This window comes from Salvelinus namaycush, chromosome 40 (assembly GCF_016432855.1).
Source record: "Salvelinus namaycush isolate Seneca chromosome 40, SaNama_1.0, whole genome shotgun sequence".
Taxonomy (NCBI): Eukaryota; Metazoa; Chordata; class Actinopteri; order Salmoniformes; family Salmonidae; genus Salvelinus; species Salvelinus namaycush.
The window spans coordinates 8,695,831-8,767,919 of record NC_052346.1 but is presented as its reverse complement, the minus strand read 5'-3'; the positions used below and the strand labels follow the sequence as shown (position 1 = coordinate 8,767,919).

Here is a 72,089-nt window from a genome sequence, read left to right as displayed (position 1 = left end):
CAGCCCAACATTAGATCCCAGCCCACCATTGGAGAAACACTGTTCCAAACCCAGCACCACAGCTATAAAAACTCTCCGCTGCCGTGACTGTGGTGAAATGTTTGCTCTAAAATCTGACCTGCAGATGCATGTGACTCAGTGAATGCTACAACTCTACCTGTAAACTGAAGGCCCCATGTCAGACTGTGTCACAATGGGAAAACCTGCCCCTGCCCCTTTTGTGGCAAGACCTTCCAAGTAGATATTTCCAAGCACATGATGACACACAAGAGAGAAATCATTTAGCTGTGGTGACTGTGGGAAGAGCGTCAGTGTCAAGAGTACCCTAACCGAACATGTTCGGAACCTAACCCAACATATACAGACTCACACAGGGGAGAACTCATTTAGTTGTGGTGACTGCGGGAAAAGCTTCAGTCTCAAGAGTAACCTAACCGAACATGTTCGGACTCACACAGGAGAAACCATTTAGCTGTGGTGACTGTGGGAAGAGCTTCAATTGCAAGCAGCCCCTAAACATGCATAATCTGACTTAAATGGGAGTAAAACCATTTAGCTGTGGTGACTGGGAAAAGTTTCAATGTAAAGGACTCGCTAAAGAAGCATAAACTGACTCACATAGGAGAGGAACCGTTTAGCTGTGGTGACTGTGGGAAAAGCTTCAGCGTCAAGGGGAACCTAACCATACACAAACTGACTCACACAGGAGAGGAATATGGCTGCTCTGTCTGTGGGAAAAGATTCAGTCGTACGGCTCAGCTGTTAAAACATATGAATACAGTTCACAAAAAGAAAGAGAACAGGACTAAAACAGAAGAAAACATATTTAGACAACGATTTGCCAGAAGAGCCGGTTGACGTTTATTGGGTTGAGTCTTGTCCTTGAGGAAATATTTAGCGATTTCCGCTAGATGGGTCAGCTGCAAAGTCAAAATTAGCTATATTGAAACAATTCTGATTTTTTTTTTGTTGCTCTGTGGTCTTAATTTAAGGTTGAGGTCAAATCAGATTTTATGACTTTGTGGCTGTGCGAGCTAGTGACCACTCTGCAGAGCTGCCTCCAGAACAAGATTCATAACGGGAAAAAACGCTGACCTGCATAAGAAGATGGAAATTAAAAAGCAGGGATTGGACAACTGAAAAAAAAGTCATGTAAACTCTGGATAATACATGCTCCAGATGTGATAGATTTACTTTTGTAAAACGTTCTATTGGGGTAATTCAGACCGAGTTGCACATGTAAATGGAACTTAATTCCCTGCTCTCTCTATGGTATTCTGACCTTGAACTGAAGCATGGTGAAATGCCAGTGCCAGCCTGACCTTGAACTGAAGCATGGGGAAACGCCAGTGGAAGTCTGACCTTGAACTGAAGCATGTGTTTGGGGTGGAGATCAAAGAAATGGAGGTGTGTTTACAGATAACCCATATTCTGACCTTGACTTCATTCCCTCATAATGTCACCACTTTACCGTGAGAATCCCAAGAATAAAGTTGTGCAATCTGTCGGTTTCAAGTGGAAAAACATATACTTAATTTTCCCCCATAGGAATGACACCATTCTCCATGCACTGTAATTTATAAACTGATAAGAACATTTACCTTTATGATTGCTGAAGACAAATGTGAAGCAAACTCAGAAGCAAATCAACATGAATGGTATTTCTGCGCCTTTCCTACTGTGAAGTATGGAACGCTGTGCCTTTATAAAGAATTGTAATTGTATGCTCTTATAACTTTCGGGACTAAACTTGGAGACGCAAGCCAAATGGGATGACAAGGCAAAGCCGAGCACAGTTGACATTCGCGCCAAATGTGCTCTCTATGATGCTTTAATTAGATGCTACGACATTTCCTGTTTCCTACATTTGTTTTATGTCAAATGTTATTCGCCGCTATATAGGTAGTGACCGTCAGTATTAACCACTCTTATTTAACACGTTTAGTGTTAGTTCCCTTCAGTTGGTACCCTGCATTTCGTATAATTCCATTACATTGTTTGGTTTAGAATACCTTAATTTGTTTCCTCTGTAAACGCTGTCACGTTCTTGTGGTTGTTACGGAGGGTAGCTAGTAATAGTGGATATTATTTCATGAAGGCCTCATACAAATTGTAGTGTAAATCGGGACATCTAAGCTTATAAAACAATAATGGAGCGCAGACCAAATCATTATAGTTTGAACTTGACATGCAGCGCAAGACTTGGACCTTATTGTCACATAGTTCCATGATCAGTACGAGCAATCAGGGTTAATTTATATCCTTCTAATCATGTACACTCCTTAGTTTTATTTTAAGCATAAAAGCTCTCCAACCCCTATTTTTCCTGGAAGTAACCTAGGATTCATGAATACTTACCGTACGATAAATGTGTAATATCAGAGGGTTTTTAAATCTACCCGTGGGTTCTGAAACAGAGCCAAATATTCATGTTTTGATGGCTTTCTTTCATTGATCTCCATATTCTGAACGCATTCTCCGTAGGCTAGATTAGCCTTGTGCCGATCAAATTCAAATTAAAGGTACACAGTATTCAAAGGGATTGCTTTAGATACATGAACAGAAAAAAATAATTGAACAAATTACCTGATCGATTCAGTCTGCCACTCAGTGGGTGTGTTTTCTGGGGTTGAACAAAATGTATTCAGTGCGCGCAAGGGAGCCACAAATCTCGTTGCGCACCTACATAAGGTTAGTCTGAATACCAACTACTGAGAAGGGCTTAGTAAAGGCATGCCTAGGAATGGCGTACATTTCCTGAGTGAATCGGCTCCTAAGTGAATCAAGTTTGATTTGAATTATGTAATTATTAAACAGTACAGAGTATTGTAGGAAACTCACAGCTCTGGTTCAAAGTCTTGTTTTCAGCTCTGGTTCAAAGTCTTGTTTTCACGTTATTAAAAACAGGGATTTCAGTTTGTTTTGGAATGTCTCTCAGGGTGATGAGAGAATCAGAATGTTATTGATACGTTCAAAATGCATACTTTCCAGATAATATTGCCTTTATGTCCAAGAGTATTTCTCATTCATTTTGACCTAATGCTGTTCGTTCATGATATTGATTGAATCTTTTGGGAAGTAAATCACCAAGTCAGCCTTCTTCCACCTCAAAAACATTTCACGACTGAGACCCTCTCTTGCTGAAACCCTCATTCACACCTTTTGTTTTATCTGGCCTGGATTTGTTTTATCTGGCCTGGACTACTGCAACGCCATTCTCTACCGACTCCCCGCCAAAACACTGGACAGACTTCAACACATTCAAAACTAATCTGATTACAAAAATATTGTAATCCGATTAGATACTTCTTAAATTAAGAACTGTGGCATGTCTCCACTAACAGGTGGAAGTTACAAAATGTGCCTCAATCTTCTGTGATGCCCTTCCCCCACACAGGACACAGTCATGTTTCTCTCCATGTGTACTCTTAAGCCCATGATACAGTGGCAACATTACCTCCACAAATTCCAAGTGTATCATGGCCTTAAAGGCTCCAATGAAGATTTTCAGTGTGAAAAGAGACAAGTCAGATGGCAGTCATCATGTTCAGAAAAACTATTTAATGTTGCAAACAGTAGAGGCCTACTGGGAGATCACTCTGCACAAAGTCAGCAACCTCTTCAAGATACAACTGCTAAAATGGCAAATGGCTCAAACGCAAATTATTCTTCGGAGTGGCAAGAATATTAATTCTGAATGAGACATACATGCATCATTATAGACGATGGGTGATACTGAACAATGAAACACACACACACACAATGGTTTCTGGAAGAGACGGGCTACGCAATTAACAATACAAGTTCTATTCTCAGTGGAAAAATACAGCTTCACACTTAAATGAAAAGTTACAGCCAATACAGAATGGAAAATGACAGGTTAAGCAGAATATGTCCTGATTATGGCCTTTAGTAGTTATGCATAGATGGTGCCGACAGACATGGCAGCTTTGCTTCTAGCTAAGTAACTTTGCGGTATTTTTTTGTGTGTGTGTTATTTCTTACATTACTGGCCCAGAACGTTTTGTGTTATTACATACAGCCGGAAAGTACTTTTGGATATCAGAACAGCGGTAACTCCCCAGCATTACAACTTTCCCGAATTGGTGCCTTTTTTTTAACTGTTAGATACTACTGCCCTGTTGGAGCTAGGAACACAAGCATTTCGCTACACCCGCAATAACACCTGCTAAATATGTGTATGTGACCAATAAAATTTGATTTGAGTAGAGAATCAGGCTTCAGGACTACCAGAGTAAAGGTCATTCAAGTGTGTCCTCAGGTGACCATTTTAGGCTTTGAAAGTTGTTCTTCGCTGTGTGTTCTCCGATGACAATTAAATGCTTTAGTGCCAGAAGTGCATTGTCGACAGAAAACGTGGAAGATTCCTCCCCTGTGTGAATGTCTCATACGCAGTGTCAAATGAAAGGCAGTTGTGAAAGATTAGCCAGTCATGGTATTAATGTGGTTCCTCCCTCCGTCTCCCCAGACAATTCAGATTGGAAGGAGTGAAACATTTACAACAATCTTGACAGCAAAATAGTTTATTGCTCATCTGATTATCCTCATACGCACTTGTGACTGCCAGTGCTTAAAGATCTGCTACTATAGCAACAATTATCTGATTTCCCTCGTGAATCCTCATATGCGCTGTCAGATTACCTTCATGACGAAAATATTTGCCACAATAATAATGACAGTTATAAGATGTCTCCTGTGTGATTCTTCATGTGATAACTTAGAGAAGTGTGCTGATTATAACATTTTCCACAGAACTGGCAGCGAAAACGTTTCTCCCCTGTGTGAATCCTCCTGTGAATATTCAGATCCCTAATTTTTAAAAAACATTTGCCACAACTGTGGCAGCGATGCGATTTCTCCTCTGTGTGCGACCTCCTATGATAATTCAGGGACCCAGCATTAGAAAAATATTTGCCACAGCAATAAAATTTCTCTCCTGTGTGATCCTTCAAAGTGGTCAAGGAGGGTTTGAAGCGGTCAGACTGAGTGAATACTTTGCCACAATTCACCCTTGTGTGAATCTTCATATGAGAATCCAGATATCCCCACTGAGCAAAACATTTGCCACATTCATCACAGCGAAACTGATTACCTCTGGAGTGTATCATGATCCTATGAGAATTCAGTTTTCCCATCTGAGTGAAACGTTCACCACAATCACTACAGCAAAATGATTTATCTTCTGTCTGACACCTCCTTTGCACTGGTGATTTCAGATCCATTGATTTTCTACCTTTGGAGCTGATAAATCTTTTTCCCTTTTCTGCCTGTGTCCTCCTCGATTTGGGCTGGGGCCGAGAGCCACTGGTTGGCTTTGAAGAATCCACTTCCTTAGGTTTTGTTCTGTCTTTGTATTCTTCACTTTGGGTTTGTGAGGACTGAGTTGAGTACTGATCATAGTCACTTTTCACCCAGGCAAGGGTGAATACAGAGTCTTCCTTCTCCTGGATGATCCTGAATTCCTCCTGTTCCTCTTTAATCTGTATGGGGTTCCAGTCATCTTGCCCCAAATCGGGGCTCCACTCTTGTTCAAAGTGCTGCTGCTCAGGGGGAAACTCCACTTCAGAGACAATGAACTGCTCAAAATCTGAAGGGAAGGAGAAAAGATGAGTTAGAATTTATAAGCTGATGAGATAGGTGGTCTTTGCATTGTCTTATGTCAGGCAGTGCTTCATCCTTAACTGACAGTGTAGACAAATTCTGACATAAAAAAAATGGGGTCCCTGTTTAAGGATAGGTTCAGCCTTTTACAACATAATACTAGTTGGTTCTTCACCTTGAAAGTAGTCTATGAATCTTTAAACAGCCACTACAAACATTGGCTAACTTAAGCCACAACTAGCAAAACATCTATGGAAGTGATAGGCAACTGTGCAATGTCAAATCAAATTAGGGCTGACCCCAATTAATCGATTGGTCAATTGTTTGGGTCGTTAGGCTGTTGGTCGACCGAGATTGTTTTAGTAGAGCAGTAACAAATATATATATATATCTGCGCCCATCTCTGTGAACTAATCCATTGTGGAAGCCTAGACTATAGCCAATTTATGCTTGATTCGAAAATGTGGTCGGAGACTCCATATGGAGGGTGTGATGCAGAGGCCAAATCGAGCTCTGTACCGCATCGCCATGCGCCTCACAAATTTTGCAACAATGCGGAGGGCTCTGTATAGCTCCACATTGACATGATTGGTTGACAGTAGGTGGGGGTGGTACATCCTGTATAAACACAAACTCACTTCCTTGACAGCATCTCTGCACTGCTCTGTGAAGCACAAGAAGTATGAATGCCCTGACTTCTGCTGAGGCCATATCATCATAAATGCTGCATGGCCAATGCAAACGTCAGATTGAACATGCGCCCAGATGCACAATGCACTTCACTGTCCAGAATGCGCTCTCTCCCGGCAATTTGTGCACATTCATTGTTTCATAACTTCATTGTGTGAATTGTTTGCTTTTGATTGTTAGTGTATATCACTTCCCCATTACATACACTACCGGTCAAAAGTTTTAGAACACCTACTCGTTCAAGGTTTTTTCTTTATTTTTACTATTTTCTACATTGTAGAACAATAGTGAAGACATCAAAACTATGAAATAACACATGGAATCATGTAGTAACCAAAAGTGTTCAATCAAAATATATTTTAGACTCTTCAAAGTAGCCACCCTTTGCCTTGATGACAGCTTTGCACACGTTTGGCATTCTCTCAACCAGCTTCACCTCTCACAAAGACACAGCAGTTGTAACCCCAAATCTCCAATTTGCACTCCAGACCAAAGGACATTTCCACAGGTCTAATGTCCATTGATTGTGTTTCTTGGCCCAAGCAAGTCTCTTCTTATTATTGGTGTCCTTTAGTAGTGGTTTCTTTGCAGCAATTCTACCATGAAGGCCTGATTCACACAGTCTCCTCTGAACAGTTGATGCTGAGATATGTATGTTACTTGAACTCTGTGAAGCATTTATTTGGGCTGCAATTTCTGAGGCTGGTAACTCTAATGAACTTATCCTTTGCAGCAGAGGTAAGTCTGGGTCTTCCATTCCTGTGACGGTCCTCATGAGAGCCAGTTTCATCATAGAGCTTGATGGTTTTTGCAACTGCACTTGAATAAACTTTAAATTTTCCGTATTGACTGACTTTCATGTCAAAGTAATGATGGACTGTCGTTTCTCTTTGCTTATTTGAGCTGTTCTTGCCATAATATGGACTTGGTCTTTTACCAAATAGGGCTATCTTCTGTATACCACCCCTACCTTGTCACGACACAACTGATTGGCTCAAACACATTAAGGAAAGATATTCCACAAATTAACATGGCACACATGTTAATTGAAATGCATTCCAGGTGACTACCTCATGAAGCTGGTTGAGAGAATGCCAAGAGTGTGCAAAGCTGTCAAGGCAAAGGTTGGCTACTTTGAAGAATCTCAAAATATATTTTGATTTGTTTAACACTTTTTTGATTCCATGTGTTATTTCATAGTTTTGATGTCTTCACTATTACTCTACAATATAGAAAATAGTACAAATAAAGAAAAACTCTTGAATGAGTCGGTGTTCTAAAACTTTTGACCGGTAGTGTATATCACCAGTAGTCCATTTACCGTTAATTCTTATAAATACTCATCTTCAATGTTTTACTTTGGTTACGGTCATTTCTTTTAATGCATTCAATATTATTATTCCAGTCTTCCTGTTCTCATTGTCAGAGTGGACACATTGTTTGCACAACCTATACTACACTACACTTGTGAGAAACAAGTTTTGGTTTATTTAATTCCATTTGAGTTCTGTCAATTGAGTCACTGTGTTTTGTATGAAGTGCTGCTGTCAATGTTGAGTAAGGATCTGCACGCATAGAAGTAGTCCTACAGGCTACCTGGCCTGCGTGTAAATGTAGGCATAGAAAAGGTGCCCATTTGGGGATCTGATAGTATTTCTGACTGGCTTAACGCACCACCACCTGTGGAGCTTCTCAAAGTAATGTTTTCTTCACCTTAAACAGCAAGCAAACTAGGTCTCTAAAAAAATCAAATCTTTCCAGCTCTCTCTCTTTCGATAACCACTCGGCGTGAAAGGGGAAAATATCATGCTCTGATCCAGTGGAAAAGTCATAAAAATAGGCTTCTTATTAGTGCTTGACTTGGACTGAAAAAGGTTCTGGTACTCATTTTGGGTCATGGTACTGCTTATATTTAGGTGCAGGAGCTCCACAATACTTTTGAGCTACTATTCTATAAGAGGAACAGGAGCTCAAGCGGATGAAAATTTGAGGGTGTCGGTACTCAGCTCTGGTGAGCTCCTGCCCAAGTCAAGCACGGCTTCTTATCCCTTGCGCAAATAGCCTACAGCTGTGTCTGTCCCGAGCTCACTGTATTTTATACAATGTTGCAAGTAGCACACTTCCAGCTGGACCCAAGTTAATACAATGTTTGAAGTTTGTTGCAGACAGGCCAAATGTAGCCAATGTGATTTATAGGATATTTATTTTTAAATCAGGATATTTTCTACCTGCCGGCTGCAATATTTTTATTTGTTGGCCTTATGTAGGCTATTTTTACATAGTTGGCAATGGCAATAGAAGTTACTTTTTAGGTTGGTATCATTTATTTGGATAGAATTTTGATTAACTACATGACAATGATTAAGATATGAAGACGTTATTATAAATTAAATTCAACTGTTTCATGAAGATGTGCATATGAAAACCATAACTGGCTCACAGATCCGCAGAAATGGTAAGATAAATTGGCATTCCACATGAGAAAGGTTGCCGACTCCTCGTGTAGCTTATTCCCGGCAACTTCAGGAGAGTAATGGCAGAATCAGCGAAAGCCAGCAGGAGCTGGAGCAGAATAGTTGGGTCAGGTTAAGTTTTTTTCCTTCTGGTTATCTAGACCTGTCGCCCTCTTGAGGCATAAATTCGTAAGCTTAAAGCATCAGACAAGCTCAATGCATATAGTTGATTTTATTAAAACACGTGGAGTGTCTCTATATATAGAATAAATATGTTGAAAATTTGAGCAATAGATTTGTGAAAAGAACAGAAGACTTTCGGTCAACCAAGATTTTTGTTGTTGTCAGGGACAGCCCTAAATCAAATAATTGTGTTGATTTCAGTTGATTTGGCCATTAACTGGAAAAGTGTTTCATAAAGAAAAGAGGCATATTCTGCCCGTTTGAGTTTTTTTGCCTCTATCCATTTAAGTTAGTAAGGAAGACACCGGCATCTTTTGCAACCTGACTGGAGGATGTTTAATGTATTCACTGGTAGCAGGGAAATTAGTGTGCTAGCCAATGTACAATGTCTGTTCAAACGATAGTGGAAACGTCAAAAGACAGAAACAGCGACTACTAGCGGCTGTTCAGGCTAGAAATTATGCAGAGGCAGGCTGCTAGTGGAGTCATGGCAGAGGGGAAGAGGCGAAGCGAGAGGGTTTACTCCACCCAAAATCTGTCCACATTAAGCAGGTCATTAATTATTACGCAAGTGAGGAGTTTTTGCATGGGGGGCAATGAGTATGGAATTTTGTCAAGATAAAAATGTATTGCCATTTTGATCAAATTTGACGTTTTTGATCTAATACGTTTTGTAACACTTAGGTTATTACAAGTGTACCACAGGAGGCTGGTGAGAGGAGGAACGCTAATAATATTGGCTGGAATGGAGTAAATGGAATGATATCAAACACATACCTTAATACATTTCCATTGATTCCATACTAGGAGCCCATCCTCCCAAATGATGGTGCCACTGATATAAATATGATACACTGACATCCTGGTAACTTTGAGAAAAAACACTTTATATCGGAGTTGTCCCTGTTGAAATTCAAGACTTCAATGCATATTCATGAGAATAGCATAGCGTCCATTCTCCACTGAGTCCGTTGACTACAGTCCGTTGACTTCAACACCCCTCGTCAAATATTCCAAAAAGTATTCAAACAACGAGATATATCCACCAATCCAAAAAGAGGAACAGGCAGGAGCTTGACAGCCCGCCGTTCTGCTCTGTGGACATCCAATCCAATTGTTAGGGAGAAGACAAGCATCTCCTCATACAGTATATCTGGGGCGTTATCATTACGGAAACCGTTCACCGTTTTTAAGAACCAAACGGAAACAGAGAAAACGAGTGTTTCTATTTGACAAATTCAGGTAGGTCCCTCCCTTTTCATTCACTTCTGTTTAATAACTGTTTTGCAACAGAATTGGCGTAATGAAGATGCCCCCAGCCATAGTTGCGTCACTAGATACCACAGCCAAAGTCATAAACTTCTTATTTGGTGTGGTTTATCTTGGCATCCAACGTTATGGTGCATTACCGCCACCTACTGTCCTGGAGTGTGGGCCAGTGACAGGGTGAAACTAAAACCTACCTGCCAACCCCGTTGCCCTTAAAAAATATTAAATATGACACTATATCTAAGAACATTCTACTCAATATACTCAAACTAATTTCCTGTATCCTCTTCTCCCTCATTCTAGATCGCTACCTCTTTCCCTCTGATACTGCCCACACTGTTGCAATACATGCTCCACGGTCTCTGTTTCAAAGTCAGAAATCCCGCCTGTTCTACAATTTATCTAATTAAAATCTGTTTTTAACGCTAACATAACCTTAAATGAATACCAAAAAGCTACTTTTTGCTTTCATAAATGTTTACGATAGAGCCGATTGATTTTGTGGCTGTGGTAACTAGTGACAACCCCTAATCATGTTCAACTGCAAGTCAACATGGCTGCCGAATTTGCTAGCTGTCAGCACAGAGGTTTTCTAGCCACGTTACTTAGGCTAGCTTCCTGCAGCACTGAATTAAATCCTCAACAATGCAAATGTTTATAAAATGAATGTTGAATACTGAGAAAGTAACAAACCTGCTCTATACAACTTTATCTCAGGTTTCAGGATGATGTCAAGCAGCCCCTGTAGACGTCGGTTGTCCTCTTTCGATAGATAAACGTTGTCCTGGTACTCTGATATCGTTTTTGCAACGGCTCTGAATATCTCATCCGCAGCGCCTGTACATCGTTGGTTAAAAATCACTCTCAACAACTCCAATTTAGACATTTTTTTTCAAATAGTGCAAATGGCTAGCTCGCGTTGCGTTCCGTCACCCGTGAAGCCTACAAGAAGAACTTCCGGGGCAAGAACTTCCTGGGCAAGTTTTTTTAATCCTTCAAAGTAAGAGTAATATTATGTGAAAATGTAAAATTAACAATAAAAGCAAAAATTGAATTATCAACATTTTATACTAGTTATAAAACACACGGATCTCTTCAAAATAAGATTAATATTATGTGAAACTAAAGAGGAACAGGAACTAATTGTTTAGTTTTTTAAAACAGGATTCCCACTCTTCAAGAAATCATTCCATAACTTTTCCATAAAACGTTTTATGACTTACAAGGATGAAAATACTATTTTACTTAACTAGGCAAGTCAGTTAAGTCAAGAACAAATTCTTATTTACAACTACGGCCTACCAAAAGGCAAAAGACCACCTGCGGAGATGGGGGCTGGGATTATTTTATATTTTTAAAGAATATATTTATTTATTTTTCAAATATCAATTATATTTTTTATATATATATTTTAAAAAATAAAAAATAAATAGGGGGCAAAACACATGATAACTACACACCGAAGTAGGTCTCATACATGTATGTGTAGATAAACAATGTATCAATTCCTTAGGTGAAAATCCAGTTTGTTCAGGTAGAGAATGGCTACTGGTGTCTAATGGGCTAAACTGGAATCTAATGGTTTCTACTGGATTCAATAGGGCTAGTTTAAGTGACCATTTGAGCTAGACTCGGTAACAGCTTGCATCAACGTGGATTTCATCAGATCAAGATAATTGTATCACTATCGTTGGACCAATTATTTGACAGATATTGTGCAGTGATTGCCTGGCAGGGTTCACATGACAAGTTATAAAAGGAGACTAATATAATCAAGTTAAAAACTATGAACAATAGTAACTTGTCTGTCTGATGCCCTTCTCTACACAGGGCACAGTCATGTTCCCCTACATTCTCTCCATGTGTCTGCTTAAGCCTTTGTTTTGAAGCAATCATCACTTAGCCTATATAGTTTCTTCTTAGTTTGTATTCTCTAAAGACTATTCAATGCACTTTTGGCACTTAAGCATTTGACAGACAATTGTAAGATTCCTCCTGTGTGAATGTCTCGTACACAGTAGCCACATTTCCATCCACAGTTTTTATGCGAGTTAAATCAAATCAAATGTTATTTGTCACATACACATGTTTAGAAGATGTTATTGCAGGTGTAGTGATGCTTGTGTTTCTAGCTCCAACCGTGCAGTAATATCTAACAATACACACAACCTAAAAGTAAAATAATGGAATTAAGGAATATATAAATATTAAGATGTGCAATGTCAGAGTGGCATAGACTAAAATACAGTAGAATAGAATACAGTATATACACATGAGATGAGTAAAGCAGTATGTAAACTTTAAACATGAGTAAAGTGACTAGTGTTCCATTATTAAAGTGGCCATTTCAAGTCTATGTATATGGGGAAGCAGCCTCTAAAGGTGTAGGGTTATGTAACCGGGTGGAAGCCGCCTAGTGATGGCTATTTAACAGTTTAATGGCCTTGAGATAGACTGAAAAACAGCTCTTCTTGGTCCCAGCTTTGAAGCACCTGTACTGACCATGCCTTTTAAATGATAGCAGGCAGTGGCTCGGGTGGTTATTGTCCTTGATGATCTTTTTGGCCTTCCTGTGACATCGGGTGCTGTAGGTGTCGTGGAGGGCATGTAGTTTGCCCCGGGTAATGTGTTGGGCAGAACGCACCACCCTCTGGAGAGTCCTGCGGTTACAGGCGGTGCAGTTGCCATACCAGGCGGTGATACAGCCCGACAGGATGCTTTCAGTTGTGCATCTGTAAAAGTTTGAGGGTTTTAGATGCCAAACCAAATTTCTTCAGTCTCCTGAGGTTGAGAAGAGGCGCTGTTGCGCCTTCTTCACCACACTGTCTGTGTGGGTGGACCATTTCAGATCGTCAGTGATGTGTACGCTGAGGAACTTGAAGCTTTCCACCTGCTCCACTGAGGTCCCATCGCTGTGGATAGGGGCGTGCTCCCTCTGCTGTTTCCTGAAGTCCACGATCATTTCATTTGTTTTGTCAACATTGAGTGAGAGGTTATTTTCCTGGCACCACACTCCCAGGGCCATCACCTCCTCTCTGTAGGCCGTCTCGTCATTGTTGGTAATCAAGCTTACTACGGTTGTGTCGTCTGCAAACTTGATGATCGACTTGGAGGTGTGTGTGGCCACGCAGACATGGGTGAACAGGGAGTACATGAGGGGGCTGAGCATGCACCCTTGTGGGGCCCCTGTGTTGAGGATCAGCGAAGTGGAGGTGTTGTTTCCAAGCTGGGGGTGGACCGTCAGAAAGTCCAGGGGCGGGGTTCAGACTCAGGGCCCCGAGCTTAATGATGATGACTATGGTGTTGAATGCTGAGCTATAGTCAATTCTTTTACATTTATTATTATTAATAAAAATCACCTTTATTTAACCAGGTAGTCCAGCTAAGAACAAGTTCTCATTTACAACTGCGACCTGGCCAAGATAAAGCAAAGCAGTGTGACAAAAAAACAACACAGTTACACATAGGATTTTTTTAAATACAGTCAATAACACAATAGAAAAATCTATATACAGTGTGTGCAAATGGAGTAAGGAGGTAAGGCAATAAATAGGCAATATTAGCGAGGTAATTACAATTTCTCAAATTAACCCTGAAGTGATAGATGTGCAGATGATGATGTGCAAGTAGAAATACTGGTGTGCAAAAAAGTAAATAAAAACAATATGGGGATGAGGTAGGTAGTTGGGTGGGCTATTTATAGATCGGTAAGCTACTCAGATAGCTTATGCTTAAAGTTAGTGAGGGAGATTTAAGTCTCCAACTTCAGCGATTTTTGAAATTCGTTCCAGTCATTGGCAGCAGAGAACTGGAAGGAAAGGCGGCCAAAGTGGGTGTTGGCTTTAGGGATGACCAGTGAGATATACCTGCTGGAGCGCGTGCTACGGGTGGGTGTTGTTATGGTGACCAGTGAGCTGAGATAAGGCGGAGCTTTACCTAGCAAAGACTTATAGACGACCTGGAGCCAGTGGGTCTGGCGACGAATATGTAGCAAGGGCCAGCCGACGAGAGCATACAGGTCGCAGCGGTGGGTGGTATATGGAGCTTTGGTGACAAAACGGATGGCACTGTGATAGACTGCATCCAGTTTGCTGAGTAGAGTATTGGAAGCTATTTTGTAAATGACATCGCCGAAGTCGAGGATTAGTAGGACAGTCAGTTTTATGAGGGTATGTTTGGCGGCGTGAGTGAAGGAGTCTTTGTTGAGAAATAGGAAGCCGATTCTAGATTTAATTATGGATTGGAGATGCTTAATATGAGTCTGGAAGGAGAGTTTACAGTCTAGCCAGACACCTAGGTATTTGTAGTTGTCCACATATTCTAAGTCAGAACCGTCCAGAGTAGTGATGCTAGTCGGGCGAGCGGGTGCGGGCAGCGATTTTTGATAAGCATTCATTTAGTTTTACTTGCGTTTAAGAGCAGTTGGAGGCCACGGAAGGAGTGTTGTATGGCATTGAAACTCGTTTGGAGGTTTGTTAACACAGTGTCCAAAGAAGGGCCAGATGTATACAGAATGGTGTCGTCTGCGTAGAGGTGTATCAAGGATACACCCGCAGAAAGAGCGACATCATTGATATATACAGAGAAAAGAGTCGGCTCGAGAATTGAACCCTGTGGTACCCCCATAGATACTGCCAGGGTTCCGGACAACAGGCCTTCCAATTTGACACACTGAACTCTGTCTGAGAAGTAGTTGGTGAACCAGGCGAGGCAGTCATTTGAGAAACCAAGGTTGTTGAGTCTGCCGATAAGAATACGGTGATTGACAGAGTCGAAAGCCTTGGCCAGGTCGATAAAGACGGCTGCACAGTACGGTCTTTTATCGATGCCGGTTATGATATCATTTAGTACCTTGAGCATGGCTGCGGTGCACCCGTGACCAGCTCGGAAACCGGATTGCACAGTGGAGAAGGTACGGTGGGATTCGAAATGGTCAGCGATCTGTTTGTTAACTTGGCTTTTGAAGACTTTAGAAAGGCAGAGCAGGATGGATATAGGTCTGTAACAGTTTGGGTCTAGAGTGTCTCCCCCTTTGAAGAGGGGGATGACCGCGGCAGCTTTCCAATCTTTAGGAATCTCAGACGATACGAAAGAGAGGTTGAACAGACTAGTAATAGGGGTTGCAACAATGGCGGCGGATAATTGAATGAACAGTATTCTTACATAGTTATTCCTTTTGTTCAGATGGGATAGGGCAGTGTGCAGTGCGATGGCGATTGAATCGTCTGTGGATCTATTGGGGCGGTAAGCAAATCGAAGTGGGTCTAGGGTGTCAGGTAAGGTAGAGGTGATATGATCCTTAACTATCCTCTCAAAGCACTTCATAATTACAGTGAGTGCAATGGGGCGATAGTCATTTAGTTTAGTTATCTTTGTTTTCTTGGGGGAAGGAACAATGGTGGACATCTTGAAGCAAGTGTGGACAGTAGACTGTGTTAGGGAGAGATTGAATATGTCCGTAAACATTCCAGCCAGCTGGTCTGCACATGCTCTGAGGATGCGGCTAGGGATGCCGTCTGGGCCGGCAGCCTTGCGAAGGTTAACACGCTTGTCTTACTCACGTCGGCCACGGAGAAGGAGAGCCCACAGTCCTTGGTAGTGGGCCGCCCTGTTATCTTCAAAGCGGGTGAAAAAGGTATTTAGCTTGTCCGGAAGCAAGACGTCGGTGTCAGCGACGTGGCTGGTTTTCCCTTTGTAGTCTGTGATTGTCTGTAGACCCTGCCACATACGTCTCGTGTCTGAGCCGTTGAATTGTGACTCCACTTTGTCTCTATACTGACGTTTTGCCAGTTTGATTGCCTTACGGAGGGAATAACTACACTGTTTGTATTCGGCCATATTCCCAGTCACCTTGCCATGTTTAAATGCGGTGGTTCGCGCTTTCAGTTTTGCGCGAATGCTGCCATCTATCCACGGTTTCTGGTTAGGGTAAGTTTTAATAGTCACAGTGGGTACAACATCTCCTATACACTTCCTGATAAAGTCAGTCACCATATCTGTGTATTCGTCAATGTTATTCTCAGTCTACCCGGAACATATCCAAGTCCGCGTGATCAAAACAATCTTGGAGTGTGGATTCCAATTGGTCAGACCAGCGTTGAATAGACCTTAGCACGGGTACTTCATGTTTGAGTTTCTGCCTATAGGGAGGGAGGCGCAAAATGGAGTCGTGATCAGATTTGCCGAAGGGAGGGCCTTGTATGCATCCCGGAAGTTGGAGTAGCAGTGGTCGAGTGTTTTAGCAGCGCGAGTACTACAGTCAATGTTTTGATAGAACTTCGGTAGCGTTTTCCTCAAATTGTCTTTGTTAAAATCCCCAGCTACAATAAATGCGGCCTCAGGATGTGATTTCCAGTTTGCTTAAAGTCCAGTGAAGTTTTTTATGGACCGTCGTGGTATCAGCTTGAGGGGGAATATACACAGCTGTGACTATAACCAAAGAGAATTATCTTGGGAGGTAATACGGTCGGCATTTGATTTTGAGGTATTCAAGTTTGAGTGAACAAAAGGTCTGGAGTTTATGTATGTTATCACAATCCCACCATGAGTGGTTAATCATGAAACATACACTTCCGCCTTTCTTCTTCCGGTAGAGTTCCTTATTCCTGTCTGTGTGATATACTGAGAACCCAGCTGGCTGTATGGACAAAGACAGTATATCCCGAGAGAGCCATGTTTCCGTATAACAGAGTATGTTACAATCCCTGATGTCTCTCTGGAAGGAGATTCTCGCCCTGAGCTCGTCTACTTTATTATCCAGAGACTGAACATTAGCGAGTAATATACTCTGAAGCGCCTACTGAGTCAGACTAGAAGTCCACTCCGAATACCTCTTCTCCACCGGCAGTGTTTTGGATCACACCATATATACATAAAAAAAAAAAAAATCACAACAGCTGTGATGGAAACAGGAAGTTTCTGTACAATTTTATAAATGCCTACATTAATTATGCGAGAAATGACAGTGGATACGACTTTATGTGCAAATATTGATATAATAACCATCATATCGAAGTAAACTTGGGAGTCACGCGATGATATGGTGTGTGCTCCTCCCACTACGACTCAGGAAACCATGCAGTTTATTAGGCTACAGCTGAAATATGGTTTTAATAACCTTTATTTGATCAGGGAGTCATACTGAGACAAAGGTCTCTTTTACAGATGAGCCCTGAATTACATAAATGACAGAAAATACAAATAAAAATATAAATACAAAATGCATGCAGAACGAAAAACATTTATCAGTAATAAGTTCCTCAATCAGCCTCTGAATTGCCCTAGAGGCACCAGAACATCAAATTTAAGAACATTTTGAAGAGTGTTCAACAAATAAGGTGCAAGTAAACTATGAGAGACCAAAGGAATATGCATTTAGCCATTCATGAGACCGGGTGTGGTATCTTGTATGTCTAAAGTCTAGTAATTATGTTAGGTAGGTACAGTGGGACTTTTTGTAAAAGAGCTTTAGAAATGGAAACATAGCAATGTATCAACCTACGTGACATAAGAAGGCCAACCAACTTCCTGGTAGAGAATGCAGTGATGAATACTAAAATTGTCGCTTGTAAAAAAGCACAGTGCGCTATGATAAACTGCATCTAACAGCTTTAATGAAGTGGCAGCTGCGTTCATATAGATGATGTCACCATAGTCTAGGACCAATAGGAATGTCGACTGAATAATCTGCTTTCTACTATTTAGCGAGAGGCAGGATCTATTTCTATAGAAGAAGCACATTTTTATTCTCAACATCTTAACTCATCAATATGCTTTTTAAAAAGACAGCTTTTCATCCATCCAGACGCCCAGATATTTGTAAGCAGGGACACGATCAAGCTGGACACCATCCGAAGTACATATGCTTGAGTCAGACTTATTTTTTATGCGCTCTAGAGAACAACATATTACTTTGTTTTTAGTACTAATTTCAGGTCAAAAAAGTTATTCTGTATTACAATGAAGGCAGACTATCTCAGATAGAGCCTGGTCAACCGTGGGGGCAATAGCATACACAACAGTATCATTGGCATACAAGTGCAGGTTACAATTTTTTACAGACAAGTTGATATTGTTAAATGCAAATAGTAAAAAGTACAGGACCCAGAATCGAACCAAAAGGACACCTTTCCTAATATCCAGAAAACCTGATTTAACACCATCAGTAGATATACATTGAGTTATATCTGTCAATTAATTTTTAAACCAGTTACGTGCAACCTGGTCTAGGCCAATTGAGGAAAGCCTCTGAATTAGCAGTGAGTGATTAACAGTATTGAAAACCTTTGACAGGTCAATGAAGAAGGCAGCACAATGTTGCCTTTTATCCATACAGTTAACCACATCATTTATAACTAGGGATGTAGCAGAGATAGTTCTACGACCTGGTCTAAAACCAAACTGATGTATATTTAGAATACACTTCAAAGATAAGAAAGTTCTTAGCTGAGAATTAATCAAGGGTTCTAATATTTTAGCTAGGCAAGAAAGTTTAGAAATAGGCCGATAATTATTTAGGTCACAAGGGTCAACACTAGGATTGCAAAGGGTCGGAAACTTTCCGGCAAATTTCCGGAATGGGAAGTTAAGCCCCGGAATTTGGGGAATTTTGCTTAAATTCATCAAAAAAAGTTAGCGTGTAACAGTGAACCTTCTTTATGGGATACACATAAGGCAATCCTAGGTGTTGTGGCATATTTTGTTTAAATTATCCCCCAATTCAATGGAATTGCAACCCTCTGCATGCACAGTGCATTCTTCCGTCACATGCACAGTGCACTCTTCCGTCACATGCACAGTGCACTCTTCCGTCACATGCACAGTGCACTCTTCCGTCACATGCACAGTGCACTCTTCCGTCACATGCACAGTGCACTCTTCCGTCACATGCACAGTGCACTCTTCCGTCACATGCACAGTGCACTCTTCCGTCACATGCACAGTGCACTCTTCCATCACATGTGCAGCTGATTCTCAAGATCTTGCACACTAATGAGATGCTATTGAGCCCACACTACTACACTGTCTGAGCTAAGGACTACATGCTTTCTGGTAAGTTTTGATTACAATACTGGGTGGGTGAATATATTTTATTTTACATAATTTTTTGTTAACTAGTAAATAGTAGCCTACAGCAAAGTGTGTTTAAATAATTTCTGACTTGTTAACAATTTCTGCTAGTTAGTTTTTGCTACCATGTGGATTTTAGCTTGCTTGAGCTTGCTAACCAAGGAGTGTTAATTCACCTGTTTCCATACGTTTCATTTTAAAATATTTATCTTACAAAAGGAGTTCTTTAATCTAACTGCTTAACTATTTATCTGTACATGGAATTGTATTTTATTTTAGTACTTATTTTTTTCTAATCTTTACAGGAAAATGCCACGGGCACTATCTGATGTGTGGAGACATTTCACTGCAGCTAATGTAGAAGGAAAATCTGTGTACATTTACAAATACTGTGCCAAATCATATGTGAAGAATACAACAAAGATGCAGAATCCTAGGGCCAAGTGCATAAAGTTCCCTCAGTGCTCACAACAAGCAACCTCTGACAAAAATCCCTCTACTTCTATTCGAGGTGAAAATGATGAATCAGATACCTTATCGATAGCAACAGCTCATGGTCCTCCTGGAATCAGACGTTTTCTGTTACTCAATGGAGGAACGTAGTCAGAAATGCTTATGAATGTCTTGCTCAAGCAGTATATGCAACTGGTTCACCTCTGATGCTCATAAGCAATGTGTATTGGAAGAGATTTCTGAATGTTTTTCGCCCAGCATATACCTCTCCAACCAGACATACTTTATCTACTCATTTGCTGGATGCAGAGTTCAAGTGAAGGTCAAGCAAATCATAGAGAAAGCAGACTGTATTGCAATCGTCTCTGATGGGTGGTCGAATGCTCGTGTGCGAGGAATAATTAACTACATCAACACCCCTCAAACAGTGTTCTACAAGAGCACAGACACAAGGGACAACAGACACACCGGTCTCTACATTGCAGATGATCTGAAGGCAGTCATCAATGACCTTGGAGCACAGAAGGTATTTGCACTGGTGACAGACAATGCTGCGAACATGAAGGTTGCTTGGTCTAAAGTGGAGGAGTCCTACCCTCACACCACACCCATTGGCTGTGCTGCTCATGCATTGAATCTGCTCTCCAAGGACATCATGGCACTGAAATCAATGGATACAGTCTACAAGAGAGCCAATGAAATGGTTAGGTATGTTTAGGGTCATCAAGTTATAGCAGCAATCTACATCACCAAGCAAAGTGAGAAGAATTTGAGCACCACATTGAAGCTGCCCGGCAACACCCGTTGGGGTGGTGTTGTCATCATGTTTGAGTCTCTTGGAGGGGAAGGAGTCTCTCCAAGAAATGACCATATCGCAGTCTGCCGATATGGACAGCCCCATGAAGAGGATCCTCCTGGATGATGTATTTTGGGAGAGAGTGGTAAGCAGCCTGAAACTCCTGAAACCTATAGCAGTAGCCATTGCACAGATTGAGGGAGACAATGCCACTCCGTCTGATGTTCAGACTCTTCTTGCAGATGTAAGAGAAGCGTGAAGACTTCTGCCTGAAGCCCTTACACGCCGCCGCATACATGTTGGACCCAAGTATGCTGGCAAGAGCATCTTGTATGGTGCAGAGATCAACAAGGCCTATGGTGTCATCACTACCGTGCCTCGCCACCTTGGCCTCGATGAGGGCAAGGTTCTTGGCAGTCTGGCGAAGTACACTTCCAAGCAAGGGCTTTGGGATGGAGATGCAATATGGCAGTTGTGCCAACATATCTCATCAGCCACCTGGTGGAAGAGTCTTTGTGGATCTGAGGCTCTTTCCCCTGTTGCCTCCATCATCCTCCAAATCCCACCAACATCAGCCGCCTCAGAGAGTAACTGGTCCTTGTTTGGGAACACACACATCATAGCACACAACAGACTGACCAATACAAGGGTTGAAAGATTGGTGGCCATCCAGGCAAATGAGGCTTTTGAGCCAGACAACGAGCCAGGTTGGAAAGTGACAGGGAAGATGAGGCCTCAGAGTCTGATGTTCAAGAGGAGGTCCAGGGAGAAGACATGGAGAGGAAGACAACCAAAGCTTTAGTTTCTAGACTATCATTTTACAGATGTATGTTGAAAATGTTTTTGAGAGATGCGATTAATCATTGGGGATCATTCAATATTCCACTTATTTTGTTGTTCAGTGAAATCCTCCCATGTGAAGAGTCAACTCATTTAGAGATCAATTCGTAACTAAATCGTTTTAAAAATGTATATTGGAAGGATTTAATCATTCACAATTATGTCTACTTATGATAAGGTAAAAGGTTTATGTTTCTGTCTCCATATGATACGGTAAATATATCCAATGCAAAAAAAACATTTAACATTTAAATGGTATTAATATATTCCCGTTAATTCCCACGGAAAGTTTCCAAATGTGCAACCCTAGTCACAACGTTAGTGAAGGGGGAGTACATGGGCCGCCTTCCAAACTTTAGGGATAGTACCAGATATATAATGGTCAGGTTAAAAAGATGGGTTAAAAATTCAGCAATCAGGGGGGCAGAAAACTGCAGCAAAAATGGATCAAGCCCCAGGGGATTTCTTTTACATCAATCTTAAGCAAGGCATCTAGCACATCACAGATAGTAAATTGTTGAAATAAACAAAGATTCACTATAAGTTGGCGGGTTAACCGTCGTGTCAGCTGGAGGCTGGCAGAGGGAAGAGCAGTTGATTGAATGACCAGGGTCAATTAAACCAGTTTTTCTCAAGTAAAAAGCCTGCCGAGATAAAATGATGATTAAAAGCATCACTTATCCCATTCTTCTCAGTTATGATGCCAGAGGCAGACAGAACTTGCATTGGCAGGGAAGAAGAGGAATGTGTTCTCTTCAGTGCATTGACTGTTTTCCAAAACTTAGAAGGATCACCAGCAGAGTCAGAGATAGCTTGATTAAACTTTCTTAAATCGAGATAGGACATCTGTTTTCTCAATTGTCTGAAAGATTGTCAGTCCACTACAGAGTCAGTTTCCTTGAATTGGCCCAGGCCTGATTTCTCATCTGAATGAGCTCAGATAACTAAAATGAAAGCCAAGGGTTAGATCTATCTTTGACTCTGAATTTTTTTTAAAGGGGCGTGTGTATCTGCCAGAGGAATAAATATGGAGGAGACATTTTCTATAGCCAACTCAGGGTCAGAAACACAGGAGACAGTGGCTAAATCAGATTAGAACATGTCATGTTATGATGAAATTCACAGGGTGGTGAAAGTGCATGGTATGAGCTTGATGCTCATTTCTCAAAAATATTGAGGGCCTTATTGACATGAAGATCAATAAATACAAATATTCTCACTCTTATCCATAATAAATCTCATCATGTAGGCTAGCCTGTCTCTGCGACCTGTTGGTTAGAGAGCACGAGCCAAGACCAGAGTAGAGGCTCATTTGCTATTTAAAGCAACAGTTTGTGACAAAACTATTCGCAGAGTTAGATTTTTATTCAGTACATGAAAACTTAGGCGAAAATGTACATTGTGTGCACCACGTCACCACACACTGATTTTTATCCACAACAAGTCTGCTTGGTGGAAACTGGTGGGAAAATGCGCATATTTTCTTTATGCAGATTTTAGAATATTCACATTAATATCTGTCGCCAATTGGATGGAAACCTAGCCAATGTTAAAGATAGGCAGTTATGAAATATTTTCCAGTCATGGTAGCATGTGGTTCCTCCCCTTGGTCTCCTCATATTCTAACAATTATTGAAACATTTACAACAATCCTGACAGCGATATAGTTCATAGTTCATGTGATTTATCCTCATATGAACTCATGTGACTACCGCCAGTGTTGAAAGATGTGCTACTATAGCAACAATTATGTGATTTCCCTCGTGTGAATCCTCATATGCGCAGTCAGACTATCTTTACGACGAAAATATTTGCCACAATATTGACAGCAATAACATTTCTCTGTGTGAATCCTAATGTGAGACCTCAGATTACTAGGACGAGCAAAACATTTGCCACAGACCTGGCAGCAAAGTGGTTTTTCCCCTGTGTGAATCCTCATATGAAGTGTCAGATCACCAACTCGATAGAAACATTTACCACAATCGTGACAGCGATGAGGTTTCTCCCCTGTGTGAGTCTTTCTGTGATAGTTCAGATACCCAACTTGAGTAAAACATTTGCCACATTCATCACAGCGATGAGGTTTCTTTCCTTTGTGGGCCTTCCTATGAGCATCCAGTTTTCCCATCTGAGTAAAACGTTCACCACAATCACTACAGCAAAATGATGTATCTTCTGTGTGACTTCTCCTTTGCACTGGTGATTTCAGATCCAGGGATTCTCCACCATTCGAGCTTTGTCCTTTTTCTGTCCATGTCTTCTTCAATTTGCACTGGGGATGAGAGTCACTGGTTGGCTCTGAGGAATTATCTTCCTTAGGATCTGTTTTGATCTCTTCAGTAAAGGCCATTGTGTCTTTGTATTCTTCACTTTGGGTTTGTGAGGACTGAGTTGGGTACTGATCATAGTCACTTTTCACCCAGGCAGGAGTGAATACAGAGTCTTCCTCCTCCTGGATGATCCTGAATTCCTCCTGTTCCTCTTTAATCTGTATGGGGTTCCAGTCATCTTGCCCCAGACTGGGGCTCAACTCCTGCTTACAGTGCTGCTGCACAGGGTGAAACTCCACTTCAGAGACAATGAACTGCTGAAAATCTGAAGGGAAGGAGAAAGGATGAGTTACAACTGAAATGCTGATTAGCTGGTTTTAGCAATGCTAGTATTTACACACTAGCAATGCTAGGAATTAGTTTGAAGAAAAAAAACATAAGTCTGCCAGAGGACAGAAGTTAAATTTTATTTAAACTTACTCTGAACATTTTCTGTAGGCTTGGTCCTTATGCAGGGGGGATATTTTGAAAAAAACATAATAGAACGTATATTAAACAGACTTTCCAAACATGGATCTGTGTTGTAGACCCACTTCCACTTCGCTTACCTCATCTCAAAATAAAAGTCCTGCACGTGCGCCATACCTGCACACATAAAAAAAAAATCAAGAAGTTGTGGGGGACTTTTATTTTGACATGAGGTAAGCAGAGAGGAATAAACCCATGTTTGGAAATTCTGTTTAATTATACATTCCATTAGATTTTTTTAGATTTTTTATTCCCCCCTGCATAAGGACCAAACTTACAGACAATTGACAGAGTAAGTAGAAATATAATTTTATTTCACTATTCAGCATTTTTGCAAGCTAATTCCCATCAACGCTGTTGTGCAAATACTAGCGCTGCTAAAAGCATTTACACACTGATTAGATATGTCAGATGGCGCATAAGCACCTAACGGGGTCTAGGATAGGATGGCACATAATTTTTTTTAAAGATAGCCCATAGGATACAGGACTTTTAAACTGGAAGGCGAACATCCAATTTCACTATTGTTAATGTTGCTCACCTCACAGTTGTAGAGCTAGTGGCCCAGTGGGGGCTTGCTAGCCATAAGAATCCAACTAGACGTTCATTATGACGACTTATCTCTCGTCAGAAAGGTGCTATGTCACGATCAGGACAGCATGGAACTGGCGCGAGGTACGTCTCGGAAAACACACCTCAATCCCATTATCCCCACTGACAAATCGAGAATGGTAAGCTGACAAAATAAGACTATTTCAAACTTCTCAATTTGTCAGTGTGGATAATGGGATAATAGAGCTCGCCAGCTTGTTGGCCTATAAGACGGAAATGAGTTAAGTCTGGTTCGTTCAGCCATTCCTATAAGTGAAATTAATGGAGAAAGAAACGGGTTTTGGGATAAATGCCAAAAAGAGAGGTTAACACAGGCTTAGGAGATCTTCTTCTGTGGGTTTTATGGCAGACTACAACCCAAAAAGGTGTATTACTGCCACCAACTAGACGGGGTTGAAAAAAACCAAGGTATAAATAAAACCCATACGTGATAGGGAAAATGTACTTCATCCACCCACAATAAAACACCACATTGACAAAACCCCAAATCTCCCACTTTTTCCTTCAAATCTCCATATCTCCCTTCTCAGGCTCTATGACCTGAGAGGGTGGTTTGGCTTGTGACAATACTCCATGAAACTCCTTCGCCGAGAAGTCTTTCAGTCCCAGGAACCGTTCTGCCACAATCTATCCACAATCTATTTTCCTGGTCTTCCTCTCCACCTTGGCAGTGCCATTAATCCCCATAGCTATAAAGGCCACATTGTTAATCTTTAACATATCTGGGTCTTGCTGTCAACCCCTGCTGCCTTCAGTGAAGACCTATCCTCTTCAGGACTCTTCAGGAGCGCCATTCGAACCCTCAACCCTTTTAACAGCCGCTGCATATGAAATGCTCTGGACAGCCCCCGACTTTGGCCAGCTCCTACTTTTTCACCCTTGTTGGGCATTCATGGTTCCCACCCCAATTGCAACAGGTCACATTTTCATCACTTTTGAAAAAAATAATATATGATCTTTTCCACAACTTCAACATCTCGGCTTTTCCCTTCTGCAAACACTTGAAACATGTCCAAAACCTTTACAATGATCACACTGCATTGGTCTTGGAACAAATGATTTTTTTCTTAGGAGATTTTATACATTTTGTTTTTCTTAAATAAATGCTTCAAATTCACCAAAAGTTACGTTACCTGATGAAGACTATCTCAAAACAAAATGTATAACATCTCTTAAAGGGGCATTTATATTTGTATTTTATTTTTTACTTCATATTCATCATCTCCAGCCCCTCCTAAAATGATTTGGTTTTAAATATACTTAAGTATCAAAAGTAAATGTAATTGCTAAAATATACTTAAGTATCAAAAGTAAAAGTACAAATAATTAAAAATTCCTTATATTAAGCAAATGGCACAATTGTCTTGTTCTTTTTTACAGATAGCCAGGGGCACAATCCAACACTCAGACATCATTTACAGATAGCCAGGGTCACACTCCAACACTCAGACATAATTTACAGATAGCCAGGGGCACACTCCAACACTCAGACATCATTTACAGATAGCCAGGGGAACACTCCAACACTCAGACATAATTTACAGATAGCCAGGGGCACACTCCAAGACTCAGACATAATTTACAGATAGCCAGGGGCACACTCCAACATTATTTACAGATAGCCAGGGGCACACTCCAACACTCAGACATTATTTACAGATAGCCAGGGGCACACTCCAACATCATTTACAGATAGCCAGGGGAACACTCCAACACTCAGACATCATTTACAGATAGCCAAGGGCACACTCCAACACTCAGACATCATTTACAGATAGCCATGGGAACACTCCAACACTCAGACATCATTTACAGATAGCCAGGGGCACACTCCAACATTATTTACAGATAGCCAGGGGCACACTCCAACACTCAGACATCATTTACAGATAGCCAGGGGAACACTCCAACACTCAGACATCATTTACAGATAGCCAGGGGCACACTCCAACACTCAGACATTATTTACAGATAGCCAGGGGAACACTCCAACACTCAGACATCATTTACAGATAGCCAGGGGCACACTCCAACACTCAGACATAATTTACAGATAGCCAGGGGCACACTCCAACATTATTTACAGATAGCCAGGGGCACACTCCAACACTCAGACATTATTTACAGATAGCCAGGGGCACACTCCAACACTCAGACATTATTTACAGATAGCCAGGGGCACACTCCAACACTCAGACATCATTTACAGATAGCCAGGGGAACACTCCAACATCATTTACAGATAGCCAGGGGCACACTCCAACACTCAGACATCATTTACAGATAGCCAGGGGCACACTCCAACATTATTTACAGATAGCCAGGGGCACACTCCAACACTCAGACATTATTTACAGATAGCCAGGGGCACACTCCAACACTCAGACATCATTTACAGATAGCCAGGGGAACACTCCAACACTCAGACATCATTTACAGATAGCCAGGGGCACACTCCAACACTCAGACATTATTTACAGATAGCCAGGGGAACACTCCAACACTCAGACATCATTTACAGATAGCCAGGGGCACACTCCAACACTCAGACATAATTTACAGATAGCCAGGGGCACACTCCAACATTATTTACAGATAGCCTGGGGCACACTCCAACACTCAGACATTATTTACAGATAGCCAGGGGCACACTCCAACACTCAGACATCATTTACAGATAGCCAGGGGCACACTCCAACACTCAGACATAATTTACAGATAGCCAGGGGCACACTCCAACATTATTTACAGATATCCAGGGGCACACTCCAACACTCAGACATCATTTACAGATAGCCAGGGGCACACTCCAACATTATTTACAGATAGCCAGGGGCACACTCCAACACTCAGACATCATTTACAGATAGCCAGGGGCACACTCCAACACTCAGACATCATTTACAGATAGCCAGGGGCACACTCCAACACTCAGACATCATTTACAGATAGCCAGGGGCACACTACAACACTCAGACATTATTTACAGATAGCCAGGGGCACACTCCAACACTCAGACATTATTTACAGATAGCCAGGGGCACACTCCAACACTCAGGCATCATTTACAGATAGCCAGGGGCACACTCCAACATTATTTACAGATAGCCAGGGGCACACTCCAACACTCAGACATCATTTACAGATAGCCAGGGGCACACTCCAACACTCAGACATCATTTACAGATAGCCAGGGGCACACTCCAACACTCAGACATCATTTACAGATAGCCAGGGGCACACTACAACACTCAGACATTATTTACAGATAGCCAGGGGCACACTCCAACACTCAGACATTATTTACAGATAGCCAGGGGCACACTCCAACACTCAGTCATCATTTACAGATAGCCAGGGGAACACTCCAACACTCAGGCATCATTTACAGATAGCCAGGGGCACACTCCAACACTCAGACATCATTTACAGATAGCCAGGGGCACACTCCAACATTATTTACAGATAGCCAGGGGCACACTCCAACACTCAGACATTATTTACAGATAGCCAGGGGCACACTCCAACACTCAGACATTATTTACAGATAGCCAGGGGCACACTCCAACACTCAGACATCATTTACAGATAGCCAGGGGCACACTCCAACACTCAGACATTATTTACAGATAGCCAGGGGCACACTCAGACATCATTTACAGATAGCCAGGGGCACACTCCAACACTCAGACATTATTTACAGATAGCCAGGGGCACACTCCAACACTCAGACATTATTTAGATAGCCAGGGGCACACTCCAACACTCAGACATTATTTACAGATAGCCAGGGGCACACTCCAACACTCAGACATCATTTACAGATAGCCAGGGGCACACTCCAACAGTCAGACATCATTTACAGATAGCCAGGGGCACACTCCAACATCATTTACAGATAGCCAGGGGCACACTCCAACACTCAGACATTATTTACAGATAGCCAGGGGCACACTCCAACACTCAGACATTATTTACAGATAGCCAGGGGCACACTCCAACACTCAGGCATTATTTACAGATAGCCAGGGGCACACTCCAACACTCAGACATTATTTACAAAAGAAGCATGTGTTTTAGAGAGTCCGCCAGATCAGAGGCAGTAGGGAAGACCAGGGATGTTCTCTTGATAAGTGCGTTAATTGGACCATCTTCCCGTCCTGGCATTCAAAATGAAACTAGTACTTTTGAGTGTCAATGTATGGAGTAAAAGTAAAGAGTACATAATTTTCCTTAGGAATGTAGTGAAGTAAAAGTTGTCAAAAATATAAATAGTAAAATACAGATACCCATACAAACTACTTATGTAGTACTTTAAAGTCTTTTTACTTAAGTACTTTACACCACTGCCATTAATCTCTATTTGGAGTACAGCGCTACCGGGGAGAGAGAGAGATCAACTTGACCATTTCTTAGTTTACGATTAGGTCAAAGGCTGACAACAGCCAGTTACAAATCGATAGCCCACCTTTGTCATCGTGAGTGTCGTCCGCATCATCGGCATTGGCCGTGGGGTAATTGCCCGAAGGACTGTTGTTTATTGGTGAGCCGCTGCTGACAGGCGTCTGACTTTCTTTGCAACTCACTGACATGTAATTCGACTCAGCCAGGCTGAGTTGCTTCTGTAGCATTTTGATTTGCTCTTTGCTTTGAGAGACTTCTACACTTAACGCTCCACAGCAATCCTCTACTAACTTGCAAATCTCTGTCATGGCAGCGGAGGCTAGAATGTCCATGACGGAGCTTATCCGTTGATGCAAAACACTCGTCTCAGACATTTTAAACCCTTGCTTTTGTGAAACCGGTCACAACTACTGTATAACTACTATGACGATTAAAAACCTTTAAAAAAATGTTACTTGTTCAAGAAATAGTAACATTGGTAAGAATATCTGGCTTATTGTCAACACTCCACCATCTTCGATAACTGTGACCTTCCTTGCGAGCGTATCCGGTTAGAATTAAGATAGACAGAAAGCGCCACCTACCGCGTGGAGACTAGAAGGCGCATTACTCAGATAAATATTTGAGTACTTAACATTGTATTTGTAGAATTCTCTTACGGTAGGAATTATTCCTATAGTTTGCAGAATCGCTGTTTAATATTGAGTAAATCATGGCTTGTATTATGGTTATTGGTTATCATGTTATCAACTTGAATAAAGGATCTATCACTGGAGTAATCTTAACCTCAGACAAACTATGAGGTTGTTTGTATTAGTCTCAAGATCTGGTGCAAAGCAAAATGCAAAAGTCCTGCAGAAGCATATACAAAACTTCTGACAGTTATCAACTTTTGTCCTGCAGGATTCCTGCAGGTACCTGCACAATTCCTTCACAGAGGCCCAAATTCCTGTAAGATTCCCGTGGGACTTTTTAGTAAGGGGTATGTTTTCCTTCCTTGTTTTCCCAGTTAACCATCCTAATATTCATTCATCCTAATATCCATTCATCATTCATCCTAATATCCTTTCATGATTCAAACTGCAATAATAAAATGGCACCAGACCATTCAACTGCAATCCTCCTCTCTGTTTTAATGACAACCAACATGATAGCCTCAACTCAAACCAGCAACAGTTACATCAAATACAGTCCTTTTACCACCACTCTGATATTTTATTTCACAATGAGCCATGACTAGAATACAGTAAAACAGTATGTAAACACAAATAAAGTGACCAGTGTTCAATGACTCTATGTACACAGGGTGAAGCAGTCTCTAAGGCAGGGGTGTCAAACTCATTTCGCATCGTGGGCCACATACGGCCTAGGGAGATGTCAAGTGGGCCGGACCATTAAAATTATACCATACTCTGCTATAAATAACCAAAATATCATGTCTTTCCTTTGTTTTGGTGTAAAGAAGCACAAGAACATTAGGAAAATATTGAAATTTAATGAACTATCCTTTTACAAAACATTTCATGAAACACCTCATATTTCCTTAGACAAATGTGCAATTTACAATTTACTGGCAAAAGCTTGTCGCTTCTCGGGACATACAAGTTCAGCCGCCTTCATCATGCATCGTTTAACAAAGTCACCGTCGGAATACGGCTTCGATGCTAATGCTATTTCGCTAGCAATTAGGTAGCTGGCTTTTACCGCTGCTTCACTGACTTCTCGGCTCTGGATGAAAGTTGACTGCTGTTTCCTCAGACCCGCCAGCAATTCGTTAATCTTATCTCTTCTCAGTTGTCCTTGCAAGCCGTCATATTTTTCGCTGTGATGAGTCTCGTAGTGGCGTCGAATATTATATTCCTTCAATACCGAAACTTGTTGCAAACACACCAAGCACGAAGGTTTTCCGTGCATCTCTGTAAATAAATAGGACGTGGTCCTAACAACGTCGTAACAAGCAGCAGATGGCGCATTGATACCGTCTGCTGTTTTCAGTCTGTCTCAGTGATGCGGCTTGTCTTCTACTCTGATGGAAAGAGTGCGCCCCTTAGCGGATAATCCATGAATTGCAGCGAATTAAAAATATTAATTCCATGTCTTTTATGCATTTTTTCCACTTTCAAATTATCCTGCGGGCCTGATCGAACCTCCTTGGGGGCCGGTTCCGGCCCGCGGGCCGTATGTTTGACACCCCTGCTCTAAGGTGTAGGATAGAGTACTGGGTGGTATCCGGCTAGTAACAGTGACTAAGGTTCAGGGCACGGTACTAAGCGGAGGCTGGCTAGTGTTGACTATTACAGTCTGATGGACTGGAGATTAAAGCTGAACTGTCTCCGCCTTCTAGATGGTAACGGGGTGAACAGGCCATGGCTCGCGTGGCTGGGGTCCTTGATGATCTTCTTGGCCTTCCTGTGACACCGGGTGCTGTCGATGTCCTGGAAGACAGGCAGTGTGCCGTTGACTGCACCACCCTCTGGAGAGCCATGCAGTTGCAGACGGTGCAATTGCCGTACCAGGTGGTGAGACAGGCTGACAGGATACAGGATACTCTCAATGGTGCATCTGTAGATTGTGGAGGCCAGATGACCTGGCCTCCACAATCACCCTACCTCAACCCAATTGAGAAGGTTTGGGATGAGTTGGATTGCAGAGTGAAGGAAAAGCAGCCAACAAGTGCTCAGCATATGTGGGAACTCCTTCAGACTGTTGGAAAAGCATTCCAGGTGAAGCTGGTTGAGAGAATGCCAAGAGTGTGCAAAGCTGTCATCAAGGCAAAGGGTGGCTACCTTGAAGAATCTCAAATATAAAATATATTTTCATTTGTTTAACACTTTTTTGGTTACTACATGATTCCATATGTGTTATTTCATATTTTTGATGTCTTCACTATTATTCTAAGATGTAGAAAATAGTAAAAATATAGAAAAACCCTTGAATGAGTAGGTGTGTTCAAACTTTTGACTGGTACTGTAGGTATTCTTACATAGGTATTTATCTTGTCCAGGTGGGATAGGGCAGTGTGCAGTGCAATAATGTCATCCGTGGATCTGTTGGGGCGGTATCCACTTAGTCCCTTTACTGTCGCTTTGCCTCTTTGATTGCCTTACGGAAGTCAGAGCTAGTCTGTTTGTACAGTATATGTCCATGTTCCCAGTCACCTTGCCATGGTTAAATGCGGTGGTTCTCGCTTTCAGTTTTGCTCAAAAGCTGCCATCTATCCACCGTTTTTGGTTTGGATAAGTTCTAATCGTCACAGTGGGAACAGCATCCTCTATGCACTTGCTGATTAACCCAGTCACCGAGTCAGTGTATACTTCAATACTATTCTCAGATGCGGCCAAAAGGCCGTTTAACATGGGCAGCGCCATTGAGGGCTTCCGCCATTTTAAAGTAGTCAAAGTGGTCAAATGGGTGAGTATTCCTATGGGTTGTAGCCTCAATGGCACTGCCCATGCTGTCACAGATGCTATAATGACACAAATATAAAGATGCTATAATGACACACCTCTATCTATCTTTATGGTTATTTGACATTCATTTGAATGCAACAAGAGTTAAGGAATTTACAGGTCACGTTTTTTAATCCTTCAAAATAAGATGTCCTGTAAATTGTGTAAAATGTATAATAAAGACACAATAAAGTATACTAGCTATTAAACACATGGATCTCATTAAGTAATCATGTGATATATTTAGTATTGCTGGCAACGAAGCAAAAGTGACATTTAGGTTCCTAAAGACATTATTATTATACATTATTATATTATTGTTATGTAAGTAGCAAGACCTATTATACATAATAAGCAGTATATTTTATTACTTTCATAAAACATGATCATGTTCCTCATGGTGAATATAATAAATATCAGTATCTTGTTCAAATGAGGACCACTTTGGTAACAAGCATTTTAATGAATACTATTGAGAGATATCCTCTGGGTCCACATTGTACATTTTGTTGTATATGTCTGTTACCCAAAATAAATGAAATTAAAAAATCTATGTTGGAGATGGACTGTTGAGGCCCTTTGCTCCAATGGGAACAAACAGGAATAAGTCAAGTAAATTAGACTTCAGTCCCCCATGAAATAACACCATATATAGATTCTACAGTCCCTAGTGAGTAATCCCAGCCACACTTTTACTTTGGCACCTAGAATATTTTTCTTTTTATAAACCAATATGTGATGTATAGGCGTGTAGTGTATTGCATTTGGACCAACATTGAAAATGTCTCAACTACAGTTTCTGCGTGAGTTTTTAAATGAGCGTGTAATGGCTGCTCCTGTCAAAATTTTCGGGGCAGTTGAGAAAACGGTAGCTGAGTACCAAGAGGAAAATAATCGGCTACGGAGACTACTGCGGATAGGTTCGTATGTACAACACAACCATGTATGATCGCCTCATTCTACAATGTTTTAGAAATATATTATTTTCAACAGTGTTATTAAGCCGTCAATGTTTTGTGATTATTGGTGTCGTAAACATGTAGCTAACTGGTAAACGTTAGCATCTTGCCTGTTTGACATTTCTTTGGAGATACTAGCTACTATTATCGGGTATTTGATAAGCGGTTTAGCAAAATAAACGTTTAATCGGTATTTGGTCCCCAGTTAGTGGCCACCTTATTACATCCATTTAAGTGTGTTAAAAAAGAGACATCGATCTCTTCTCCCAAGCGTTTAGTAGATAACTGGTCAGTTGGTTAGCTTTTCGGTTTAAAAACATGTACTTACCTGTCCACCTTTCATACCCTGCTGCGGTCTCCCGTTGACTGACTGTTAAAACATGATTCCTCAGCAACATATTTTTCAGTGTTGGAACCAAATACAGATGTACAGATGCATCTTATGTTTTGACAAAGTAGATACTAGTTTAATGCTAAAATATAAAGGAATATGAATAATATACATGAAATAAAACATCAATTTCAGTCATGTGTATTGACGTGAACAGTAAAACACTGTGTTGGTGTTGCAGTGATACACTTGGAATCTTAGTGAAGGAAAAACACAAGACATGGGTTGAATAAATATATATTAGATTCATAAATACATACATCAAAGCAAACAAGACAACATCTAAATCTCGACCTCCATCCCTATATTGTCACACATATCGCATTAAAAGTCCAGCTCCACTGCCCTCTCTGGGTTCCACTTCAAACAGCAGCAGTGGATGCAGCCCTGGCAGAAGTCGCAGCACACACTTGGCACCTCCGACTCACGCTCCTGAGGGGAGCTTGCAGATGGATCCCGCTCCCACAGCGGGCACAGCAGATGGTGTTTTCAGCTACTTGTATTTGAAAAACAAAATCAAATTGATGAACGTGGAGGTATTACGTCAACAATAGTAGTTGATACAACTGAGAGAAGATTATGAAGTACCCGAGGGTGGCGTGACAAGAAGTGGCCGTTGGAGCTTTTCTTTTCTCGTTAGTATCATGGCAAGGAACCAAAACACGGAGCGGATTTAACTTCTTCAGGAAAACAGACCTAATGTAACATGTGGAAACAAACATCATTATATTTACATCCAGATTGACTTGTATTTATTTTCCAAGTTATAGCACACAATATTTTACATACAGCAGGTTTTTAAAGGACCAAAGTATTATCTGCTTCGTGTTTTCATTTTTGCCATGGAAAGAATATTGCGATACTGCTATCGCAACAGCCTTATTAGGCAGAGCATGTATCATGAAAAGCATTTTCAACTTTTTTACATCAATACCTCTAGAGGAAGCTACAGGGGTTTTTGAAGGAGTTGGAAACTGGTGCTAAGGGCTATAGATATATGGAAGAAGAAAAAAAAGTGTTAAACAGCAGTTTATAAAACACACGCATAACAGTAACTATTTAATAATGTAACATGTTTACCCCTGGAGGTGGTGGTTTACTAGTATGGATGAAACTGTCTGTATCACAAAAATCAAAAAAGTGATTTTGTCACGTTCCTGACCTGTTTTCTGTTGTTTTTGTATGTGTTTAGTTGGTCAGGGCGTGAGTTGGGGTGGGTAGTCTATGTTATGTGTTTCTATGTTGGGTTAATGTGTTGCCTGATATGGTTCTCAATTAAAGGCAGGTGTTTGACGTTTCCTCTGATTGAGAACCATATTAAGGTAGGCTGTTCTCACTGTTTGTTTGTGGGTGGTTGTTCCTGTGTCTGTGTATACCACACGGGACTGTTTCGTTTGTTCGTTCGTTTTAGGTAGTCTGTTCCTGTTTCATGCGTTCTTCGTCTATATGTAAGTTCTTATGTTCAGGTCAGTCTACGTCGTTTGTTATTTTGTAATCAATTCAAGTGTACTTCGTGTTTCGTCTTTCATTTAATAAATTCATTATGTCTGCATACCTCGCTGCGTATTGGTCCTCAGATCCTTCTCGCCTCTCCTCGTCTGAGGAGGAGGACGACTTAGACGAACGTTACAGATTTGAATTTATAATAAAAAAATTTAAAATGACAAACGTTTGAAATAAATCGCTTTTTCTTTTTAGTTTATTGAGAGGTAATTGGAAATAGATTCTAGATTTACAATCTGCGATTGGTACATACATTTTTTTTAACCTTAAAATTAATAATATACCCATGGATTCTTGAAGAATATAATTTATGGATGCCTCGTACCCCAACAGAACCCCAAATATAAGCTTGTTTTACTACAGTGTTTCTAAACAATGTCATTGTAAACAAACACTTTATAGCCTCAACATGTTTAAAACTGTCATTTTGATATCATAGCTGGTCAGTCCTTACACCCATAGCTCTGTCTATGAATATGAGAGTGGTTCCATTTAGCAAGCCTCACCCCTTTACCAAAACAGTGACGGGGTACCCGCTTTGTTATTGTTTGAACTGCAGATTGCTCCTTTCAATTCAAATTCACTGTAACCCTGATGTCTGAAGGTTGGATAACCTTAGCCCCCCCTCTCATTCCTTCCAGATTCCTTGCAGCTCTCTCTCGCTGTCTCTGAAGAGGAGTTTCTCCCTGAGCATCAGCACTGTGAGCAGGAGTGGAGCTTCAGTCTGGGGCAAGAGAACACTGAAGCCACACAGATTAAGAGGAAGAGGAGCAAATCAGTCAGGAGGAAGAACAGCTTCAAGAGCTCTTTGATACCAAAAACACAATATTCACTCCTGCCTGTGTGACGAGTAAATGTGGTCAGGAGGACCCCTTGACTCCTCCTCAAATCCAGACTGTGGAGAACAGAGAGTGTGACCCTAAACAAGTGAATCTCACACCTTTTGGTACTGTGACTCAGCTAAAGGCTCTCAAAATTCCATGTGACCCTCCAAATAATCAAAACAATGCATCCAGCCACAGCACAGCCGAAAGCAGTGACCCAATAGGACTCGACAGCAGCCCAATATTAGATCCCAGCCTATCATTGGATCACAACCCATCATTTAAGAAACACAGATCCAAACCCAGCAACACAGCTATAAAAACTCTCGCTGCTGTGACTGTGGCAAAACCTTTGCTCTAAAAGCTGACCTGCAGATGCATGTGACTCTCGCAAAGAAGAAACCCAGTGAATGCCAATTCTGCAAACATTTCTACAACTCTACCTGCAAACTGAAGGCCCATGTCAGACTGTGTCATGGTGGGAAAACCAGCACCTACCCCTTTTTTGACAAGACCTTCAAACTTGAAGGAGGTCTGTCCAAACACATGATGATTCACACAGGAGATAAACGATTTAGCTGTGGTGACTGCGGGAAGAGCTTTAATTGCAAGGGGAACCTAACTCAACATATACGGACTCACACAGGGGAGAAATAATTTAGTTGTGGTGACTGTGGGAAAAGCTTCAGTCGCAAGAGGAACCTAACCAAACATGTTCGGACTCAGACAGGAGAGAAACCATTTAGCTGTAGTGACTGCGGGAAGAGCTTCAGTCGCAAGCAGTCCCTAAACATGCACAAACTGACTGCTGCTCAGGCTGTGATTCAGTCGTAAAGGCTCAGCTGCTGAAACATATTAATGAAGTCCAAATAAAGAGAACAGGACTAAAACAGAATTTTGGGGGGGAGAAAGAGATCTTCTGTCAGAGCAGGTTGACATTTATTGAGGCAGAACTGAGCAATTTCCACTTATATGGGCCAGCTGCAAAGTCAAAATTGTCTACATTGTAAAAATGCATGAAAACAAAAATGTAAGGTTAGGTTTAAAATCAGAGTCTATGACTTTGTGGCTGTGCTAGCTTGTGACCACTCTGCAGAGATGCCTCAAAAATAAGATTCAATATGGAAAAAAACACCAACCTGCATCAGAAGATGGAAATAAAAAGTCAAATTAATAAAAAGTAATGTAAACTCTGGATAATACATGCTCTAGATGTGATAGATTTACTTTTGTAAAACATTCTATGGGGCTATAGAGAGCAAATAATTCTGAACAAAATGAAACAAATTGTTTTAAATAGGCTATGTCTAGATGCACTTTACAAGCGCCATAATTGCTTCCCGTGGGCATATAATATTACAACAAAGCTGACTATGGAGAGTTTTACGTACATCCAAACTTTTCACAGCAGCTGGACAAAGATCCAATATACAGTTGAAGTCGGAAGTTTACATACACTTAGGTTGGAGTCATTAAAACTCGTTTATCAACCACTTCACAAATTTCTTGTTAACAAACTATAGTTTTGGCAAATCGGTTAGGACATCTACTTTGTGCATGACACAAGTAATTTTTCCAACAATTGTTTACAGACAGCTTGGAAAATTCCAGAAAATGATGTCATGCTTTAGAAGTTTCTTATAGGCTAATTGACATCATATGAGTCATTGGAGGTGTACCTGTGGATGTATTTCAAGGCCTACCTTCAAACTCAGAGCCTCTTTGCTTGACATCATGGGAAAATCTAAAGAAATCAGCCAAGACCTCAGAAAAGAAATTGTAGACCTCCACAGGTCTGGTTCATCCTTGGGAGCAATTTCCAAACGCCTGAAGGTACCACGTTCATCTGTACAAACAATAGTACGCAAGTATAAACACCATGGGACCAACCAGCCGTCACACCGCTCAGGAAGGATACGCGTTCTGTCTCCTAGAGATGAATGTACTTTGGTGCGAAAAGTGCAAGTCAATCCCAGAACAACAGCAAAGGACCTTGTGAAGATGCTGGAGGAAACGGGTACAAAAGTATCTACAGTAAAACGAGACCTATATCGACATAACCTGAAAGGCCACTTATCAAGGAAGAAGCCACTGCTCCAAAACCGCCATTAAAAAAAGCCAGACTACGGTTTGCAACTGCACATGGGGACAAAGATCATTCTTTGTCCCCAAACCAAAAATATTGTATTTTCAGCTGTTTTGAAGCTGGTGTACATTACCGAAAGTAAAAGACGCAATAAACTAAACTTAAGAACGGAAGCATAGAAATAGCGCACATAGAACAGATCTACCACTTTTTAGACTTGCTTTCAACGAGAATGACACATTTATAACTTACATTTCTATGTGAATTTGGTCAGGTCAGCAAAAAGTTCAATATTGCTGCTTTCATTTCCCCCCCCCATAGGTATGGCATAGGTATTTAGGGCTCCCGAGTGGTGCAGCGGTCTAAGTCATGGCATCAGTGCTCGAGGCGTCGCTACAGACCCTGGTTCGATTCCAGGCTGTATCACAACCGGCCGTGATTGGGAGTCCCATAGGGCGGCTCACAACTGGCCCAGCGTTGTTAGGGTTTGGCTGGGGTAGACCGTCATTGTAAATAAGAATTTGTTCTTAACTGACTTGCCTAGTTAAATAAAGGTTAAATAAAAAATAAAAAATGAAAATGGCACCATTCTCCATGCATGGTTATTTATAAACTGATAAGGGATATTGATAAGAGCATATACCTTATTACTGCGGAAAACACATGTGACGCAAACTCAGAAGCAAATCCACGTGAATGGTATTTTTGCCTTTTTCCCACTGTGAAGTATGTAATGCCGTCTTTATGAAGAATTGTAATTGTATGCTTATAACTTGCAGGATTGCTGATAATGTACACTATTTTCCCTAGTATAATTATATTGTACAATACTTCAAACATTACCATTGAAGAACTGAATGTGTCAACTTTTAGAATGAACCATAGTATTTGTTTTTTGTTGCATAAAGGCTCTGCAACCATATTTTTCCTTTTTAGTAGCCTAGGATTCATAAATACTTCCCTTTTAACATAAATAATGTGTAATATCAGTGTGGTTTTAAATCTACCCATGGGTTCTGAAACTGAGATGAATATGCCTGTCTTTCATTGCTTTCAGAATATGGAGATCAGTCTCTTCCTTCTGTCCAAGAGTATTTGTCATTCATTTGACCTAATGCTGCTCATTCATGATATTGATTGAATCTTTTGGGAAGTAAATCACCAAGTCAGCCTTCTTCCACCTCACAAACATTTCACGACTGAGACCCTCTCTTACTGACCCCACTGCTGAAACCCTCATTCACACCTTTGTTTTATCTGGCCTGGACTACTGCAACGCCATTCTCTACCGGGTCCCCGCCAAAACACTGGACAGACTTGAACACATTCAAAACTCAGCCGCACAAGTCCTCTCACACACCAGATCTTGACCGCAACTCTCATAAAACTTCACCGGCTCCCCGTTCACAACAGGATCATCTTCAAACGGCTCTTGCTCGCATACAAAGCGTTCAATGGACACATACCTCACTGACCTCCTGCACCCATACACTCCCACCCGTTCACTGCGCTCCTCTGACACTGGCCTCCCCACCATCCCTCGCACCAGATTTCACTCCATGGGAGACCGACCTTTTAGTAGTGCAGCCCCCAATTCTGGAACATCCAATTCTGGAACACCCTCTCCATCTCAGAACCTCACAATCCATACACACATTCAAGTCCACACTAAAGAGACATCTTCACACAGGCTTGTCTTAGCTTTTATCCTCTGTCTAGTTCACTTAAATGGTTAGTCTGTCCTTATGTTTCGTGTACTTTTATGTACTTGCTTATTTTAATGTGATTTTATAGCTTAAAAAAAAAAAGGTGCTGATTATCTCGCTATGGGCTGTATTCATTCCCTCTCGCTGAAGTGTTACAGATTGTATGATAGACATTTGAAGGTAATTTCCGATTACCCGACATATGCATAGTTTACCCTGAATGCAGTCTCCGCTAATGTGGGGACATTGAAACTTAAAAGTAATCACGCTGTAAAGCTGAACTTCCGCAATAAGGATCAAATAGAGCCTTATTTAAAGTGACTTTGGGTGTCTTGAAAAGCGCTTAAAATGCAAAGGATTATTATTATGTAATGATTTACAGTCGACTCCTGTTAAGTGCATTTTATTTAAGTGCAAACTCTGGGCTCTATTGAATCCGTATCACGGAAGTTCAGCGCTACCACGCCATTGAAATGTAAAGGCAATATTAGCGGAGACTGCGATCACGGTAAACGTTGTATATGTCGGCTCAACCTTTTACATTTATATTGCTAAATCTGTGAGGCTTCAGCGATACAGATGAATAAAACCCTATGTGTCAAGTGCGTTACACTGTTTTTCCAGTCCCAATTCAACAACATTCTTTGTAATTATTTATATCTGCATTCTCTGGTTTAGCACACACTGTCACTTCAGTCCCAAGCCAGTTTTTCTGGAGTCACGTGTGTTACAATGGACTTGTTTGAGTGGAAAGGCTGAAGCAACCGACTGCAGACGAAAGTCGAGTCAAGTTGAGGAGGTGCATCTGCTACAGCCGAAAGTTGGACACTGATGTGGTTTCCAACAGCAAGGCTCAGTGCAACATGGCAGTGTTGCCATTGTTTATGAACGTTTTTCTTTGTAATGTTGAAATAAACATGTCTCCAACCCCCATATCTCACTCTCACAAACTGTAAATATACGGAATGTGTGTACATTGTACCATCAATTGGGGGGAGAGAGAGCCTCAAAAATCACATTAATTTGTACATATCTGCAGCAAAGCTGCTTCCTCTTTCAGTCATGTCTTTCGCCACACTCGTGCGGGTCAAACAAAAACACTAATGATTGGTTGACAAGTAGTGCCTCCCACAATGCAGGCGATGACCACAAATTGTAGCTGGTGAGCAACTGCAGAAAATTGAAGTCGACTGCAGTCGAAACTTCACCACCTTTGATCACATGGTTGTAAAGTTCATGTAGGCTCAAGTCGGATCCTTTTTGTCCCCATAATGCAATGCACTTTGAAAGACTTGACAAAGGTGATCCACTCGGACTCGCCCAATGCGTTGTCTTTCAAATTAAGTTCATGCAAGAAATGATAATTCCACATCACCTTATTACTTATTATAACTGTTTCCCACATGTAGTTAGTTATATAGTTCCATTATCTCTGGTCTATACCTTATAGTGCATGGGGACCAGAGGAGGCTGGTGAGAGGAGCTCTCATTGTAATGGCTGGAATGGAATCAATGGAATGGTATCAAACACAAACATGGAAACCACATGTTTGACTCTGTTCCATTATGCCATTCCAGCCATTACAATGAGCCCGTCCTACGCTGAGGTGTGTTTCTGGTCTTACCACCTGCTGATACAAACAGAAAAATAACACAATCGGGAAGTGAAACTGACAGTTATAGAAGATGACCATACGACATAATCAAGTTAAAAAACTATGAACAATAGTAACTGTATTTGAAGTATTACAAATAGCCAAAGGCATACAGTATATTATTCCCCCAAGAACCGGGTCTCCACTCACAGGTGGGAGTTACAAAATGTGCATCTCAACCTTCTGTCTGATGCCCTTCTCCCACACAAGGCACTGTCATGTTTCTGGTGGGCTACACAATGAAACATACAAGTTCTGATCTCAGTGGAAAAATTGTTTCACAGAATGGAAAATGACAGGTTATGTAGAATATGTCCTGATTATAGCCTTTAATGGAGAGCGGGCCTCAGAGCTACCAAAGTAAAGGTCAATCAAGTGTGTCCTCAGGTGAGCCTTCAGCCTGTAGGCTTTAGGATTTTGGCTTTGTTTTGAAGCAATCGTTTGACTTGTATGGTTTCTCCTCTGTGTGTTCTCTGATGACTATTCACTTCCGGCACTAAAGCATTTTCGACAGAAAACGTGGAAGATTCCTCCCCTGTGTGAATGTCTCATACGCAGTGTCAAATGAAAGGCAGTTGTGAAAGATTAGCCAGTCATGGTATTAATGTGGTTCCTCCCCTCCGTCTCCCCAGACGAGTCAGATTGGAAGGAGTGAAAGATATATAGAAATATAGTTTATCACTAATGTGATTAACACCAGTGCTAAAAGACCTGCCACTAAAGTGGCAATGATATGATTTATCTCATGTGAATCCTCATTTGCCTCGCCAGACTGGGGCTCCACTCCTGCTTACAATGCTGCAGCTCAGGGGAAAGCTCCTCTTCAGAGACGATGATCTGCTGGAAACCTGAAGGAGAAAGGGTAAGTTAGAACTTACACAGTGATGAGACAGACGTTGATGGACTATCTGACATAAGCTCATGGGGTCTAGGATAGGATAGGCTATGTTCAGGAATTGGCATCTTACCTGTACTGTTGTCGATTGACCCAAACAGAGCAATCATTTTACCAGTAGCCGCAATCTGACTCGACTGATTATAATGGAAGGCGCATAGCTCAATACGGGTCTAAACACCACTAATAGTCCATTTAAAAAACGCAAGGGTAGTACAGCGAGCCACTTTGTCTTCAGAGGTTGTATATCATTTCAATTGTTTATTCTATTTACAATTAAAATGATTAATATTGACTAGATTTGTGATGAGAATCATGATAGATATTCACTAGATTTGAGACTTTTTTGTTTATTTCACTATATGAAACCAGTATGGATTGAAGAGTAGAATATTAGACACCAAACCCTGATCAGACCAGGGAAATGCCAGTCAAATATCAGGAGGGAGATCGCTTGATTAACAGTGGCCTGCAGTTGAAGGGCTGTAGTGCAGACGGACCACAAACGCCTGCCAGCTGCGGGCCGGCAACTGTATGCCGGAGGCGGCACTAGTAAAGTGCATTAGCTGATGGAATAAAACGTCTCTCATCATTAGCCATTGACAACATGGTGCTATTTAGCCGGAAGCAGCAGATTTTTGACCAACATTTACATGGCGATACTTTCTTCATTCTCGACTTGGAAGTAACCAGTGTCTTCTAAACTGCCATCGCTAGTTGCAGGTAGAACGTTTCAATTTAGAAAATGCTCCGTTGTTAAATAAAATACATTTTTGCTCCATTAAATAATCCAACAATGTATAGGCTACGCTGACATTTTAGAGTATATTTGTCTTCTCTCATTGATCATTGAAAAGCAACGCTTGATTTCTGAGTTGCGCACATGAAGTGCAGCCAATGTTCCCTCCAAATTCTTTCGGCGCGGAGCAAATTTCAGGTCTGCTGAGTGCAAACTTGAACTTTGTGAAAATTCAGCATTTACTGTGAACACTGAGGCTGTATCCGCTTTAAGTTACAGTTTTAACAGTGGTCAAGTAGGCTGCTGTGGCTATTTGATCATACTGTAGGCCTACCAGAGTGGTCTACCATCAAAAACAATGGAGAAAATGCATCCCATAACATTTTAACATGGAAATAGCTGTTCTATCATTCAGCCTACGGTAGTAGACAATGTGTGGTGTTCAATGTAGGCCTATATTCTATTGAAAAAAACATGCAGGGCTTGACATTAACCTGTTTCTCCACTTGTCCTTCAAACAAGGAGGTGACTTAAAATGTTGTTGTGTTGTTTGATGCAAGAAACCACTTTACAAAATAAAAGGCATCATTATTCCCATACCATTATTACAGAGAATCAGACAAATGATGCTCCCCTCTGCCTGTTGACTACTTAGATTAATCAAGCCTGTCTCAAAATGTAAGCTTTTTACCTGACTCACTTTTCAAAGATGACTAGAAATGCACACGTTTTGTGCTCTTGTAGGAAACAATCACTCCCCCATTGCTGACTACAAATGATCTATAACTGGGCTAATAACTCACTAACTAGGAAAGGACATGAACAAATGTGCACACGAGGCTACATGTAGCTCTCACTTTGATCTCAAAACAACAGCATCTACTCACAACCGCTCATGCTGTAAACACAGTCCAGTTCAAAGTGAATGGCACAGATCTATATATGGTAATGGTCTATTTGCATATAGGACTACTGCAGCTCTGGCTGGTCATGGCTCACCGGTCTGTGTAGAGTATGGGACTGAGTCGAACCTGTCAATGCAATAGAATCCTACTCCGATGCGTTCTGCCTACAACAAAATGTATTGCATAGTTCGTTTTGCAAACTGAGTCTTGCATAGATCATTTTGTTTCGGGGCAATCGGAGTTATTGGAAGTTTGGAGTTCCGACTGGGGAATTTCACTTCAACAACCCTCCAAGTCGTAATTACAAGTGTGAAACTCTGAGAAAATGTTGTTACCTGAGTTGCCAAGTGGTGATGTTTCGCCACTGGCCTTTCACCTTTTCAACCTAAAGATGACAACAGCCCAGTTTTTGACAATCACAAACGTATTTATCAATGTGGATAATGTAGCTAGTTTGACCATATTGTCAATGTTAAGCAAGCTAGCTAACTTTATTATTGTCAACATTTGCTAGCTTATCTAGCTAGCTAAAATCGCATTGGTTGAAGAATTGTACCGACTTCAAAATTACCTGAAAACAATCATGTTTGACTTACGACCTCTTTATTGTGAAGTTTTCTCCATCTGAGGAGCATGTAAATGCCAAGCAACAGCCACCTGGCCAAACTGCCCGGAGAGGGTGAGGGCCAATCGCTGCGCCTTATTGGCCACACACAGTGATGCACTTCCTGGTTGCAATGGATATGTGCATCTCTGACCTCTCCTTGATCTTTGCACTTTGACCTATCTGCCAGACAGCCACTCTCTAACACACAACCAGACAATTCAAACCAAGCGAGGACTTGGAACAAAAGCTCTATGGAACATTCCCACGCATATTGTAACAATCACTGATTCAGCACTGTCATCTGTGCAGGATAAAGGACAAAAGCAACCCAGTGACTCGCCAAAGTGTGTCTGGACTCAGAGCATAAGACTGGGTGATGTCCTGATTGCATAATTGGGGCAGTGCAGGAGGGAGACACAGAAATAAAATATCTTCAGGCCACCAATGGAATATGCCACACTAGCAACACTCCTCAATGACTGTCCTCTGGGTCGTGTCTAGAAATGATGCAGCTAATGGCAAAGTGATGTCAAAAGTTGCGTGTTTGAGTCACGTCAGGGAGACTTTTTTTCATTTAGACTAGATCCCCAAATTCTCCTAACCTGTCACTTCTGACATTAGCGGCATCCCATCTAGCCAAAGCCTGTCCTATGGGCTGGAGTCCTCAACTAGGGTGTGAAGGGCATATAAACACTGTTCGCCCCTGCACATGTATTATTGTTTGTGTTTCGTTTATAAGACGAAGCCAAATAGCATCATGGTAAAAAAAAAATCGCAATACATAGGCTACTCTACTGTTCTATCGCGCATGCAATTATGTGCAATGATTTCCGAGAGGGGGGAAAGTGTTCGCTGTTTGAAGTAATGTCTTTGTTGTTGTAATATCTCAAATGACGTAGCAGTTTTACCATTTCTGATTCCAGCTTTAAGTTGCCCAGTGCCATCATGATCCCTCTCAAAACGTATTCCTTCCCAACCTTCAATCTCTCTGTCTCTCAATTTAAGGGCTTTATTGGCATGGGAAACATATGTAACATTGCCAAAGCAAGTGAAGTAGATAATAAATCAAAGTGTATTATCTCTCTCTCTTGTGCTCTGTAACTCGTGGCACTACCTCTCCTTGCCACTTGGGGCCGCAATGGTAGAAGACATGGAAATGGTAGAAGACAGCACATACAGTGTGGATATGAAACTAGTACACAGTGGTAGAAAAAGAGCCAAATTGTCATACTTGAGAAAAAGTAAAGATACCTTCATAGAAAATGACTCAAGTAAAAGTGAAAGTCACCAAGTAAAATACTACTTGAGTAAAAGTATTTGGTTTTAAATATACTTAAGTATCAAAAGTAAATCTAATTTCTTAAATATACTTAAGTACAAAAGTAAAAGTATACATTATTTCAAATTCCTTATATTAAGCAAACCAGACGGCACTATTTTCTTGTTTTTTTATTTACGGATAGCCAGGGGCACACTCCAACACCCGGACATAATTTACAAACAAAGCATGTGATGTTTAGTGAGTCTGCCAGACCAGAGGCAGTAAGAATGACAGGTGATGTTTTTTTCTTGATAAGTGCGTGAATTTGACCATTTCCTGTCCCGCTAAGCATTCAAAATGTAACAAGTATTTTGGGGTGTCAGGGAAAATGTATGGAGTAAAAATTACATACTTTTCTTTAGGGATGCAGTGAAGTAAAAGTACAAATCAAATCAAATGTATTTATATAGCCCTTCTTACATCAGCTGATATCTCAAAGTGCTGTACAGAAACCCAGCCTAAAACCCCAAACAGCAAGCAATGCAGGTGTAGAAGCACGGTGGCTAGGAAAAACTCCCTAGAAAGGCCAAAACCTAGGAAGAAACCTAGAGAGGAACCAGGCTATGAGGGGTGGCCAGTCCTCTTCTGGCTGTGCCGGGTGGAGATTATAACAGAACATGGCCAAGATGTTCAAATGTTCATAAATGACCAGCATGGTCAAATAATAATAATCACAGTAGTTGTCGAGGGTGCAGCAAGTCAGCACCTCAGGAGTAAATGTCAGTTGGCTTTTCATAGCCGATCATTAAGAGTATCTCTACCGCTCCTGCTGTCTCTAGAGAGTTGAAAACAGCAGGTCTGGGACAGGTAGCACGTCCGGTGAACAGGTCAGGGTTCCATAGCCGCAGGCAGAACAGTTGAAACTGGAGCAGCAGCATGGCCAGGTGGACTGGGGACAGCAAGTAGTCATCATGCCAGGTAGTCCTGAGGCATGGTCCTAGAGAATTAGAGAAAGCATACTTAAATTCACACAGGACACCGGATAAGACAGGAGAAGTACTCCAGATATAACAAACTGACCCTAAAAGTAGTCAAAAATATAAATAAAATTAAGTACAGATACCCACTAAAACCTACTTTAATGGTATTTTAAAGTATTTTTACTTAAGTACTTTACACCACTGCTAGTACACTTCTTCACACCACAGTCACACACACATCATTTACTAACCTTGAGAGAATTGAGTCCTGGTGGAGAAGCCTGGTCACTCAACATCTACGAGTATGAGTCACCACAATAGGATGTACAGAACGGAGAGAGTGGGTGATGTTTGGTGTAATTATGGTAGTGCTGCATGACTCAAGTACCCCTAATAGATTTTTTTTTTTTTTAATTTGTTAACCTTTATTTAACTAGGCAAGTCAGTTAAGAACAAATTCTTATTTAAAATGACGGCCTACCGAGGAACAGTGGGTTAACTGCCTTGTTCAGGGGCAGAACAACATCTTTTTTTACCTTGTCAGCTTGGGGATTCAATCTAGCAACCTTTCAGTTACTGGCCCAATGCTCTAACCACTAGTCTACCTGCCGCACTAAGAGTGCTCTGTGTTCCATACACAGATGATCATTGTGCCATGCCAAACACGTTCCTGTTGAATCATCTATCATTATGAGCAAACACGTGTCTAGGATAGGAGCATCCTGACTGCAGAGTACAGTCAATCTCAGAGAGGCCGATTTTAACTTTGGTTACTGCTCCTGTGTTTCAGCCATTAGCCCAGTGCTGATCTCTCTGTGTGTGTGTGTGTGTGTGTGTGTGTGTGTGTGTGTGTGTGTGTGTGTGTGTGTGTGTGTGTGTGTGTGTGTGTGTGTGTGTGTGTGTGTGTGTGTGTGTGTGTGTGTGTGTGAGAGAGAGAGAGAGAGAGAGAGTGAGAGTGAGAGTGAGAGTGAGAGTGAGAGAGAGAGTGAGTGACAGAGAGAGTGCTAACACACTATAACCTGTCTATTCCCTGTCCCCCACTGTCACGCCCTGACCGTAGAGATCTTTTTATGTCTCTATTTTGGTTTGGTCAGGGTGTGATTTGGGTGGGCATTCTATGTTCATTTTCTATGTTTTGTATTTCTTTGGTTTTGGCCGGGTGTGGTTCTCAATCAGAGGCAGCTGTCTATCGTTGTCTCTGATTGAGAACCATACTTAGGTAGATTTTCCCCACCGATGCTTTGTGGGTAGTTGTTTTCTGTTTTTGTGTCTTCACCAGACAGAACTGTTTCGTGTTGTTACATTTTGTTATTTTGTCTCAGTGTTCAGTTTTTTAAATAAATAATCATGAACACTTCCCACGCTGCGCTTTGGTCCACACCTTCTTCATACGACGGCCGTTACACCCACTGGAAAGTCTGGTTCCAGGAAGAGAGAGAGTGCATGTGATTGGGTCATCCTCCTCCTCATCTGTTCCCACAGTTAGTTTCCAAATTGAAATACAGTCAGAGCTCCTAGTCTCGACCCTATCTAGCCTCTCTGGGGTCTACCCTTTAACCGTTCACTGGGTTAATCAGCAACTCAGCATGCCAAAGTTTCAGACATATTACAAACATGCAGCTTCCAAATTGAAGTATTGTCACAGTAAACAGGTTAAAGATGTTGCACTCAGGATAACACCATATTTGCATATTATGTGTTTGGCTCTACAATTGTCTAGCATTGATTATTGAAGCATAGAAATATCATCTGTATCTCAATCCCACCACATAGAGTAGCCTGAGAAACCAACATGAAGTGAAAGGGTTAACAACATAGCGAGATTCTTCCTCGCATTCCTTTACACAACTTGTTTTTCTCTCTCTCTCTCTCTCTCTCTCTCTCTCTCTCTCTCTCTCTCTCTCTCTCTCTCTCTCTCTCTCTCTCTCTCTCTTTCGCTGCAGGCTTCTCATTCCATCCAGCCAGGCTGATCTTTTATTATTAACCTGTCCCAGTCCCACCGTAAACACCTCCATCACCCTCTCCCTCACACTCAATTACCAAGCCCCACCCTATTTTACTAAACTAATCCAATCTTTTAGTTGGACTTATTGCACCCATTCCTGAAATGGTTGTTCCAGTTGAGATGGCTTAGCTAGTCTCATTCATCTATTTTACACTGGCAGTCATTCTGAATGCAGATTGTGGATGAAGATAAAGTTCCAATTGTGGGCTATCTCCATTCAGGCTGGATTCCAATAGAAATTAGATATTACTTTGCAAGCCAGCATAATGTGACTTGATGCTGATTTTGTGGGTAACCAATTTACGCTGGTCACCAGCAAAAATACAGCAAAGACTGGTCACCATAGAAAACTAAATGAAGGCTGGTCTATGCTGTTTTTTTCATCAGGGTTGACCAAGCTACATAAAGTCTACTATGGGGATGGGCCACTCAGACCGCAGGCTGCTGGTTGGGAAGCTAGAGTAACGGCAGCAGCATCTCTCCCTCCCTGGGCTGTTGATGTAGAAGTCTGAAGACAGGAAGAGGAGCTAGACAGACTATCTGCCTGGCAAGGGCACATCTGGCTCTAAGTAAATAAGGCATGAAACATTCATATCTGAATGGCTTCTGGAAATTACGGTTATCTCTTCACATATGAAGGGACAATGAAGAGAAACACAGTCCATGTTTATAAGCAGAATGTAGCTTCACTTTAGAAAAATATTGTAATTTGAGAACAAGGACATTTTGAACATGACAGGAAAAATTATTGACACTGTCACACCATTATTCCTTTCTCCAGTGTGGTGCCGATTTGTAATCTTGTACAGGCCTCTGTATTGTGTTCACAATGGATTCTGTCATCATCCTAGTTAGCCGCTCTCTTTCTAAAGAACCTGAGGAGAAAGAATATCGATTTCTAAGCATGATGGGAGAAAAGGCTCCATGGTTCCCTGGCTGGCCTGAGATGTAATTTGAGCTCAGATTTATTTTTCCACCGAATGACTTTCAGAAAACAGCCAGGATGCCATTTATCGGATTACCACTAACCCAGGTCCAGGAAAGCTATACATAATTAACACGAGAAGCGTATTACCTAAAATGGATCAAATGAAAGTGTGGGTTCGCAGCTCCAATCTGATGTGTTGGTCATTACTGAGATGTGGTAAAGGAAGAGTGTTTTGAATACTGATGTTAACCTTTCTGGTTATAACCTTTTTCCGGCAAGACAGATCTTCCAAAGGTGGGGGAGTGGCAATCTTTACCAAGGATCTCCTTAAATGCTTGGTTGTCTCCACCAAGTCTGTCCCCAAACAATTTGATTTGCTGGTTTTAAGCATTAAGCTTTCAAATAGCTCTTTGTTGACTGTTGCTGGGTGCTATCGTCCTCTATCAGCACCGGCCTGTATCCTACCTGCCCTAAGCTCTCTCCTGGCCCCTTACACTAAGTCTGAATTTGTCCTGCTTGGTGACCTAAACTTTCTCAGATTATTACCAATCTCACAAGGTATGACTCCAAACACCCAGAAAAGGCTACTCTCCTCGATGTTATCTTCACAAATAATCCTGATAGGTATCAGTCTGGTGTTTTCTGTAATGACCTTAGTGATCACTGTTTTACAGCCTGTGTTCGTAATGGCTGCTCAGTGAAACGACCTGTCCTGATTTGTCATAGACGCTTGCTAAAAAACTTTAATGAGCAAGCCTTCCTTCATGAACTGTCCTCTGTAAAATGGTATAGAATCTGTCGAAAACGCTTTGACCTTCTTTTTTGATATTTTCAGTGGTATTGTTAACAAACACATCCCCACAAAGAAAATGAGAATTAAAAACAGGTTCAGCCCCTGGTTCGACCGTGATCTTGCAGAGTTACTCCACCTCAAGAATTGCATTTGGCGAAAGGCTCGGCACCCGCATACTCAGGCTGACTGGCTCTCGTTCAGGCAAATAAGAAATAAGTGCACTCATGCTATCCGGAAGGCCAAAGTTAGTTACCTTAAGGAGCAGTTCTCTCTCTGTGGGTCTAACCCCAAGAAGTTCTGGAAAACGGTTAAAGACCTGGAGAATAAGCCCTCCTCACAGCTGCCCATGTCCCTTAATGTTGCTGATGTGGTTGTTACTGACAAGAAGCACATGGCTGAGCTCTTTAATCACCACTTCATTAAGTCAGGATTCCTATTTGACTCAGCCATGCCTCTTTGCCCGTCCAACAATTCCTCATCTCCCACTCCTTCTAATACGACTATCCACAATGCTTCTCCCTCTTTTTCCCCTGCCCCGCTACAAAGTTTCTCCCTGGAGGCAGTCACTGAGTCCGAGGTGCTAAAGGAGCTCCTTAAACTTGACCCCAAAAAAACATTTGGGTTAGATGGTTTAGACCCTTTCTTCTTTAAGGTTGCTACCCCTATCATGGCCCTCCTTTCTGGGGAGGTTCCTATTGCTTGGAAGGCAGCCACGGTTCGTCCTTTATTTAAAGGGGAGATCAAGCTGATCCTAACTGTTATAGGCCTATTTCTATTTTGCCCTGTTTATCAAAAGTGTTGGAAAAACTTGGCAACAATCAACTGACTGGCTTTCTTGATGCCTATTGTATTCTCTCGGGTATGCAATCTGGTTTCCGCTCAGGTTATGGGTGTGTCACTGCAACCTTAAAGGTCCTCAATGATGTCACCATTGCCCTTGATTCTAAGCAATATTGTGCTGCTATTTTTATTGACTTGGCCAAAGCTTTTGATAAGGTAGACCAGGATAAGGAGTATTGATGTCTCTGAGGGGTCTTTGTGCTGGTTTGCTAACTAACTCTACCAAAGAGTGCAGTGTATAAAGTCAGAAAATCTGCTGTCTCAGCCACTGCCTGTCACCAAGGGAGTACCCCAAGGCTCGATCCTTGGCCCCACACTCTTCTCAATTTACATCAACAACATAGCTCAGGCATTAGGAAGCTCTCTCATTAATTTATATGCAGATGATACAGTCTTATACTCAGCTGGCCCCTCCCCGAATTTTGTGTTAAATGCTCTACAACAAAGCTTTCTTAGTGTCCAACAAGCTTTCTCTACCCTTAACCTTGTTCTGAACACCTCCAAAACAAAGGTAATGTAGTTTGGCAAGAAGAATACCCCTCCTCCCACAGGTGTTATTACTACCTCTGAGGGTTTAGAGCTTGAGGTAGTCACCTCATACAAGTACTTGGGAGTATGGCTAGACGGTGCACTGTCCTTCTCTCAGCACATATCAAAGCTGCAGGCTAAAGTTAAATCTAGACTTGGTTTCCTCTATCGTAATCGCTCCTCTTTCACCCCAGCTGACAAACTAACCCTGATTCAGATGACCATCCTACCCATGCTAGATTACGGAGACATAATTTATACATCGACAGGTTAGGGTACTCTCGAGTGGCTAGATGTTCTTTACCATTCGGCTATCAGATTTGCCACCGATGCTCCTTGTAGGACACATCACTGCACTCTATACTCCTCTGTAAACTGGTAATCTCTGTATACCAGTCACAAGACCCACTGGTTGATGCTTATTCATAAAACCCTCTTAAACCTCACTCCCCCCTATCTGAGATATCTACTACAGCCCTCATCCTCCACATACAACACCCGTTCTGCCAGTCATATTCTGTCAAAGGTCCCCAAAGCACACACATCCCTGGGTCGCTCCTCTTTTCAGTTCGCTGCAGCTAGTGACTGGAACGAGCTGCAACAAACACTCAAACTGGACAGTTTTATCTTAACCTCTTCATTCAAAGACTCTCTTACTGACATGGACACTCTTACTGACAGTTGTGGCTGCTTTGTGTGATGTATTGTTGTCTCTACATTCTTGCCCTTTGTGCTGTTGTCTGTGCCAATAATGTTTGTACCATGATTTGTTCTGCTACCATGTTATGTTGCTACCATGTTGTTTTTATGTTGTGTTGCTACCATACTGTGCTGTCATGTGTTGCTGCCTTGCTATGCTGTTGTCTTAGATCTCTCTTTATGTAGTGTTGTGTTGTCTCTGTTGTGATGTGTGTTTTGTCCTATATTTATATTGTATTCAGTTTTTATTTTTAATCCCATGCCCTTGTCCCCGCAGGAGGCCTTTTGCCTTTTGGAGGCCGTCATTGTAAATAAGAATGTGTTCTTAACTGACTTGCCTAGTTAAATAAAGGAAGAAATAAAATGTAAAAATAATAAAATAATAATCTATATTCATAACCACAGTATGGTATGGTTACTCGCATAGAAGGTAGACCTACAGACACCTACCCACATAAAAAAATTATAAATACTATTCACTGTAGTGTTTTTGCGTACTAAAGCAATAAAGTGTAATATTTACTGTAGTATACTGTAGTATTTACAGTTAACTATAGTATAAATACTGTAGCTAAAGAAAATGGTAGTATAATCAAATCAAATTTATTTATAAAGCCCTCCTTACATCAGCTGATATCTCAAAGTGCTGTACAGAAACCCAGCCTAAAACCCCAAACAACAAGCAATGCAGGTGTAGAAGCACAATAGTAATTACTGTAATGTTTTTGTGGACTATACTATAATGTACTATTTACTCAAGTGTTTTTGTCATGTTTTGTCTTTCATCATGTCTTGTCCCTGTGCTTCCCTCTGCTGGTCTTATTAGGTTCTTTCCCTCTTTCTCTCTCTCTATCGTTCCGTTCCTGCTCCCAGCTGTTTCTCATTCTCCTAACGACCTCATTTACTCTTTCACACCTGTCCCCTATTTTGCCCTCTGATTAGAGTCCCTATTTCTCCCTCTGTTTTCCGCTTCTGTCCTTGTCGGATTCTTGTTTGATGTTTGCTGTTCCTGTGTCCTTGTTCCGCCCTGTCGTGTTCTTTGCCTTCTTCAGATGCTGCGTGTGAGCAGGTGTCTATGTCAGCTACGGCCAGTGCCTTCCTGAAGCGACCTGCAGTCTGTGGTCGCGTCTCCAGTCGTTCCTCTCTATTGACGAGAGGATTTCAGTTCCTGTTTTGGATTGACCATTGATAATATCCAGGAGAATCATTATTTGTTTATTACTGGAATAAAGACTCTGTTACTATTACGTCGCTTTTGGGTCCTCATTCACCTGCATAACAGTTTTTGCAGAGATTACTGTAATATTATAGTGTTTTTGTTTTATTATCTTTGACATAGGCGCACAATTGGCCCAGCGTCGTCCGGGTTCGGCCGAGGTAGGCCGTCATTGTAAATGAGAATTTGTTCTTAACTGACTTGCCTAGTTAAAGAAAGGTTAAATAAAAAGAAGTGGAGGCTTTCTCCTTCAGGAAACCTACTCGAGAAATGTAGGTAGGAAGGAAGGAAGGACTGGGGTCTGAACAGATAGTTCAGAGCTTCTGCTCTTTTCTTTAACCTGTAGTAAACACAATATATGTTCTTTACTTGGCATGTAGATTTCTCACTTACGGTAGGCACAAATTGCAATATGGGGAGAGGAATGGGCAGAGTATTTTCTCTAGTTAAATATTTTTCGTGTTTTTGCAGACTGTAGTGTTTTTGCAGACATTAGTATTTGCTATAGTGTTTTTTGTGGATAATACAGTAGTATTTACTATAGTATTCTAAAGTATGCTACAACATTCTATAGTAAATACTACATGTGATCGAGGGATAAAACAGTGTGTAGTATAGTATTCTACAGTATACTACAGTTTACTATATAATTCTATAGTACGTTCTGTAATATTCAATAGTAAACTGTAGTATTCTTTCATGTGGGTACCTTCCTGTCTCAGAGAGAGAAAAAAAACAGTGTTTAAAGTCAATGTACTATATTTTCCAAAGATGTTATGAGCGGTTGTGCATTCTGATTAGGGTGTATGGCAGGTAAGATGCCTTTCTGTTGTAACATGCAAGTACTATTGCATGCAAACAGCCTGACTTCTAATACGCCTTGAGTGTGACCCATCACCAGATCAATTAAAACCTGCCTGCAGGCTTCTGGATCAGGTTTGCTAAACACTAAGAAGCTCCAGTCCTGAAGTCTTGACTAGTTGGCCAGTCATAAATAAAAACATAACCACCAGCCACTACCATGTCAAAGCAGGTACAAACTCAGACTTTACCCTATGGTTAGCTCTTTTAAAATAACAGAGCCATCATCTAATCTATCAGTAGGGATGTATGTGTGTGTGTGTGTATGTGTGTGTGTTTCTCCAATTACTTATTTTCATGGAACTCCCAGCAGTTACCCTGCATGGCCCCAAAACCAAATATGCCCCTACTTGCTGTCGTCTCCAGTAATCCCCCCTAGCCTCTCCCTGTTAGTGGTTATCTGACCGTGTGGCTGCGGCTCCTTTCAACAAAACACTTCCTTCCTCTCTCTGCCAGGACCTTCAGGCTTGAAGCACCACAACATTTTTTCAAAAGAACTGAAGGAGGTTTTCTGTCTACTACAATGTCAATGTGTAGTCTTCACACAAGAAGATTGGACTTTTTTCAAAGTCAAAAGTCTTCCGAGTTTTAACTTGCCTCTCGATCCATCATCCATTATCAGTCAGCGTGTATTACACTAGGGTGAAACCCCGATTATAGGCTACTTATTGACTTGTCTCTGTCACAGTACGCTGTATGTCGCCTAGTACACGGTGTAGCCAGGGATCTGTGGCTTTTAAAAGGGTGAGAGATCATTGCGGTCATATCACCTGATTACATTAGGAGACGAGCGTGTTAGGTGATCAAACCGCAGGCCTAATGGGGTGTGCCTAATGTGCTCTCCAGTGGCTTCTACTGTTGTTGTGGAGCTTTCAGTGGTTTTGAGAGAGATTCTAAAGCCACCGCCTTACACACACACACAGACACACACACACACAATCATCGTCATCAACATCATCATCAGCTTTCATCTCAATAACAGTCTGAAAAGCTACATAAATGTGTTGTTGCACGAAAATAGGATAGACTATTGATAGTGTGACAAGTCCATAAATGTTTAGAACATTTGACTCCAACCACAGCTGATGTTGCCTTTCACAATGTGTGTGGAATTAATAGGGTGCTTCTAGAGAAAAAAAGGGACTGCGTCAAAGAATGGTTACATTGGAGAGGATCAAGGCAGGCCCAATGCTTGGAGTGAGTCCGTATTCCTCACAGCCTTTGTCAGTGGTGATAAGAGAGTTAAAGCACTTTCGTGCAACTCAGCATGTATTGTCTGTGACATTATTGGTTAACAAACAGCTGTTTTTTTGTAGTCTAAAGGTGCAATCAGTGTTAGTGTGACAATGTCAAGTAAAATATCATTTGAAATTTCTGTTTGGATTCCAAAATATTTACAATGGAGCAACATGTACGTACATGTTCAGATAGCCGTATGAATATACTGCATGTGCCTTTCATACAAAACACATTTGTTAGGTCGAAGCAACCTTGAGAGAATTGAGTCCTGGTGGAGAAGCCTGGTCACTCAACATCTACGAGTATGAGTCACCACAATAGGATGTACAGAACGGAGAGAGTGGGTGATGTTTGGTGTAATTATGGTAGTGCTGCATGACTCAAGTACCCCTAATAGATTTTTAGTTTTTTTAATTTGTTAACCTTTATTTAACTAGGCAAGTCAGTTAAGAACAAATTCTTATTTAAAATGACGGCCTACCGAGGAACAGTGGGTTAACTGCCTTGTTCAGGGGCAGAACAACATATTTTTTTACCTTGTCAGCTTGGGGATTCAATCTAGCAACCTTTCAGTTACTGGCCCAATGCTCTAACCACTAGTCTACCTGCCGCACTAAGAGTGCTCTGTGTTCCATACACAGATGATCATTGTGCCATGCCAAACACGTTCCTGTTGAATCATCTATCATTATGAGCAAACACGTGTCTAGGATAGGAGCATCCTGACTGCAGAGTACAGTCAATCTCAGAGAGGCCGATTTTAACTTTGGTTACTGCTCCTGTGTTTCAGCCATTAGCCCAGTGCTGATCTCTGTGTGTGTGTGTGTGTGTGTGTGTGTGTGTGTGTGTGTGTGTGTGTGTGTGTGTGTGTGTGTGTGTGTGTGTGTGTGTGTGTGTGTGTGTGTGAGAGAGTGAGAGTGAGAGTGAGAGTGAGAGTGAGAGAGAGAGAGAGAGAGAGAGAGAGTGAGTGACAGAGAGAGTGCTAACACACTATAACCTGTCTATTCCCTGTCCCCCACTGTCACGCCCTGACCGTAGAGATCTTTTTATGTCTCTATTTTGGTTTGGTCAGGGTGTGATTTGGGTGGGCATTCTATGTTCATTTTCTATGTTTTGTATTTCTTTGGTTTTGGCCGGGTGTGGTTCTCAATCAGAGGCAGCTGTCTATCGTTGTCTCTGATTGAGAACCATACTTAGGTAGATTTTCCCCACCAATGCTTTGTGGGTAGTTGTTTTCTGTTTTTGTGTCTTCACCAGACAGAACTGTTTCGTGTTGTTACATTTTGTTATTTTGTCTCAGTGTTCAGTTTTTTAAATAAATAGTCATGAACACTTCCCACGCTGCGCTTTGGTCCACACCTTCTTCATACAACGGCCATTACACCCACTGGAAAGTCTGGTTCCAGGAAGAGAGAGTGCATGTGATTGGGTCATCCTCCTCCTCATCTGTTCCCACAGTTAGTTTCCAAATTGAAATACAGTCAGAGCTCCTTGTCTCGACCCTATCTAGCATCTCTGGGGTCTACCCTTTAACCGTTCACTGGGTTAATCAGCAACTCAGCATGCTAAAGTTTCAGACATATTACAAACATGCAGCTTCCAAATTGAAGTATTGTCACAGTAAACAGGTTAAAGATGTTGCACTCAGGATAACACCATATTTGCATATTATGTGTTTGGCTCTACAATTGTCTAGCATTGATTATTGAAGCATAGAAATATCATCTGTATCTCAATCCCACCACATAGAGTAGCCTGAGAAACCAACATGAAGTGAAAGGGTTAACAACATAGCGAGATTCTTCCTCGCATTCCTTTACACAACTTGTTTTCCTCTCTCTCTCTCTCTCTCTCTCTCTCTCTCTCTCTCTCTCTCTCTCTCTCTCTCTCTCTCTCTCTCTCTCTCTCTCTCTCTCTTTCGCTGCAGGCTTCTCATTCTATCCAGCCAGGCTGATCTTTTATTATTAACCTGTCCCAGTCCCACCGTAAACACCTCCATCACCCTCTCCCTCACATTCAATTACCAAGCCCCACCCTAGAGGACAATCTACCTCCGTTTAACCCTTCCACTACCTTGATCGCACGATTCTTCCACGTCCTCCAAAGTCCTATAGATAGACTCAGAGGAGAGAAGTGGGATGGAACGAATGAGCCTGTCTGACATCTAAATGTGGTGCGTGGAGAAAATGGGTACATCATTCGCACCTCTTTAAGTGGTCAATGCTCAATTTGCCGAGGAAATGGAGTGATTTAGTTTGCCATGGTGGAGAGAGCGAGGGAATTGAAAGGAACAGTCCATTGAATTCAGGGGGGGGGACGGGGGGACGGGGGGGGCGTGAGACGTGAGGAGAGAGGTAGCAGAGAATGGATTCTTTCCATTATATTTAATGTTCAAGCACATTACAGTTCCAAACTGATGAAGCCATGTCCTAATACTACAGTATGTGTAACAGGAGAGTGGATCGCTGAGCTAAGAGTGTATCTCATATAGGAACACAATATATTGCCAGCGTTAAAGACACCTTGAGGTTTGTGTTGTGGAGATTGAATTCTGGACTTGATTTGGTTCTATTTTCAGCCCTATAATTGTTTTCTCCCACTTGCTACAGTACTTCGAAGCCGTTTCCTTCAGATGCTCGTTTCGCTCTCGGTGCTGTTGTTCACATCTTTAATGGACTGTGACTTAGAGTGCTAAATGAACGCAATGAAAATGTACAATGCACTCTGATTATGTCCTATCCTTGTTTGTCTGGCAGTTTTGTGGGCCTTTCATGACCATGTGTAATTACACCAGCTGTCATCTCTTCATTAATTGGATTATTTATATATATACAATTGAAGTCGGAAGTTTACATACACTTAGGTTGGAGTCATTAAAACTAGTTTTTCAATCACTCTACAAATTGCTTTTTAACAAACTATAGTTTTGGCAAGTCGGTTAGGACATCTACTTTGTGCATGACACACGTCATTTTTCCAACAATTGTTTACAGACAGATTATTTCACATATAATTCACTGTATCACAATTCCAGTGGGTCAGAAGTTTACATACACTAAGTTGACTGTGCCATTAAACAGCTTGGAAAATTCCAGAAAATAATGTCATGGCTGAGTCAATTGGAGGTGTACCTGTGGATGTATTTCAAGGCCTACCTTCAAACTCAGTGCCTCTTTGCTTGACATCATGGGGAAATCAAAAGAAATCGGGTCTGGTTCACCCTTGGGAGCAATTTCCAAACACCTGAAGGTACCACGTTCATCTGTACAAACAACAGTAAGCAAGTATAAACACCATTGGACCACGCAGCCATCATACCGTTCAGGAAGGACACTCGTTCTGTCTCCTAGAGATGAACGTACTTTGGGGTGAAAAGTGCAAATCAATCCCAGAACAACAGCAAAGGACCTTGTGAAGATATTGGAGGAAACAGGTACAAAAGTATCTATATCCACAGTAAAACGAGTTCTATATTGACATAACCTGAAAGACCGCTCAGCAAGGAAGAAGCCACTGCTCCTAAACCGTCATAAAAAAGCCAGACTACGGTTTGCAACTGCACATGGGGACAAAGATCGTACTTTTTGGAGAAATGTCCTCTGGTCTGATGAAACAAAAATAGAACTGTTTGGTCATAATGACCACCGTTATGTTTGGAGGAAAAAGGGGGAGGCTTGCAAGTCGAAGAACACCATCCTAACTGTGAAGCACGGCGGTGGCAGCATCATGTTGTGGTGTGCTTTGCTGCAGGAGGGACTGGTGCACTTCACAAAATAGATGGCATCATGAGGAAGGACAATTATGTGGATGTATTGAAGCAACATCTCAAGACATCAGTCAGGAAGTTAAAGCTAGGTCGCAAATGGGTCTTCCAAATGGACAATGACCCCAAGCATACTTCCAAAGTTGTGGCAAAATGGCTTAAGGACATCAAAGTCAAGGTATTGGAGTGGCCGTCACAAAGCCCTGACCTCAATCCCATAGAACATTTGTGGGCAGAACTGAAAATTAATGTGTGTGAGCAAGGAGGCCTACAAACCTGATTCAGTTACACCAGCTCTGTCAGGAGGAATGGGCCAAAATTCACCCAACTTACTGTGGGAAGCTTATGGAAGGCTACCCAAAATGTTTGACCCAAGTTAAACAATTTAAAGGAAATGCTACCAAATACTAATTGAGTGTATGTAAACTTCTGACCCACTGGGAATGTGATGAAAGACATAGAAGCTGAAAGAAATAATTCTCTCTACTATTATTCTGACATTTCACATTCTTAAAATAAAGTGGTGATCCTAACTGACCTAAGATAGGGAATTTTTACTAGGATTAAATGTCAAGAATTGTGAGAACTGAGTTTAAATGTATTTGGCTAAGGTGTGTTTAAACTACAGAGTTCAACTGTATATATATATATATATGTAGGATGTCTCTTTTCTTCCAAATTCCTATGGGAATCCTTTACCCATGTGTGTTTGAAGTGAATAACAGAGTGAATGTCAACTCTATCAATCTGAAGTTAATTCAGTCGGAATTAGATTATTCTCTAATTGAAGGGTTCCATGTTCCACCTGACAGGGAATGGAATTGACCCCAACTTTGGTGGATAGGCTACTACTATCTTTCCTGGGTATGGTTGTGGTGCTGGGAGATGGTCCACTTGAACATAAAGTCCACTCGGTTAGATACATGTTTCTCAATATCTAAGATGCTAATCTATTCTGGAGAGTGTGTTTTTGACTGTCCTATGTCACACTTCCGTGTTATTTAATGTTCATCCACCAGCTTATCTCAACTCAAGCTGTTAGCTCAACAGAGCAGAGATATTAAATCACAATATCTTAATTACTTTGCTGTGAAACTAATGAAAATTATCCTTTTGAGGGAGAAACGAGTGTTTGTTTTTTCTGTGGTTCTGAGTGGCTACTCTTCTTTCTGAAGCTATACTGGCATGGTATCTGACCTTCAGTGCCAAACACCCCCGCTGAGGCCTGGCTGGCAGAGAGAGAAAGTGTTTGTAGAGAGATCTATGTGCCACTCGATACTGTCTCTCTCTTGCCTTCTACCCCCCCCCCCCCCCCCCCAATACTGAGAGAGACATTAGAAGTATTTTTCTCCATCTCTCCTGTTCCAATACAGAGACACAGATGAAGCATCTCTCACTCTCTTCCTGTCTCTCAAAACCACAGAGACACACAGACGTGATCTCTGTCTCAGACTGTAAATCAATAGAAGCCATTTATAATCTCGGCCACTGACGGTCGATATATTGCATTCATTTGAGGTTGGCAGCTACTATCAGTCCGTCTGGCGCTCTGACACAAGCCGGTTGGAAGACACAGCGGGGCTTCTTGGCCACTTACATACTCTGAGAAGGCCATCGGCCCTGTGTTATTACACAATCACCATTTCCTCACATCACTAGTGAGCTAGGAGGAGAAGGAGGAGCCTGTTGTCAGTTTCCGATAATAAGCAGTTAGTAGGTTCTAGCTTAGGAACAGTGTTGGGGAAGCGACTCTGAAAACATAGTTTACTAAGCTACCAATTACTTCACACTGGAAGAAGTTAAACTACACTAAAGCTACCCTAAAGAAAATATAGTTTATTTAACTAAAGTTCCTTTGAAAAAGTAGTTCACTACATCCAAACTACTTTGTGAAAAATTATTATATCTAAATCTGAAACTTCATTGTCTACAAATTGCAAGAAAACAGATCACTCTGCAGTCAGAATGTGTTATTTAGCCTATCAAACACAAAAACTATATTTCAATTGAAAATTAAACGGGTCTGCTGCAGAAAATGAAAGGAAATTCTTAATCATTTTTCTTCATATAATTTAATAATTTTTTAATAACATTTTTACCCCAAAAAAGTTGTGTGTAGTTCCATTAATTAGCTATACCGCTATATGGCAAAAAAAAGTTAGCAACTACTAAAACACTACCAAGATTAGAATTTAGTTCAACTACCACCAAGATACTGTAAAATGTACTTAAATTACTAGTTAAACTACAACTACATGTAGTACACACCAACGCTGTATAGGAATAATAATAATTCCCCTAACTTCCTTTTGTTCATGGAATCCAAACTATGATATTAATCTGCAACACAGACAGGGTTACATGCAGAGTACTCTACAGTCTATCACCAACCCCTTTCCTTTATCCATTCCCCCTCTCCTCGCTCAACCCCTCCCTCCCTGCCTGAGATTCTGGTGGAAAACCACTCTACTTCCTGGAGGTCACATCAAAGCCATCCAATCAGATCTAGTATTCTCATGTTGACCTTCACCCCCTGGACAGGCAAAGGAATCACAGGAAAATATGTGGAATGGTTATCACACAGACCACACTGTAATGCATCTACCCAGAGTAAACACAACATGTCATCTGGATCTTTTTTCTTTGTGCCAGTTGTCTATTCCTGCCTTGGTATTCAGCTTGAATTTTTATTAATTTAATAATTTTTTATTAAAGCTTTTTTATGTAAGTGTTGTCTTCCATCTCTCACAAATATTGTTATTATGACCAAGAGGCAGACTGTAATCAATCAATTTACATTCTCCCATCATCTCCGCTCTGAAGTACAAAGAGAAGGATGTGGAGACACAAACAGGTTTTTTCTCTATATAAGCTTTCCAGGCTAGTCTGTTCTCCTACAGATAAGACGTTGGTTCAATATTGAGTAATGAATATCTCTGTCCTCCAAACAAGAAGGCAGGTGTTTGGCAGGAAATCAGTTCCTACTGTGTCTCCATTGGAGCATCCGTTCACTCCTTTTACACATATTTACTAGTCTCTCTAGAGACAGACATGTTGCCTACCTCAATATTCCAATGTTCTGGCCATTGCCTAGCTCACAATGTTCCAAGGTCTGTGTCACGCCCTGACCTTAGATGTCTCTGTTTTTCTTTATATTTTGGTTAGGTCAGGGTGTGACTAGGGTGGGCACGCTAGTTTTGTATGTCTAGGGTTTTTGTATGTCTAGGGTTTTTGTATGCTTAGGGTTTTTGTATGTCTAGGGGTGTTGTCATCTAGGTGTATTGTATGTCTATGTTGGCCTGATATGGTTCCCAATCAGAGACAGCTGTTTATCATTGTCTCTGATTGGGGATCATATTTAGGAAGCCATTTGCCTTGTTTGTGTTGTGGGATCTTGTCTATGTGTAGTTGCCTGTCAGCACTATATTGTATAGCTTCACGTTTCGTTTGTTTGGTGTTCATTCTTTTAATAAAGAGAATGAATGCATACCACGCTTCGCCTTGGTCTCCTTCATACGACGAACGTGACAGTCTGGGATATCTGAGACTACATACAGTTGAAGTCTGAAGTTTACATACACCTTAGCCAAATACATTTAAACTCAGTTTTCACAATTCTTGACATTTAATCCTAGTAAAAATCCCTGTCTTAGGTCAGTTAGGATCACCACTTTATTTTAAGAATGTGAAATGTCAGAATAATAGTAGAGAGAATGATTTATTTCAGCTTGTATTTCTTTCATCACATTCCCAGTGGGTCAGAAGTTTACATACACTTAATTAGTATTTGGTAGCATTGCCTTTAAATTGTTTAACTTGGGTCAAACGTTTTGGGTAGCCTTCCACAAGCTTCCCACAATAAGTTGGGTGAATTTTGGCCCATTCCTCCTGACAGAGCTGGTGTAACTGAGTCAGGTTTGTAGGCCTCCTTGTTCGCACACGCTTTTTCAGTTCTGCCCACAAATGTTCTATAGGTTTGAGGTCAGGGTTTCTGATGGCCACACCAATACCTTGATTCGTTTTACTGTGGATATAGGTACTTTTGTACCTGTTTCCTCCAGCATCTTCACAAGGTCCTTTGCTGTTGTTCTGGGATTAATTCGCACTTTTCACACCAAAATACGTTCGTCTCTAGGAGGCAGAACGCGTCTCCCTGAGCGGTACGAGGGCTGCGTGGTCCCATGGTGTTTATACAGATGAACATGGTACCTTCAGGCGTTTAGAAACTGCTCCCAAGGATGAACCAGTGTTGTGGAGGTCTACAATATTTTTTCTGAGGTCTTGGCTGATTTCTTTTGATTTCCCCATGATGTCAAGCAAAGAGGCACTGAGTTTGAAGGTAGGCCTTGAAATACATCCACAGGTATGACTCAAATGATGTCAATTAGCCTATCAGAAGCTTCTAAAGCCATGACATAATTTTCTGGAATTTTCCAAGCTGTTTAAAGGCACAGTCAACTTAGTGTATGTAAACTTCTGACCCACTGGAATTGTGATACAGTGAATTATATGTGAAATAATCTGTCTGTAAACAATTGTTGGAAAAATTACTTGTGTCACGCACAAAGTAGATGTCCTAACCGACTTGCCAAAACTATAGTTTGCTAACAAGAAATGTGTGTAGTGGTTGAAAAACGAGTTTTACTGACTCCAACCTAAGTGTATGTAAACGTCCGACTTCAACTGTATTTACCTGTCCCTTAAACCCATCCTGCTCTGTACATTCAGACTCTGTATAGCTCTTATCTATGGCAGAATACAGGCGACTATCAGAGCACACAGTAAATTCTTGTAAAGTAGAACTTACTTACTTCTGCTTTGCTCTGCCCATCCACTGTTGGTAAACATACCCATTGAGATATAGTAATATGGCCACAGTCCATTTTGTGAGGATCAATGCTCCCAGAGGGTTCGTGACTGAGTTAACGTCTCAGGGTAGACTAGTTTACTTTTCGGCTCCTACTGTAATGTGAATGCTTCCTGTTTATTCCAGATGCTCAGTCAGTCACACAGCCTGACTCAGTTCATTCCTACTGAACCTCCTCTCCTCTTTCACAATCCCACCAGCTGCCACTTCCTGTCTTGTCACAGAGACGGGGACTGACTGCAATCTGTCCCTGCATATCTGTGCATACTGCACTGTACAGTATGTACGGTGGAATAAAGCATCATATTAAAAGAGGAAGAAAAACAATCCGTAGCCAATTGTCTTGGTTAATCTCCAGTTTGTAAATCTATGCTGCAGAAGCGAAAGACAAAGGATTAGACTTTGTCGTCATCATGTGTGTGTTGGGAAGATAGGATTAGGTGCTTGAGGAAAGGAGTTGTTCTGTTTGACATCCTTGTCCTCTGTTAGAGGATTTCATCAATTTGAGTGTTGCATAGTAAGTAAACCATGACTTGCTGTGATGTTTGTGTGTCAGCAGCATGCAAGACAGACAGTACTGTGTGTCGAGGGCAATGTGAATGAATGAATTACAATGAATGAATGAATGAATTGCAAATTGCCAGTTGGCAACTCAATCCCTTATGGGATTAATTGACACGTAAAAAAACATTACAATAATTCAATGCGATAATACAGTGATAATTCTTCCGGTGTTCTAAGCAGTGCGTTTTTGCATAACAAACATTTGTATATAATGTATGTGCACACGCTCATGCACGGGTGACTGCATAATTGCTTCACCTAACAATGCAATTGCATTTCAGAAATGTACAGTAAGACTACTTTCTCCTCATGTATATTCTGAGTTGCAGCACACAGGGGCAGCAGCAGCCCCACCTCAGTCAGCAGACTGAGCATCGAATAGGTTTGACTGAATGAAATGCCCCATTAGAGTGGGTGGAGAGTGTGTGAGGGTGTGTGTTTGAGAGAGAAGGAGACTGCTGTTGTATAACTACTTACTCTTACTTCGAATGTTTCCATCTGATGAAACACCACGCTTTAGTCTTTGTTATCAGTCGCCCATCCAGTCCTGCAGGTTTCTTTTATTTGACACGTGCATAAAGAAACAATAGTCTCCCATATATTCACAGGAGCTTTTTTTTAATGGAATTTGTGTGCTGACAGACATCAACATGTCACTTACAAGGGCTCTCTGAGAGACAGCGGGGGATGAGAAGGTATTATCATAATAGTAGGGTTTAAAATAAATCGGGGGTAGTGCAGAAGTAGGCTTGCGCACACACACACACACACACACACACACACACACACACACACACACACACACACACACACACACACACACACACACACACACACACACACACACACACACACACACACACACACACACACACACACACACACACAAAAGTAGCACACAGCTCCCACCCACTAAACTAATGGGCCCAGAGAGCTTTCAGACTGCGATGGAGAGAGAAACTTCTCTTCCGCAGCCCTTGTTGCGAGTGAGAGACAGCTGGAGAGTACTGGGCACCATGCTAAGCTCAGTTCCGACCCATTTGTAAGAGGATGGCTGGGCGCCCTGGAGGGACAGATGAATACGGGTCACAGGTAATTGGCAGAGTAGGCTGGAGAGCTGAAGGGTGTAATTTTCTGCCTCCCACAGCAAAGAGGAGATGGAAGGATGGCTCGAACTGAGCCGCTGCAAGGTTATTCAACGATGGGAGATTTTGTGTTCTGTTCCTCACATTCCTGGCTGATGGTGCATGTGAGAGAGAGAGAGAGAGAGAGAGAGAGAGAGAGAGAGAGAGAGAGAGAGAGAGAGAGAGAGAGAGAGAGAGAGAGAGAGAGAGAGAGAGAGAGAGAGAGAGAGAGAGAGAGAGAGAGAGAGAGAGAGAGAGAGAGAGAGAGAGAGAGAGAGAGAGAGAGAGAGAGAGAGAGAGAGAGAGAGAGAGAGAGAGAGAAGCTTAAATAAGATGAAAGAGGAGAGAGAGAATGCTGCAGAGAGCAGAGCTACATGAAAATATGAAAATTGTTGGAGGGGGTAGATGAGGGATGATGACAGCTCTAGGGAAAAGTCACTTGGGGCCCAGAGAGGGGAGAGGTCAGGCTTGTCTTTTACATGTCTGGTAATAGGCAGAATATCAGAAAGGGAGAAGTCAGGTTTGAACATTGGCTTCATAATGAATATATCTGTGAAACCATGTGAAGGGCTCCACTATGTCTGTATGCCAGTCATAAACTCCTTTTCCCATTGGGGGGAGGAGTATGGCAGTGTCTGGAACCATTATACCACCCCTCTGATGTTGAACTTATCTTTCATAGTATATGACCTAGAGGTTCACTCCCCTTAGTGAGATTCTCCAGGAGTGGGGAGAAGAGGGGGTGTATTTGAGATGGGCTTATCTAGAATTGACAATTGATATATGCCATTGGATGAGGTAATGTTTTGGTAATAGGAAGTACCAAGAACGAGAAGTAGAACCTCGTCTAAGAGACCAAACTGAATGATAATTTATAGCTAATGCTATCTGGCTATGGGATACTCCTCTTTCAAGTAAAAGGCCCTTTGTGAAGTTTCTAAGATCTGTGGTTCGAGGGGTGTGTATCTTGGCTATAAAAGATACTAAGAATTATTTTGTAAGGACTCTTGTAAGAGTCAAAGGGCTATGGTGAAGCTCATATAATTAAAAATGGAATTTAAAATATAACTCTGACTTGTGTGTGGTTTGTAAACTCTCATCATTTAGTAATACAGGAAATTACCACGACAACCTATTACAGTGAAAGAATACCACACTATTGTTTTAAGAGAGTGCACAATTTTGAACATGAAAAGTTATTAATAAACAAATTAGGCACATTTGGGCATCCTTTTTTTGGTTACTACATGATTCCACATGTGTTATTTCATAGTTTTGATGTCTTCGTTATTATTATGAATGCGCATGTGAAAGCATGGTCAGCTCGTGGCAGACCTGACTAATTCCTGTCTCCTTCGGCTCCCCCTTCACATTAGAGTCATCAGACAAAGTTCTATTGACTGTTGACATCTAGTAGAAGCCGTAGGAAGTGAAAACTCATCAATATCTCGTTGTAATTTCAATGAGAGCTTGGTTGAAAATCTGCCACCTCAGACAAAATTCAAACAGGAAGTGGAACTTCACAGGTTTTTGCCTGCCATATGAGTTCTGTTATACTCACAGACATAATTCAAACAGTTTTAGAAACTTCAGAGTGTTTTCTATCCAATACGAATAATAATATGCATATATTAGCAACTGGGACTGAGGAGCAGGCAGTTTACTATGGGCACCTCTGTGCACCTTTCATCCAAGATACTCAATACTGCCCCTGCAGCCATAAGAAGTTAAACGCAACATGTCAAAGTGATCCTGACTGAACTGTCTGACTCTGCGCCAGTCATCTCATCTCATTTCCAAGTTCTATATTTTGTGAACTGTGTGGCTGCTCTCTCCTCGCATGCAAGCTGCTTGGCAAACATAAGCGTGCAGACTGTGCTTAGTTCCAAAGTAAATAGCATATTTTTTCATCTCATTCAACTGATTCACATGAGGATGCAAGAGGAACTATTCCACCCCATAGTATCTTTCTCCTTGCATCTGTATTTCTTAGGTAATGCGATCTCCATACCTGTTCTAGATGGTGTTCTTGCCTGGAGCTGTGAAACTGGTCATGTGATCAGCAACCTCCATACCTGTTCTAGATGGTGTTCCTGCCTGGAGCTGTGAAACTGGTCATGTGATCAGCAACCTCCACACCTGGTCTAGATTGTGTTCTTAAATGGAGCAGGACAGGTGTCATTGTTATGTCATGTCAGAACTGTACCTATCCCGCCTGTACTGAGAAGGCTCTGTGTAAAAAAAAATCATATGCTAATAACAACACAGCGTTTTGCAACCATTCATACCTTATGTATTACTAAAGCTTGTTGTATCCCCATTCATTTACATCGCGGAAGATTTATCACAGAACTTTTAGAATTTTCAAACTAAACCATTTTGAGAGTCTAAAAACACATCCTACGGTTTATAATCCTATAATACTAGCCCACTATATCCTACTATAATAATCGAGCCTACTATACTAGCCCACTATATCCTACTATAATACTCTAGTCTACTATACTAGCCCACTATATCCTACTATAATACTCTAGCCTGCTATACTAGCCCACTATATCCTACTATAATACTCTAGCCTACTATACTATCCCACTATATCCTACTATAATAATCTAACCTACTATACTATCCCACTATATCCTACTATAATAATCTAGCCTACTATACTAGCCCACTATATCCTACTATAATAATCTAACCTACTATACTATCCCACTATATCCTACTATAATAATCTAGCCTACTATACTAGCCCACTATATCTTACTATAATAATCTAACCTACTATACTAGCCCACTATATCCTACTATAATAATCTAGCCTACTATACTAACCCACTATATCTTACTATAATAATCTAACCTACTATACTAGCCCACTATATCCTACTATAATAATCTAGCCTACTATACTAGCCCACTATATCTTACTATAATAATCTAACCTACTATACTAGCCCACTATATCCTACTATAATAATCTAGCCTACTATACTAGCCCACTATATCTTACTATAATAATCTAACCTACTATACTAGCCCACTATATCTTACTATAATAATCTAGCCTACTATACTAGCCCATTATATCCTACTATAATAATCTAGCCTACTATACTAGCCCACTATATCCTACTATAATAATCTAACCTACTATACTAGCCCACTATAACCTACTATAATAATCTAGCCTACTATACTAGCCCACTATATCCTACAATAATACTCTAACCCACTATACTAGCCCACTATATCCTACTATAATAATCTAGCCTACTATACTAGCCCACTATATCCTACTATAATACTCTAACCTACTATACTAGCCCACTATATCCTACTATAATAATCTAGCCTACTATACTAGCCCACTATATCCTACTATAATAATCTAACCTACTATACTAGCCCACTATATCCTACTATAATAATCTAGCCTACTATACTAGCCCACTATATTTTACTATAATAATCTAACCTACTATACTAGCCCACTATATCCTACTATAATAATCTAACCTACTATACTAGCCCACTATATCCTACTATAATAATCGAACCTACTATACTAGCCCACTATATCTTACTCTAATAATCTAACCTACTATACTAGCCCACTATATCTTACTATAATAATCTAGCCTACTATACTAGCCCACTATATCCTACTATAATAATCTAGCCTACTATACTATCCCACTATATCGTACTATAATACTCTAGCCTGCTATACTAGCTCACTATATCCTGCCATAATACTCTAGCCTACTATATCCTACTATAATACTCTAGCCTACTATACTAGCCCACTACGGCCTACTATAATACTCTAGCCTACTATACTAGCCCACTATAATACTCTAGCCTACTATACTATCCCACTATATCCTACTATAATAATCTAACCTACTATACTATCCCGCTATATCCTACTATAATAATCTAACCTACTATACTAGCTCACTATATCCTACTATAATAATCTAACCTACTATACTAGCCCACTATATCCTACTATAATAATCTAACCTACTATACTAGCTCACTACATCCTACTATAATAATCTAGGCTACTATACTATCCCACTATATCCTACTAATCTAACCTACTATACTAGCTCACTATATCCTACTATATTAATCTAGCCTACTATACTAGCCCACTATATCCTACTATATTAATCTAGCCTACTATACTATCCCACTATATCCTACTAATCTAACCTACTATACTAGCCCATTATATCTTACTATAATAATCTAACCTACTATACTAGCTCACTACATCCTACTATAATAATCTAGGCTACTATACTATCCCACTATATCCTACTAATCTAACCTACTATACTAGCTCACTATATCCTACTATATTAATCTAGCCTACTATACTAGCCCACTATATCCTACTATATTAATCTAACCTACTATACTAGCCTACTATATCCTACTATAATAATCTAACCTACTATACTAGCTCACTATATCCTACTATATTAATCTAGCCTACTATACTAGCCCACTATATCCTACTATAATAATCTAACCTACTATACTAGCCCACTATATCCTACTATAATAATCTAGCCTACTATACTAGCTCACTATATCCTACTATAATAATCTAACCTACTATACTAGCCCACTATATCCTACTAATCTAACCTACTATACTAGCCCACTATATCCTACTATATTAATCTAGCCTACTATACTATCCCACTATATCCTACTATAATAATCTAACCTACTATACTATCCCACTATATCCTACTATAATAATCTAACCTACTATACTAGCCCACTATATCCTACTATAATAATCTAGCCTACTATACTAGCCCACTATATCCTACTATAATAATCGAACCTACTATACTAGCCCACTATAACCTACTATAATAATCTAGCCTACTATACTAGCCCACTATACCCTACAATAATACTCTAACCTACTATACTAGCCCACTATATCCTACTATATTAATCTAGCCTACTATAGTAGCCCACTATAACCTACTATAATAATCTAGCCTACTATACTAGCCCACTATATCCTACAATAATACTCTAACCTACTATACTAGCCCACTATATCCTACTATAATAATCTAGCCTACTATACTAGCCCACTATATCCTACTATAATACTCTAACCTACTATACTAGCCCACTATATCCTACTATAATAATCTAGCCTACTATACTAGCCCACTATATCCTACTATAATAATCTAGCCTACTATACTAGCCCACTATATTTTACTATAATAATCTAACCTACTATACTAGCCCACTATATCCTACTATAATAATCGAACCTACTATACTAGCCCACTATATCTTACTCTAATAATCTAACCTACTATACTAGCCCACTATATCTTACTATAATAATCTAGCCTACTATACTATCCCACTATATCCTACTCTAATACTCTAGCCTACTATACTAGCTCACTATATCCTGCCAAAATACTCTGGCCTACTATATCCTACTATAATAC

General features: G+C 41.1%; 2 protein-coding genes and 1 long non-coding RNA gene across 3 annotated transcripts; all 3 read right to left on the bottom strand.

The window, feature by feature from the left end:
* Nucleotides 1–4,132: 4,132 nt before the first annotated feature.
* Nucleotides 4,133–11,163, bottom strand: LOC120033417 (zinc finger protein 226-like). Its single transcript, XM_038979773.1, has 2 exons — nt 10,911–11,163; nt 4,133–5,608 (listed from the first exon to the last, which is right to left on the bottom strand). The coding sequence occupies exons 1-2, from the start codon at nt 11,101–11,103 to the stop codon at nt 4,701–4,703; spliced, it is 1,101 nt and encodes a 366-aa protein (XP_038835701.1). The 5' UTR covers nt 11,104–11,163; the 3' UTR covers nt 4,133–4,700.
* A 10,510-nt stretch (nt 11,164–21,673) lies between these two features.
* Nucleotides 21,674–29,710, bottom strand: LOC120033618 (zinc finger and SCAN domain-containing protein 22-like). Its single transcript, XM_038980048.1, has 2 exons — nt 29,257–29,710; nt 21,674–23,973 (listed from the first exon to the last, which is right to left on the bottom strand). The coding sequence occupies exons 1-2, from the start codon at nt 29,564–29,566 to the stop codon at nt 23,123–23,125; spliced, it is 1,161 nt and encodes a 386-aa protein (XP_038835976.1). The 5' UTR covers nt 29,567–29,710; the 3' UTR covers nt 21,674–23,122.
* Nucleotides 29,711–41,813: 12,103 nt separating this feature from the next.
* Nucleotides 41,814–65,041, bottom strand: LOC120033760. Its single transcript, XR_005473990.1, has 2 exons — nt 64,836–65,041; nt 41,814–42,613 (listed from the first exon to the last, which is right to left on the bottom strand). It is a non-coding gene; the product is annotated as an uncharacterized LOC120033760 (long non-coding RNA).
* Between the last annotated feature and the right edge of the window lie 7,048 nt (nt 65,042–72,089).

What these genes read in the sequence shown, in the direction of transcription:
- LOC120033618 (XM_038980048.1), bottom strand. Translation starts at nt 29,566, where the DNA reads ATGTCTGAGACGAGTGTTTTGCATCAACGGATAAGCTCCGTCATGGAC. An exon ending in CGACACTCACGATGACAAAG is followed by an intron (nt 23,974 to 29,256) that starts GTGGGCTATCGA and finishes CCTTCCCTTCAG; the next exon opens with ATTTTCAGCAGTTCATTGTC.
- LOC120033417 (XM_038979773.1), bottom strand. Translation starts at nt 11,103, where the DNA reads ATGTCTAAATTGGAGTTGTTGAGAGTGATTTTTAACCAACGATGTACA. An exon ending in GATAAAGTTGTATAGAGCAG is followed by an intron (nt 5,609 to 10,910) that starts GTTTGTTACTTT and finishes CCTTCCCTTCAG; the next exon opens with ATTTTGAGCAGTTCATTGTC.